The sequence below is a fragment of the Procambarus clarkii genome, unplaced genomic scaffold (assembly GCF_040958095.1).
Source record: "Procambarus clarkii isolate CNS0578487 unplaced genomic scaffold, FALCON_Pclarkii_2.0 HiC_scaffold_135, whole genome shotgun sequence".
In the NCBI taxonomy this organism is placed as follows: Eukaryota; Metazoa; Arthropoda; class Malacostraca; order Decapoda; family Cambaridae; genus Procambarus; species Procambarus clarkii.
The window spans coordinates 1,286,247-1,351,454 of record NW_027189168.1 but is presented as its reverse complement, the minus strand read 5'-3'; the positions used below and the strand labels follow the sequence as shown (position 1 = coordinate 1,351,454).

Genomic DNA, 65,208 nt, shown 5'->3' with positions numbered 1-65,208 from the left:
GTTCACTACCGAGCCTGAGCAGCTCCCATTGTTGGAAGCGGTTACCCTAGATGAAAGACTATCAGATATAGAGGTGACAGCAGAGGAGGTAATGAAGCAGTTGACAACTCTAGATGCAACTAAAGCAGTTGGACCAGAATAAAGTATCACCGTGAATACTAAAAGAAGCAGCACAGGCCCTCAGCGTGCCTCTGGCAATGATCTTTAATGAGTCACTTATGTCAGGAGAATTGCCCAGTTGCTGGAAGAAAGCAAATGTCGTGCCGATCTTCAAGAAAGGTGATAGGGAGGAGGCACTTAACTATAGACCTGTATCACTGACAAGCATCCCCTGTAAAATACTGGAAAGAATAATTAGGCTACGACTGGTTGCACACCTGGAGTGCATTAGGTTTGTGAACAAACATCAACATGGGTTCTGGACAGGGAAATCGTGCCTAACAAACCTTCTGGAATTCTATGATAAAATAACGAGGATAAGACAGGACAGAGATGGTTGGGCAGACTGCATATTTCTGGACTGCCAAAAAGCCTTTGATACAGTACCGCACATGAGACTGCTGTTCAAGCTCGAGAGGCAGGCGGGGGTGGGGGGAAAGGTCCTAGCATGGATAAGGAACTACCTAACAGGAAGGAGCCAAAGAGTTACGGTAAGGGGCGAGAAGTTGGACTGGCGAACAGTAACAAGTGGAGTACCACAAGGATCGGTGCTGGGACCAATTCTATTCTTTGTATATGTTAACGACATGTTTACAGGCGTAGAGTCCTACATGTCGATGTTTGCGGATGACGCAAAGTTGATGAGAAGAGTTGTGACAGATGAGGATTGCAGGATCCTCCAAGAGGACCTGAACAGGTTGCAGATATGGTCAGAGAAATGGCTACTGGAATTCAACACGAGCAAATGTAAAGTTATGGAAATGGGACTAGGAGATAGGAGACCAAAGGGACAGTACACAATGAAGGGGAACAGCCTACCTGTAACGACGCGTGAAAGAGACCTGGGGGTGGACGTAACTCCTAATCTATCTCCTGAGGCACATACAAATAGGATAACGACAGCAGCGTACTCTACACTGGCAAAAGTTAGAACATCATTCAGAAACCTAAGTAAGGAGGCATTTAGGGCGCTTTACACTGCCTACGTGAGGCCAGTCTTAGAGTATGCCGCCTCATCATGGAGTCCCCATCTGAAGAAGCATATAATGAAACTGGAAAAGGTTCAGAGGTTTGCAACGAGACTCGTCCCAGAGCTACGAGGGATGGGGTATGATGAGCGCCTGAGGGAACTGTGCCTTACGACACTAGAAAGAAGAAGGGAGAGGGGGGACATGATAGGAACGTATAAGATACTCAGAGGGATTGACAGAGTGGACATAGACGAAATGTTCACACGGAATAGTAACAGAACGAGGGGACATGGATGGAAGCTTGAAACTCAGATGAGTCACAGAGATGTTAGGAAGTTTTCTTTTAGCTTGAGAGTAGTGGGAAAATGGAATGCACTTCAGGAACAGGTTGTGGAAGCAAATACTATTCATTATTTTAAAACCAGGTATGATAGGGAAATGGGACGGGAGTCATTGCTGTAAACAACCGATGCTCGTAAGGCGGGATCCAAGAGTCAATTCTCGATCCTGCAGACACAACTAGGTGAGTACAACTAGGTGAGTACACACACACAGGTGTAATAGGACTCTCTGAAAGAAAATTGTCAGAAGTCATAACAGATGCTGTTTCCAAAGGACTACTATATAGTGAGGAAAGAGAGGGATGGGAGAGGAGGTGGAGGAATGGCCCTGCTGATAAGGAAGGACTGGAGTTTTGATGAGATGGAAATTCCGGACTGTGAAGGGTTAAGAGATTACATAAGATGAACTATAACAATGGGTGGACCTAAGATGACAAACCAGCTTGACTCAAACTGATAGTCACATTGAATGAATAAAAAATAAGGGAAGTCAAATTTGAAGCCCCAATAGGAATGAGTGACCACAGTGTATTGATATTTGAATATTTGGTGGATGTAGGGATAACATATCCAAGGAAGGGAAATACTAAATTTCAGAAGAGGAAAACATGATGAGATGAGGAACTTCCTAAGTGGAACACCATGGGAAACAGAACTCAGAGAGAAGACTGTGCATGATATAATAGATTATGTCACCCAGAAGTGCCATGAAGCTGCAAATAAATTTATCCCAGTCTAAAAGGAGGAAACGAAAAACAACAGAAGAATCCAATGTTCAATTAGGAATGTAAGATACCAAAGCAATTGAGTAAAAGAACATGGAGAAACTACAGTAATAATAGAACACCAGAGAGCAGGGAGAGATACCAGAGGGCCAGGAATGAGTATCTCAGAGTGAGGAGAGAAGCAGAGACAGTATGAAAATGACATTGCGAGTAAAGCCAAGACCCAACCAAAGCTGCTCCACAGCCACATCAGGAGGAAAACAGCAGTGAAGGAAGAAGTGATGAAACTGAGAAAAGGGGAGAATAGATACACAGAGAATGACAAGGAGGTGTGTGAAGAATTCAAAAGAAGATTCGAGGAGGTCTTCACAGAAGAACAAAGAGAAGCCCCTGCACGAAATTAGGCAAACCAAGCAACTTTGGAGGAATTTGATCTCACCAGTGATGAGGTCAAAAGGAATCTGTTGGAGCTGAATGTGACAAAGTCTGTTGGGCCTGACAAAATCTCACCGTGGATACTAAAAGAAGGTGCAGAGGCACTCAAGTGTGCCACTCTCTATGGTGTATAACAGGTCACTGGAAACAGGAGACCTACCGGAAAGTTGGAAGACAGTTAATGTAGTCCCAATATACGAAAAGGGTAACAGACAAGAGGCACTGAACTACAGGCCAGTTTCCCTAATTTGTATACCATGCAAGGTGATGGAGAAGATAATGAGGAAAAGGCTCGTAGAGCATCTGGAGGGAAATAGTTTTTCGACACACCACCAACATGGGTTCAGAGATGGTAAATCGTGCCTCACAGATTTAAAAGAATTCTATGACCAAGCAACAAAAATTAGGCAGGAAAGAAAAGGGTGGTCAGACTGCATTTTCTTGGACTGTCAGAAAGCATTTGACACAGAACCACATAAAAGGCTTTTACAAAAATTGGAGCAACAGGCAGGAGTAAAAGGTAAGGTGCTTCAGTGGATAAGGGAGTGTCTAAGCAACAGGAGACAGCGAGTAAATGTGAGGGGAGAGACATCAGAGTGGCGAGATTTCACCAGCAGAGTCCCACAGGGCTCAGTACTTGGACCCATTTTGTTTCTAATATATGCAAATGATTTTCCGGAGGGTATATACTCATTCCTCTCAATGTTTGCTGATGATGCAAAAATTATGAGAAGAATCAAGACATGAAGATAGACAGAGGCTACAGGACGACCTGGACATATTGGAGGAATGGTCTAGAAAATGGCTGCTAAAGTTCCACTCAGGAAAGTGTAAAGTAATGAAATTAGGCGAAGGGAGCAGGAGGCTGAACACAAGGTACCATCTGGGAGGTGAAATCTTGCAAGAGTCAAATAGAGAGAATGATCTGGGGGTTGATATTACACCGAACCTGTCTCCAGAGGTTCACATCAAAAGGGTATTATCAGCGGCATATGCTAGGATGGCCAACATAAGAATTGCCTTTAGAAACTTGTGTAAGGAATCATTCAGGGCCCTGTATACCACTTATGTAAGACCAATCCTGGAATATGCAGCTCCTGCCTAGAGTCCATAGCTACTTAAACACAAGACAAAGTTAAAGAATATTCAGCGGTATGTCACCAGACTTGTCCTGGAACTGAGAGGTATGAGCTACGAGGAAAGGCTGAAGGAGCTCAACCTCACGTCCCAATAAATCAGAAGAGTAAGGGGAGACATGATAACCACCTACAAAATTCTCAGGGGAATTGACAGGGTGGACAAAGACAAACTCTTCAGCACGGGTGGGACACGAACGAGGGGACACAGGTGGAAACTTAGTACCCAAATGGGCCACAGAGGCGTTAGAAAGAATTTTTTCAGTGGCAGAGTAGTTAGTAAATGGAATGCATTAGGCAGTGATGTGGTGGAGGATGACTCCATACAAAGTTTCAAATGTAGATATGATAGAGCCCAGTAGGCTCAGGAATCTGTACACCAGTTGATTGACAGTTGAGAGACGGGACCAAAGAGACAAAGCTCAACCCCCGCAAGCACAAATAGGTGAGTACACACACGCTCACACACACACACACACACACACACACACACACACACACACACACACACACACACACACACACACACACACACACACACACATGAGACTGCTATACAAACTTGAGAGGCAGGCAGGAGTAAGCGGAAAGGCCCTAGTATGGGTGAAGAACTACCTAACAGGAAGGAGCCAGAGGGTAATGGTAAGGGGCGAAAAGTCGGACTGGTGAACAGTAACAAGTGGAGTACCTCAAGGATCGGTGCTGGGACCAATCCTCTTTCTAATTTACGTAAATGATATGTTTACAGGAGTGGAATCATACATGTCAATGTTTGCAGATGACGCAAAATTAATGAGAAGAGTTGTGACAGACGAGGATTGTAGGATCCTCCAAGAGGACTTAAACAGGCTGCAGAGATGGTCAGGGAAATGGCTACTGGAGTTTAACACCAGTAAATGTAAAGTTATGGAAATGGGATCAGGTGACAGGAGACCAAAGGGACAGTACACAATGAAGGGGAACAGCCTACCTGTAACGATTCGAGAAAGAGACCTGGGAGTGGATGTGACACCTAATCTAACTCCTGAGGCACATATAAATAGGATAACGACAGCAGCGTACTCTACACTGGCGAAAATTTGAACTTCATTCAGAAACCTAAATGAGGAAGCTTTTAGGGCACTTTACACTGCCTACGTGAGACCCGTCTTAGAGTATGCCGCGCCATCATGGAGCCCCCACCTGAAGAAACACATAAAGAAACTGGAGAAGGTTCAGAGGTTTGCGACGAGACTTGTCCCAGAGCTACGAGGGATGGGATATGAAGAGCGGCTGAAGGAACTGAGCCTTACGACACTAGAGAAAAGAAGGGAGACAGGAGATATGATAGGGACATATAAAATACTCAGGGGAATTGACAAAGTGGAAATAGATGAAATGTTCACACGTAATAATAACAGAACGAGGGGACATGGGTGGAAACTGGAAACTCAGATGAGTCACAGAGATGTTAGGAAGTTTTCTTTTAGCGTGAGAGTAGTAGAAAAATGGAATGCACTTGGGGAACAGGTTGTGGAAGCAAATACTATTCATACTTTTAAAACTAGGTATGATAGGGAAATGGGACAGGAGTCATTGCTGTAAACAACCGATAGCTAGAAAGGCGGGATCCAAGAATCAATGCTCGATCCTGCAAGCACATATAGGTGAGTACATATAGGTGAGTACACACACACACACACACGCACACACACACACACACACAGGCGAAGGAGAAAATCCTCAGGGGAATCGACCGGGTAAACAAGGATGAACTATTCAACACTGGTGGGACGCGAACAAGGGGACACAGGTGGAAGCTGAGTACCCAAATGAGCCACAGAGACATTAGGAAGAACTTTTTCAGTGTCAGAGTAGTTAGTAAATGGAATGCACTAGGAAGTGATGTGGTGGAGGCTGACTCCATACACAGTTTCAAATGTAGATATGACAGAGCCCAGTAAGCTCAGGAATCTGTACATCAGTTGATTGACGGTTTAGAGGCGGGACGAAAGAGCCAGAGCTTAACCCCCGCAAATACAACTAGGTGGGTACAACTAGGTGAGTACACACACACACACACACACACACACACACACACACACACACACACACACACACACACACACACACACACACACACACACACAGAGGCAGGAAAGGATGGAGATTGAGGATTTGGAGCTACAGGGGATCTTGAGAGACATGAGAGCCCAGATGGCAGGGAATGAGGTGCAAGTTCAACGACGCATTGGACCATACAACTGTAACAGGAAACGACCTGTCCTGGTACAGTTCACTAACGAAGAGGCAGTGGATTACATACTACATCACAAACACTTACTCAGAGGTAGCGAAAATTACTACAACGTATGTATTGACAAATTCATGTCGAAGGAGGAACAGATTGCCCACAGAGCAAGCAAACAACAACACAACTCTTCCCATTTGAGAGTAGCTACACACCCCAGTGCTAATCCACCCCATGCTAACCAGCTCACACCTGCTTCTCAGGTCACCCCTTCCCACAAATCAGCCGCCCCTGCTTATCTCCCCAACACATCCCTTGACCGCTCTGACCCCACTGCAGTCAAATTCATCCCACATTCCAAGGACCCCCTCATCACCTCAACCCCCAAAACCCGTCCAGCCCTCATCCCCTCAACCCCCAAAACCCACCCAGCCCTCATTCCCTCAACCCCCAAAACCCACCTAGCCCTCATCCCCTCAACCCCAAGAACCCACCCAGCCCTCATCCCCTCAACACCCAAAGCCTACCCAGCCCTCACCCCTCCTCATCCCCTCTCCTTCCATGTGACCCCCTACCATTGCGACGGGGGTGGGAGGTTCCCCCCACCCCTCTATCCTTCCCCCTCCCAACCTCTCAACCTCTATCTGACTCCCAACCTTATGCTATCTCCCAACCCCTCTATGCCCTCCCTAATCTTCAGTCCCAGTATGCCCTTCCTACTCCAGACCTACCTACCCAGGCCCTACCCCAGACCCTCCTACCTACCTTCCTAGAAACCCAGCCCTCAGTAGCCCCCCAAGCACTCCTCCTGACCTCTTTCACCCCCCATACACCCCCCGGATCCCCCCAGACACCCCTTGGATCCCCCCGGACATCCCCGGATCCTCCCCGCCCCCAGTCATCCCCCAGACACCCCCCAGATCCCCCAGATCCCCCCTGCCCCCAGTCACCCCCCAGACACCCCCCAGATACCCCCAGAGAAAGGGAGAACTCTGGTACAAGAGTTTCCATGAAGAATCTCAAGGTTTGGTACAGCAATGCTGATGGGGTATCTAATAAAGCAGAAGAGATAAAAGAAAGAGTGAGTGAAGCAGATCCTGACATAGTTGCAATTGTGGAAACTAAAATTAATGACATGATCTCAGATGCAATCTTTCCTGAAGGGTACCAGGTGATACGAAAAGAGAGGACACAGAGACAGGGAGGGGGAGTAGCACTCCTAATAAAGCGGAAATGGAAGTTTGAAGACTTGGGAAATCGGGTTACCAATGAGTGCACAAGCTTCATACATGGAACTCTGACAGTAGATGGGAAGAAGATTGTGATCTTGGTAATCTACTATCCCCCACCAAACAGTAGAAGACCCAGGCAGGAGTATGATGACAACAACAAAGCATGTATAGATGAACTGCAGAAGGCAGCAACACTAGCCCACAGAATGAGAGCAAAGCTGCTGATCATGGGGGACCTAAATCATGGAGAGATAAATTGGGAATCAAGGAATCCCCATGGAGGGGACGAAACGTGGGGAGCAAAATTAGTAGATGTTATAGACAGGAATTTCCTGACACAACATGTGAAGGAAGACACAAGGGAAAGAGGAGGAGATGCACCGAGCCTATTAGACCTGATTTTCACCCAGAACGAAGAAGATATCGAGAATTTAGAGCATGAAATACCTCTAGGGGCCAGTGACCATTGTGTCCTAGTCTTTGACTACATGATGGAATTCAAACTTATGACCATGGTACAAGAGATCTAGGAAAGGAGAGCTGACTACAGGAAAGGGGACTATATGAGGATAAGGGACTATCTGGGTGAAGTGCAGTGGGAGGAAGAAATTAGAGGAAAAACAGTCCAAGATATGATGGATCTAGTCATACAGAAATGCCAGGAGGCCGAAGAGAGATTTATACCAACGGTAACGGGAAGAAATAAGAAGGAATATAATAACCCATGGTTTAATAGACAGTGTCAGGAAGCAAAAATGGCCAGCAGGCGGGAGTGGAGGAAGTACAGAAGACAAAGAACAGAGGAAAACAGGATCAGATACAACAGAGCTAGGAACGATTACATTAACATAAGACGAACATCGGAAAGGGACTATGAGAACGATATTGCAATCAAAGCGAAAAAACAACCTAAGTTACTACACAGTCATATAAGAAGAAAAATGTCAGGTGAATGACCAAGTGACAAGACTAAGGAAGACAGAGGGGGCATATACTGAAAGTGACAAGGAAATCTGCGAGGCACTGAATGCCAGTTTCCATGGAGTGTTCACTACCGAGCCTGAGCAGCTCCCATTGTTGGAAGAGGTTACCCTAGATGAAAGACTATCAGATATAGAGGTGACAGCAGAGGAGGTAATGAAGCAGTTGACAACTCTAGATGCAACTAAAGCAGTTGGACCAGAATAAAGTATCACCGTGAATACTAAAAGAAGCAGCACAGGCCCTCAGCGTGCCTCTGGCAATGATCTTTAATGAGTCACTTATGTCAGGAGAATTGCCCAGTTGCTGGAAGAAGGCAAATGTCGTGCCGATCTTCAAGAAAGGTGATAGGGAGGAGGCACTTAACTATAGACCTGTATCACTGACAAGCATCCCCTGTAAAATACTGGAAAGAATAATTAGGCTACGACTGGTTGCACACCTGGAGTGCATTAGGTTTGTGAACAAACATCAACATGGGTTCTGGACAGGGAAATCGTGCCTAACAAACCTTCTGGAATTCTATGATAAAATAACGAGGATAAGACAGGACAGAGATGGTTGGGCAGACTGCATATTTCTGGACTGCCAAAAAGCCTTTGATACAGTACCGCACATGAGACTGCTGTTCAAGCTCGAGAGGCAGGCGGGGGTGGGGGGAAAGGTCCTAGCATGGATAAGGAACTACCTAACAGGAAGGAGCCAAAGAGTTACGGTAAGGGGCGAGAAGTTGGACTGGCGAACAGTAACAAGTGGAGTACCACAAGGATCGGTGCTGGGACCAATTCTATTCTTTGTATATGTTAACGACATGTTTACAGGCGTAGAGTCCTACATGTCGATGTTTGCGGATGACGCAAAGTTGATGAGAAGAGTTGTGACAGATGAGGATTGCAGGATCCTCCAAGAGGACCTGAACAGGTTGCAGATATGGTCAGAGAAATGGCTACTGGAATTCAACACGAGCAAATGTAAAGTTATGGAAATGGGACTAGGAGATAGGAGACCAAAGGGACAGTACACAATGAAGGGGAACAGCCTACCTGTAACGACGCGTGAAAGAGACCTGGGGGTGGACGTAACACCTAATCTATCTCCTGAGGCACATACAAATAGGATAACGACAGCAGCGTACTCTACACTGGCAAAAGTTAGAACATCATTCAGAAACCTAAGTAAGGAGGCATTTAGGGCGCTTTACACTGCCTACGTGAGGCCAGTCTTAGAGTATGCCGCCTCATCATGGAGTCCCCATCTGAAGAAGCATATAATGAAACTGGAAAAGGTTCAGAGGTTTGCAACGAGACTCGTCCCAGAGCTACGAGGGATGGGGTATGAGGAGCGCCTGAGGGAACTGTGCCTTACGACACTAGAAAGAAGAAGGGAGAGGGGGGACATGATAGGAACGTATAAGATACTCAGAGGGATTGACAGAGTGGACATAGACGAAATGTTCACACGGAATAGTAACAGAACGAGGGGACATGGATGGAAGCTTGAAACTCAGATGAGTCACAGAGATGTTAGGAAGTTTTCTTTTAGCTTGAGAGTAGTGGGAAAATGGAATGCACTTCAGGAACAGGTTGTGGAAGCAAATACTATTCATTATTTTAAAACCAGGTATGATAGGGAAATGGGACGGGAGTCATTGCTGTAAACAACCGATGCTCGTAAGGCGGGATCCAAGAGTCAATTCTCGATCCTGCAGACACAACTAGGTGAGTACAACTAGGTGAGTACACACACACAGGTGTAATAGGACTCTCTGAAAGAAAATTGTCAGAAGTCATAACAGATGCTGTTTCCAAAGGACTACTATATAGTGAGGAAAGAGAGGGATGGGAGAGGAGGTGGAGGAATGGCCCTGCTGATAAGGAAGGACTGGAGTTTTGATGAGATGGAAATTCCGGACTGTGAAGGGTTAAGAGATTACATAAGATGAACTATAACAATGGGTGGACCTAAGATGACAAACCAGCTTGACTCAAACTGATAGTCACATTGAATGAATAAAAAATAAGGGAAGTCAAATTTGAAGCCCCAATAGGAATGAGTGACCACAGTGTATTGATATTTGAATATTTGGTGGATGTAGCGATAACATATCCAAGGAAGGGAAATACTAAATTTCAGAAGAGGAAAACATGATGAGATGAGGAACTTCCTAAGTGGAACACCATGGGAAACAGAACTCAGAGAGAAGACTGTGCATGATATAATAGATTATGTCACCCAGAAGTGCCATGAAGCTGCAAATAAATTTATCCCAGTCTAAAAGGAGGAAACGAAAAACAACAGAAGAATCCAATGTTCAATTAGGAATGTAAGATACCAAAGCAATTGAGTAAAAGAACATGGAGAAACTACAGTAATAATAGAACACCAGAGAGCAGGGAGAGATACCAGAGGGCCAGGAATGAGTATCTCAGAGTGAGGAGAGAAGCAGAGACAGTATGAAAATGACATTGCGAGTAAAGCCAAGACCCAACCAAAGCTGCTCCACAGCCACATCAGGAGGAAAACAGCAGTGAAGGAAGAAGTGATGAAACTGAGAAAAAGGGAGAATAGATACACAGAGAATGACAAGGAGGTGTGTGAAGAATTCAAAAGAAGATTCGAGGAGGTCTTCACAGAAGAACAAAGAGAAGCCCCTGCACGAAATTAGGCAAACCAAGCAACTTTGGAGGAATTTGATCTCACCAGTGATGAGGTCAAAAGGAATCTGTTGGAGCTGAATGTGACAAAGTCTGTTGGGCCTGACAAAATCTCACCGTGGATACTAAAAGAAGGTGCAGAGGCACTCAAGTGTGCCACTCTCTATGGTGTATAACAGGTCACTGGAAACAGGAGACCTACCGGAAAGTTGGAAGACAGTTAATGTAGTCCCAATATACGAAAAGGGTAACAGACAAGAGGCACTGAACTACAGGCCAGTTTCCCTAATTTGTATACCATGCAAGGTGATGGAGAAGATAATGAGGAAAAGGCTCGTAGAGCATCTGGAGGGAAATAGTTTTTCGACACACCACCAACATGGGTTCAGAGATGGTAAATCGTGCCTCACAGATTTAAAAGAATTCTATGACCAAGCAACAAAAATTAGGCAGGAAAGAAAAGGGTGGTCAGACTGCATTTTCTTGGACTGTCAGAAAGCATTTGACACAGAACCACATAAAAGGCTTTTACAAAAATTGGAGCAACAGGCAGGAGTAAAAGGTAAGGTGCTTCAGTGGATAAGGGAGTGTCTAAGCAACAGGAGACAGCGAGTAAATGTGAGGGGAGAGACATCAGAGTGGCGAGATTTCACCAGCAGAGTCCCACAGGGCTCAGTACTTGGACCCATTTTGTTTCTAATATATGCAAATGATTTTCCGGAGGGTATATACTCATTCCTCTCAATGTTTGCTGATGATGCAAAAATTATGAGAAGAATCAAGACATGAAGATAGACAGAGGCTACAGGACGACCTGGACATATTGGAGGAATGGTCTATAAAATGGCTGCTAAAGTTCCACTCAGGAAAGTGTAAAGTAATGAAATTAGGCGAAGGGAGCAGGAGGCTGAACACAAGGTACCATCTGGGAGGTGAAATCTTGCAAGAGTCAAATAGAGAGAATGATCTGGGGGTTGATATTACACCGAACCTGTCTCCAGAGGTTCACATCAAAAGGGTATTATCAGCGGCATATGCTAGGATGGCCAACATAAGAATTGCCTTTAGAAACTTGTGTAAGGAATCATTCAGGGCCCTGTATACCACTTATGTAAGACCAAACCTGGAATATGCAGCTCCTGCCTAGAGTCCATAGCTACTTAAACACAAGACAAAGTTAAAGAATATTCAGCGGTATGTCACCAGACTTGTCCTGGAACTGAGAGGTATGAGCTACGAGGAAAGGCTGAAGGAGCTCAACCTCACGTCCCAATAAATCAGAAGAGTAAGGGGAGACATGATAACCACCTACAAAATTCTCAGGGGAATTGACAGGGTGGACAAAGACAAACTCTTCAGCACGGGTGGGACACGAACGAGGGGACACAGGTGGAAACTTAGTACCCAAATGGGCCACAGAGGCGTTAGAAAGAATTTTTTCAGTGGCAGAGTAGTTAGTAAATGGAATGCATTAGGCAGTGATGTGGTGGAGGATGACTCCATACAAAGTTTCAAATGTAGATATGATAGAGCCCAGTAGGCTCAGGAATCTGTACACCAGTTGATTGACAGTTGAGAGACGGGACCAAAGAGACAAAGCTCAACCCCCGCAAGCACAAATAGGTGAGTACACACACGCTCACACACACACACACACACACACACACACACACACACACACACACACACACACACACACACACACACACACACACACACACACACACACACACACACATGAGACTGCTATACAAACTTGAGAGGCAGGCAGGAGTAAGCGGAAAGGCCCTAGTATGGGTGAAGAACTACCTAACAGGAAGGAGCCAGAGGGTAATGGTAAGGGGCGAAAAGTCGGACTGGTGAACAGTAACAAGTGGAGTACCTCAAGGATCGGTGCTGGGACCAATCCTCTTTCTAATTTACGTAAATGATATGTTTACAGGAGTGGAATCATACATGTCAATGTTTGCAGATGACGCAAAATTAATGAGAAGAGTTGTGACAGACGAGGATTGTAGGATCCTCCAAGAGGACTTAAACAGGCTGCAGAGATGGTCAGGGAAATGGCTACTGGAGTTTAACACCAGTAAATGTAAAGTTATGGAAATGGGATCAGGTGACAGGAGACCAAAGGGACAGTACACAATGAAGGGGAACAGCCTACCTGTAACGATTCGAGAAAGAGACCTGGGAGTGGATGTGACACCTAATCTAACTCCTGAGGCACATATAAATAGGATAACGACAGCAGCGTACTCTACACTGGCGAAAATTTGAACTTCATTCAGAAACCTAAATGAGGAAGCTTTTAGGGCACTTTACACTGCCTACGTGAGACCCGTCTTAGAGTATGCCGCGCCATCATGGAGCCCCCACCTGAAGAAACACATAAAGAAACTGGAGAAGGTTCAGAGGTTTGCGACGAGACTTGTCCCAGAGCTACGAGGGATGGGATATGAAGAGCGGCTGAAGGAACTGAACCTTACGACACTAGAGAAAAGAAGGGAGACAGGAGATATGATAGGGACATATAAAATACTCAGGGGAATTGACAAAGTGGAAATAGATGAAATGTTCACACGTAATAATAACAGAACGAGGGGACATGGGTGGAAACTGGAAACTCAGATGAGTCACAGAGATGTTAGGAAGTTTTCTTTTAGCGTGAGAGTAGTAGAAAAATGGAATGCACTTGGGGAACAGGATGTGGAAGCAAATACTATTCATACTTTTAAAACTAGGTATGATAGGGAAATGGGACAGGAGTCATTGCTGTAAACAACCGATAGCTAGAAAGGCGGGATCCAAGAATCAATGCTCGATCCTGCAAGCACATATAGGTGAGTACATATAGGTGAGTACACACACACACACACACGCACACACACACACACACACAGGCGAAGGAGAAAATCCTCAGGGGAATCGACCGGGTAAACAAGGATGAACTATTCAACACTGGTGGGACGCGAACAAGGGGACACAGGTGGAAGCTGAGTACCCAAATGAGCCACAGAGACATTAGGAAGAACTTTTTCAGTGTCAGAGTAGTTAGTAAATGGAATGCACTAGGAAGTGATGTGGTGGAGGCTGACTCCATACACAGTTTCAAATGTAGATATGACAGAGCCCAGTAGGCTCAGGAATCTGTACATCAATTGATTGACGGTTGAGAGGCGGGACGAAAGAGCCAGAGCTTAACCCCCGCAAATACAACTAGGTGGGTACAACTAGGTGAGTACACACACACACACACACACACACACACACACACACACACACACACACACACACAGAGGCAGGAAAGGATGGAGATTGAGGATTTGGAGCTACAGGGGATCTTGAGAGACATGAGAGCCCAGATGGCAGGGAATGAGGTGCAAGTTCAACGACGCATTGGACCATACAACTGTAACAGGAAACGACCTGTCCTGGTACAGTTCACTAACGAAGAGGCAGTGGATTACATACTACATCACAAACACTTACTCAGAGGTAGCGAAAATTACTACAACGTATGTATTGACAAATTCATGTCGAAGGAGGAACAGATTGCCCACAGAGCAAGCAAACAACAACACAACTCTTCCCATTTGAGAGTAGCTACACACCCCAGTGCTAATCCACCCCATGCTAACCAGCTCACACCTGCTTCTCAGGTCACCCCTTCCCACAAATCAGCCGCCCCTGCTTATCTCCCCAACACATCCCTTGACCGCTCTGACCCCACTGCAGTCAAATTCATCCCACATTCCAAGGACCCCCTCATCACCTCAACCCCAAAACCCGTCCAGCCCTCATCCCCTCAACCCCCAAAACCCACCCAGCCCTCATTCCCTCAACCCCCAAAACCCACCTAGCCCTCATCCCCTCAACCCCAAGAACCCACCCAGCCCTCATCCCCTCAACACCCAAAGCCTACCCAGCCCTCACCCCTCCTCATCCCCTCTCCTTCCATGTGACCCCCTACCATTGCGACGGGGGTGGGAGGTTCCCCCCACCCCTCTATCCTTCCCCCTCCCAACCTCTCAACCTCTATCTGACTCCCAACCTTATGCTATCTCCCAACCCCTCTATGCCCTCCCTAATCTTCAGTCCCAGTATGCCCTTCCTACTCCAGACCTACCTACCCAGGCCCTACCCCAGACCCTCCTACCTACCTTCCTAGAAACCCAGCCCTCAGTAGCCCCCCAAGCACTCCTCCTGACCTCTTTCACCCCCCCATACACCCCCCGGATCCCCCCAGACACCCCTTGGATCCCCCCGGACATCCCCGGATCCTCCCCGCCCCCAGTCATCCCCCAGACACCCCCCAGATCCCCCAGATCCCCCCTGCCCCCAGTCACCCCCCAGACACCCCCCAGATACCCCCAGAGAAAGGGAGAACTCTGGTACAAGAGTTTCCATGAAGAATCTCAAGGTTTGGTACAGCAATGCTGATGGGGTATCTAATAAAGCAGAAGAGATAAAAGAAAGAGTGAGTGAAGCAGATCCTGACATAGTTGCAATTGTGGAAACTAAAATTAATGACATGATCTCAGATGCAATCTTTCCTGAAGGGTACCAGGTGATACGAAAAGAGAGGACACAGAGACAGGGAGGGGGAGTAGCACTCCTAATAAAGCGGAAATGGAAGTTTGAAGACTTGGGAAATCGGGTTACCAATGAGTGCACAAGCTTCATACATGGAACTCTGACAGTAGATGGGAAGAAGATTGTGATCTTGGTAATCTACTATCCCCCACCAAACAGTAGAAGACCCAGGCAGGAGTATGATGACAACAACAAAGCATGTATAGATGAACTGCAGAAGGCAGCAACACTAGCCCACAGAATGAGAGCAAAGCTGCTGATCATGGGGGACCTAAATCATGGAGAGATAAATTGGGAATCAAGGAATCCCCATGGAGGGGACGAAACGTGGGGAGCAAAATTAGTAGATGTTATAGACAGGAATTTCCTGACACAACATGTGAAGGAAGACACAAGGGAAAGAGGAGGAGATGCACCGAGCCTATTAGACCTGATTTTCACCCAGAACGAAGAAGATATCGAGAATTTAGAGCATGAAATACCTCTAGGGGCCAGTGACCATTGTGTCCTAGTCTTTGACTACATGATGGAATTCAAACTTATGACCATGGTACAAGAGATCTAGGAAAGGAGAGCTGACTACAGGAAAGGGGACTATATGAGGATAAGGGACTATCTGGGTGAAGTGCAGTGGGAGGAAGAAATTAGAGGAAAAACAGTCCAAGATATGATGGATCTAGTCATACAGAAATGCCAGGAGGCCGAAGAGAGATTTATACCAACGGTAACGGGAAAAAATAAGAAGGAATATAATAACCCATGGTTTAATAGACAGTGTCAGGAAGCAAAAATGGCCAGCAGGCGGGAGTGGAGGAAGTACAGAAGACAAAGAACAGAGGAAAACAGGATCAGATACAACAGAGCTAGGAACGATTACATTAACATAAGACGAACATCGGAAAGGGACTATGAGAACGATATTGCAATCAAAGCGAAAAAACAACCTAAGTTACTACACAGTCATATAAGAAGAAAAATGTCGGTGAATGACCAAGTGACAAGACTAAGGAAGACAGAGGGGGCATATACTGAAAGTGACAAGGAAATCTGCGAGGCACTGAATGCCAGTTTCCATGGAGTGTTCACTACCGAGCCTGAGCAGCTCCCATTGTTGGAAGAGGTTACCCTAGATGAAAGACTATCAGATATAGAGGTGACAGCAGAGGAGGTAATGAAGCAGTTGACAACTCTAGATGCAACTAAAGCAGTTGGACCAGAATAAAGTATCACCGTGGATACTAAAAGAAGCAGCACAGGCCCTCAGCGTGCCTCTGGCAATGATCTTTAATGAGTCACTTATGTCAGGAGAATTGCCCAGTTGCTGGAAGAAGGCAAATGTCGTGCCGATCTTCAAGAAAGGTGATAGGGAGGAGGCACTTAACTATAGACCTGTATCACTGACAAGCATCCCCTGTAAAATACTGGAAAGAATAATTAGGCTACGACTGGTTGCACACCTGGAGTGCATTAGGTTTGTGAACAAACATCAACATGGGTTCTGGACAGGGAAATCGTGCCTAACAAACCTTCTGGAATTCTATGATAAAATAACGAGGATAAGACAGGACAGAGATGGTTGGGCAGACTGGATATTTCTGGACTGCCAAAAAGCCTTTGATACAGTACAGCACATGAGACTGCTGTTCAAGCTCGAGAGGCAAGCGGGGGTGGGGGGAAAGGTCCTAGCATGGATAAGGAACTACCTAACAGGAAGGAGCCAAAGAGTTACGGTAAGGGGCGAGAAGTCGGACTGGCGAACAGTAACAAGTGGAGTACCACAAGGATCGGTGCTGGGACCAATTCTATTTCTTGTATATGTTAACGACATGTTTACAGGCGTAGAGTCCTACAAGTCGATGTTTGCGGATGACGCAAAGTTGATGAGAAGAGTTGTGACAGATGAGGATTGCAGGATCCTCCAAGAGGACCTGAACAGGTTGCAGAGATGGTCAGAGAAATGGCTACTGGAATTCAACACGAGCAAATGTAAAGTTATGGAAATGGGACTAGAATATAGGAGACCAATGGGACAGTACACAATGAAGGGGAACAGCCTACCTGTAACGACGCGTGAAAGAGACCTGGGGGTGGACTTAACATCTAATCTATCTCCTGAGGCACATACAAATAGGATAACGACAGCAGCGTACTCTACACTGGCAAAAGTTAGAACATCATTCAGAAACCTAAGTAAGGAGGCATTTAGGGCGCTTTACACTGCCTACGTGAGGCCAGTCTTAGAGTATGCCGCCTCATCATGGAGTCCCCATCTGAAGAAGCATATAATGAAACTGGAAAAGGTTCAGAGGTTTGCAACGAGACTCGTCCCAGAGCTACGAGGGATGGGGTATGAGGAGCGCCTGAGGGAACTGTGCCTTACGACACTAGAAAGAAGAAGGGAGAGGGGGGACATGATAGGAACGTATAAGATACTCAGAGGGATTGACAGAGTGGACATAGACGAAATGTTCACACGGAATAGTAACAGAACGAGGGGACATGGATGGAAGCTTGAAACTCAGATGAGTCACAGAGATGTTAGGAAGTTTTCTTTTAGCGTGAGAGTAGTGGGAAAATGGAATGCACTTCAGGAACAGGTTGTGGAAGCAAATACTATTCATAATTTTAAAACCAGGTATGATAGGGAAATGGGACAGGAGTCATTGCTGTAAACAACCGATGCTCGAAAGGCGGGATCCAAGAGTCAATGCTCGTTCCTGCAGACACAACTAGGTGAGTACTAGGTGAGTACACACACAAGATATTAGAAAGAACTTTTTTAGTGTCAGAGTGGTTAACAAATGGAATGCATTAGGAAGTGATGTGGTGGAGGCTGACTCCATACACAGTTTCAAGTGTAGATATGATAGAGCCCAATAGGCTCAGGAATCTGTTCACCTGTTGATTGACGGTTGAGAGGCGGGACCAAAGAGCCAGAGCTCAACCCCCGCAAACACAACTAGGTGAGTAAAACTAGGTGAGTATACACTCACACACACACACACACACACACACAAGAGGTGGGGGTGGTGTAGCTTTGCTGGTAAGAAAAGGCTGGGATTTTGAGGAGATGGATATTCAGGGCTGTGAAGGTTTCAGTGACTACATAGCAGGTACCATAACAAATGGAGGGAAAAAAATTATAGTCGTAGTCATATATAATCCACCACCAAATGACAGAAGACCTAGACAGGAATATGATAGAAACAACATGGCCACCATTAACATAATAGAAAGAGCAGCTTCTGTTGCTAGCAGGAATGGATCTGGACTACTAATTATGGAAGACTTCAATCATGGGAAGATAGATTGGAAGAACAGAGACCCGCATGGAGGACCAGAAACATGGAGGGCTAAGCTGCTGGACGTGGCAACAAGAAACTTTCTAAGCCAGCACATCAAAGAACCAACAAGAATGAGAGATGATGAACCAGCAATGCTTGATTTGATATTTACCCTAATTGAGTGGGATATAAGAGAAGTTAAGATGGAAGTGCCCTTGGGAATGAGTGACCACAGTGTATTGAACTTTGAGTACCTGGTAGAGCTAGGACTTATCTCCCCAAAAAAAAGAACTAGGAATCAAAAGGCTGGCATACCGAAAGGGAAATTATGAACAGATGAGAAGTTTCCTAAGTGAAATACCTTGGGGCACAGACCTCAGAGATAAGTCTGTACAGGGTATGATGGACTATGTTACCCAAAAGTGTCAGGAGGCAGTAAACAGGTTCATCCCGGCCCAAAGGGAAAAATCCGAGAAGCAACAGAAGAACCCATGGTATAATAGGGCATGTATGGAAGCGTAGAAACTGAACAAAAGGGCGTGGAGGAACTTCCGGAATAACAGAACACCAGAAAGCAGAGAGAGATACCAGAGAACCAGGAATGAGTATGTCAGGGTGAGAAGAGAAGCAGAGAAAAATTTTGAAAATGATATAGCAAACAAAGCCAAGACCGAACCAAAGCTACTCCACAGTCACATCAGAACGAAAACAACAGTGAAAGAACAAGTATTGAAACTTCGAACAGGCGAGGACAGGTATACAGAGAATGACAGAGAGGTGTGTGAAGAACTCAACAAGAGGTTCCAGGAGGTCTTCACAATAGAACAAGGTGAGGTCACTGTGCTAGGAGAAAGGGAGGTAAACCAGGCGGCCTTGGAAGAGTTCGAAATTACGAGACAGGAGGTCAAGAGACACCTGCTGGATCTGGATGTTAGAAAGGCTATTGGTCCAGATGGGATCTCACCATGGATACTGAAAGAGTGTGCAGAGGCACTTTGCTTGCCACTCTCCATAGTGTATAGTAAGTCACTGGAGACGGGAGACCTACCAGAAATATGGAAGACGGAGAATGTGGTCCCACTATACAAAAAGGGCGACAGGCAAGAGGCACTGAACTACAGGCCAGTGTCCTTGACTTGTATACCATGCAAGGTGATGGAGAAGATCGTGAGAAAAAACCTGGTAACACATCTGGAGAGAAGGGACTTCGTGACAAATCGCCAACATGGGTTCAGGGAGGGTAAATCTTGCCTTACAGGCTTGATAGAATTCTACGATCAGGTGACAAAGATTAAGCAAGAAAGAGAGGGCTGGGCGGACTGCATTTTCTTGGATTGTCGGAAAGCCTTTGACACAGTACCGCATAAGAGGCTGGTACATGAGCTGGAGAGACAAGCAGGTGTAGCTGGTAAGGTGCTCCAGTGGATAAGGGAGTATCTAAGCAATAGGAAGCAGAGAGTTACGGTGAGGGGTGAGACCTCCGATTGGCGTGAAGTCACCAGTGGAATTCCACAGGGCTCTGTACTCGGTCCTATCTTGTTTCTGATATATGTAAATGATCTCCCAGAGGGTATCGATTCATTTCTCTCAATGTTTGCAGACGATGCTAAAATTATGAGAAGGATTAAAACAGAGGAGGACTGTTTGAGGCTTCACGAAGACCTAGACAAGCTGAAGGAATGGTCGAACAAATGGTTGTTAGAGTTTAACCCTACCAAATGTAATGTAATGAAGATAGGTGTAAGGAGCAGGAGGCCAGATACAAGGTATCATCTGGGAGAGGAAATTCTTCAGGAGTCAGAGAAGGAAAAAGACTTGGGGGTTGATATCACGCAGACCTGTCTCCGGCAGCACATATCAAGCGGATAACATCAGCGGCATATGCCAGGTTGGCCAACATACGAACGGCATTCAGAAACTTGTGTAAAGAATCATTCAGAACTTTGTATACCACATATGTCAGGCCAATCCTGGAGTATGCAGCCCCAGCATGGAGTCCATATCTAGTCAAGGATAAGACTAAACTGGAAAAGGTTCAAAGGTTTGCCACCAGACTAGTACCCGAGCTGAGAGGTATGAGCTACGAGGAGAGACTACGGAAATTAAACCTCACTTCGCTGGAAGACAGAAGAGTTAGGGGGGACATGATCACCACATTCAAGATTCTGAAGGGAATTGATAGGGTAGATAAAGACAGTCTATTTAACACAAGGGGAACACGTACAAGGGGACACAGGTGGAAACTGAGTGCCCAAATGAGCCACAGAGATATTAGAAAGAACTTTTTTAGTGTCAGAGTGGTGGACAAATGGAATGCATTAGGAAGTGATGTGGTGGAGGCTGACTCCATACACAGTTTCAAGTGTAGATATGATAGAGCCCAACAGGCTCAGGAACCTGTACACCTGTTGATTGACGGTTGAGAGGCGGGACCAAAGAGCCAGAGCTCAACCCCCGCAAACACAACTAGGTGAGTACAACTAGGTGAGTACACACACACACACACACACACACACAAAGAAAAAGGTTAAAACGTTTGCCACCAGACTAGTACCCGAACTGAGGGGTATGAGGAACGAGGAGAGACTTTGGGAATTATACCTCACTTCACTGGGAGACAGAAGAGTTAGAGGGGACATGATCACCACATACAAGATTCTTGGAGGAATTGATAGGGTAAATAAAGATAGGCTATTTACCACAAGGGGCACACGCACTAAGGGACACAGGTGGAAAATGAGTGCCCAAATGAGCCATAGAGACGTTAGAAAGAATTTTTTCAGTGTCAGAGTAGTAGACAAATGAAATGCATTAGGCAGTGATGTGGTGGAGGCTGACTCCATACACAGTTTCAAGTGTAGATATGATAGAGCCCAGTAGGCTCAGCAACCTGTACATTAGTTGATTGACAGTTGAGAGGCGGGATCAAAGAGCCAGAGCTCAACCTCTGCTAGCACAATTAGGTAAGTACAATTAGGTTAGTACACATACACACACAGGGGGAACTGCCTACCTGGGACGATTCGTGAAAGAGACCTGGGGGTGGACATAGCACCTAATCTAACTTCTGAGGCACATATAAATAGGATAACAACACCAGCGTACTCAACATTCAAAAAAGTTAGAACATCAATCAGAAACCTAAGTAAGGAGGCTTTTAGGGCGCTTTACACTGCCTACGTGAGACATGTTTTAGAGTATGCCGCGCCATCATGGAGCCCCCACCTGAAGAAACACATACGAAAACTGGAAAAGATTCAGAAGTTTGCGACGAGGCTTGTCCCAGAGTTACGAGGGATGGGATATGAGGAGCGCCTGAAGGAACTGAACCTGCCGACACTAGAAAAAGAAGGTAGAGGGGGGGGGGATATGATAGGAACGTATAAAATACTCATTGAAATTGACAAATGGAAATAGATGAAATGTTCATACGTAATAGTAACAGAACGAGGGGACATGGGTGGAAGCTGGAAACCCAGATGAGTCACAGAGATGTTAGGAAGTTTTCTTTTAGCGTGAGAGTAGTGGGAAAATGGAATGCACTTCAGGAGCAGGTGGTGGAAGCAAACTCTATTCATAATTTTAAAACTAGATATGATAGGGAAATAGGACAGGAGACACTGCTGTGTCTCAAATGCAAATGCGGAAATAGGTAAGTACAAATAGGTGAGTACCCACACACGCACACCCTACACACACACACCTACAGGCCCGGATGGAAGCTCACCATGGATACTAAAGGAAGTAGCAGGAGCACTCTGCCTGCCACTCTCCATAGTGTATAACAAATCACTGGAAACAGGTGAACTTCCAAAAATGCGGAAGACGGCTAATGTAGTCCCGATATTCAAAAAGGGGGATAGACAGGAGGCACTGAACTACAGACCAGTGTCCCTAACTTGCACAGCATGCAAGTTGACGGAGAAGATTTTGCGAAAAATGCTAGTGGAACATCAGTAGCGAAAGTACTTTGTATCACAGCATCAGCATGGGTTCAGGGCAAGTCCTTCCTCACAGGATTAATTGAATTCTATGACCAGGCATAAAAAATCAGGCAAGAAAGAGAGGGGTGTGCAGATGGCATAATTTTGGATTGCCAGAAAGCCTTTAACACAGTACCACACAACAGGCTTAGTGCAAAAGCTGAACGCAGGCAGGAGTGAAAGGGAAGGTACTCCTTTGGATTAGGGAGTACCTAAGCAAAAGAAGAAAGCAAGAGGTTTCAGATTGGCGAGGCGTCACCGGTGGAGTCACCAGGTAACAAGATGACCTGGACAGACTGAATGGTCCAACAAATGTCTAATAAAGTTCAACCGGAGTAAATGTAAGGTAATGAAACTAGGCGGTGGGAACAGGAGGCCAGATACAGAATAACAAATGGAACATGAAGTCCTTCATGAAAAGGACGGAGAGAAAGATCTAGGAATTGATATCACACCAAACCTGTCTCCTGAAACCCACATCAAAAGAATAACATCTGTGGCGTATGCGAGGCTGGCTAACCTCAGAACAGCCTTCAAGAACCTGTGTAAGGAATCATTCAGAACATTTATATGTAAGACCAGTCCTAGAGTATGCGGCCCCAGCCCCGTACCTTGTCAAGCACAAGTTTTGAAGTTGGAAAAAGTTCAGAGGTTTGCTACTAGGCTAGTCCCAGAACTAAGTTGAAGTGTGAAAAAGTTCAAAGGTTTGCTACTAGGCTAGTCCCAGAACTAAGTTGAAGTGTGAAAAAGTTCAGAGGTTTGCTACTAGGCTAGTCCCAGAACTAAGTTGAAGTTGGAAATAGTTCAGAGGTTTGCTACTAGGCTAGTCCCAGAACTAAGAGACTTGAGCTACGGGAAATGTACCTCACGACGCTGGAAGAGAGAAGAGTAAGGGGTGACATGATCACTACCTATAAGATTCTCAGAGGAAATGACATTAAGACGGGTGGTACGTGGTATTTGAAATATAAATATTTAATTTATAAATATTTCAATGAATATGACTTCATGTTCTGTATTGATTATTTTCTTGTTTAGGGCTTCTATCACTCTGACTAGTGCTTTAGAATCTTGGTTTAATTGGAAGAGGAGTTCTCGAAAGGTCATCTTCGTTCGAGGTGAAGAAAAATAAATAAATAACTGTAGAATGTATTACACTTATTATAAAATTTACACGTTTCGAACCAACATGGTTGCTTCTCAAGTGATAAGAAAATATAGGGCGTGTTAGATTTATACCATAAAGGAAGGGTCAGGTGAAGACAAGTAGACTTATATAAATGGGTCAAGAATAAGACATAAAGATGGGAAAAGGAAAGGCGTAAAAGAAAAAGACGAAAATAGAGGACGAAGCACATGCAAAGAATAATCAGGTGTAGTGGGCGTAGCATGTTGAGCAGTGTCTTCTATGTTGGCATCTTCATGTTCCAGTTTTGTTCTTACTCTCATGGTGGGTAGAGTGAATAGTTCCGTAATTTGGGTGTTCATGGTAGGTTGTTCCATTTTTATGTAGATTGCTTCAAGAAATTGTAATCTTACATCTTGGGTTTTGTCTATTATGCAAGTGTTTTTATTCAACATTTCTCTTGTTAGGGTGATGTCATGGGCTTGTCTCATGTGATTCCAAGGGGCACCGGATTGAAGATGGCATGTCAAACGCCTCGTCAGCTTGGTCGACGTCATACCTATGTACTTACATTGAAGGTTACATCCTTCATGGGGGCAAGTGTACATGTATACAACGTTTGACTGCTGTAAAGGGTTCTCCGTTGGCTTCGGGCTGTTTTTAATTAATATGGAGGTCGGTAGTTTTCTTTGATTTACAGTATATGATCAGGTCTATGTTTTGGTTAGGAGTAATGCTTTTTACTCCTTTACAAAATGATTTCTTTCATTATTCGTTCTTCGTTTTTATGTTCACTGTAAATGGTGGATTTAAAATATAATTTTATTGGAGGTGTTGTAGATTCTGTTCTTGATTCAGAATTGTACCATCGATCCAGGTGTTGTCTTATTGTAGTGTTTATTTCTGTGTTGCTATATCAGTTTTTCACCAACACCTGGGTTATTCTTTCAAACTCCTTACTCACGTTGTTTCATTCAGAGCAGTGAGTAAGCGCTCGGCAAATATAAGTGTTAAGAACACTGGCTTTGTATCTTTGGGGGCTCTCACTCCTACCGTTAAAGAATAATCCATTGTTTGTAGGGTTCAATATATACTAAATATATACTTAGTATATATTTTATACTAAGTATATATTTTATACTAAGTATATATTTTATACTAAGTATATATTTTATACTAAGTATATATTTTATACTAAGTATATATTTAGTATATACTTAGTATATTATGCCTAAGGGGTTTGCTATATGAAAATTTAAAAGTTGTTGTAGGGCATTCAAAATTTATTATCCTGATACATGTGAAAGGTGCTGCAACTGGGCCAAGTTTCAGCATCGCAGCCTAAATAGAGAGGGAGAAAAAAAATAAAAATTTTTTTAGACAATTTTGCAACAATGTTCAAATCATTTCACAGCCCACAATTGTGAACCGAAATCAGTTCTATGACACTTAGCTATGACCTTACTATATAATAAAGATTTGTGTGGTGGATTTTTATCCCAGATGTATTTAGTGCAATAATACAGATTTTGTAAATTTCCCAAAAATTCTATGCAACAATATGATATTTATAAATATTTATAAAATCAATAAATCTACGTAGAAAGAAAAGCTACCACAATATTTTAGAGGCATAAACTCTACATATAATGTGCAAGTTTCATGTAAATTGAATAATAAATAAAGTCTGTGAAATCAGATAAAATTGTAAAATATTTACCTGCACAAACGGAGGTCAAAGTTCAGCCACCTTTAGCTGAGGTTGATGTTGACCAATATCATTCAAAATTTGCACCCTTGTAGATAGGCATGGGTTCAGTAAGGTGTGCAAGTTCCATGCAGATCGCCTGATAAATAAAATAAAAAAATATATTAACAAAAAAAAAAATAAAATAAAATAAAAAATTATATATTTGCCACCAGTTTTTATATGTACAAATATTTATGAAGTAATATCACAATATAACACTAAAACATACTAACCTAATATAATTGGTCAGAAATATGGGTCCTCAAGGTGGCACTGGAGTGGCACTAGTAGGCACCTGCGCCATAGCTGGGGGTCAGCCCCCTCAGGCGCCCTCAGGGGCCTTTCTTGGTTTGGTTGTGCGTCTCGTTGGTCTCTGCATATCCTTGTCCTTTTTGTTCAAGTACCAGTCCAGTTAGATTTGGAGTAGCAGGTGCAAGACCTAGAGTAGAAGGTGGAAAATGTGCGGTGGCAGAGAGTGGGATTGTGGGGGGGGGGGGGCAGCGGGCTGCAACACTTGCGGCTGAGTGGCCGCCTCGATCTTCACTCGTCAAAGTGCATAATCTACGGATTCTGGCCAGCTCGCACCTTCTACGGGCAGCTAGCATGCTTTCATAGTTTTCCTCATCTTCGTTTTGTACGTCATTTTGCAGTAAAAATAGCATAAATTGTGAGAGCGCGTCCACGATAGTTCCACCAGCTGAGGGACACAAAGAGTGACTGACTTTTAGCCAGCAAGCCCACCCATCTCTCACACGAGACTGTTGCCAATGAGTGAGTTTATATTCGTTTTATGCATAACACGTTATTTTCCACGATATTACGAAATATTAGACTACTACAACGTAAGACACAACACACCACGGCGCACCCAGGCCGCGAGAACCGGATTCAGGAAAGTCGCAGTGGGAAATTTGACTCTAATTACGTTATTTTTCAAGATAACATAAAACGGTTTGCACCACAGTGTTGCCAGAACGTTGTAGTATTTTTCAGAATTTTTCGTAAACTTTCGAAATTTTTCGGATTTGAGCATTAGATGTCCCCTAAACGGTAGGAGTGAGTATTCACTCCTACCGTTAAGGAGTGAATGCTCGCTCAGTACAATATTAATTCTTACCTACTGCTCTGGATTGAGCAGAGCCGTGGGTAAGAATCGTGCTTTGTCAGCAAGTGATATCAGTCAGTAGGTGACATCTGTGAGTAGGTGACACCTGTTGGTAGGTGACATCTGTCGGCAGGTGACATTAGACAAAAGGTGACATCTGAAAGTAGATGCCATCAGTCAATAGGTGACATCTAAAAAGTAGATGCCATCAGTCAGTAGGTGACATCTATCAGTAAGTGACATCTGTTAGTAGGTGACATCAGTCAGTAAATGTCAGCTGTAAGTAAACCTCGACCATGGCGACAGGAGTGACTTAACTGTCTGCTCATGTGCTAATTGTTCAGTCCTCTCTCAAACTATCTTACTAATATCTCACATAAATATTGCAAAAGGTGAAATACAACAATTATCTGCCAATCAATTTGAATGGTAATAATGTAGATGGACCTTAGCAAAGAAATAAATTAATGAAACAATTATAAATTTGATCTCAGGCTGAGATACAGTAATTAACTAGTTATAGCTCCCGAGTGCCTTGTTGATCGATGTTATTATGTATTGAACAGCTTTCATTAGTTGAAGACGCAAGGCGTCAGTTAATAACCAAACTGATTGGTTGACACCAGTATGTGATCATTACAACCCTTGAGCAATTGATAAGAGACAACACAATCTAAATGATTAGCGGAGACAGCTATTTAAATAAATGTAATGTTTCGTTAATGAATTTCGTAAATGAATAAATATGTTTAAGGCCAAGCCAAGTTTTACCCACGATAACTGCATCTTGCTTTATCTTTAGCAGTAAAGAATGCTATAATTTTGACGATACATTTTACTGAGGACCAGATGTCTCTCGTAGGTATACCATAGACCGGACACGCTGACCATAACTCCCTGGGACGACCAACTAACGACCAGTCTCCCCATTAATGATCAACGATGAATTCTCTACATCTCCAGTTCTGTCTCATATATGCGGTTATACAACAATAATAACCGGACCCTCTACCGGCATAACGTTCACCCTCTCGGCTACGACGATCACTCGGCGGGATCAAGTTCAAGTTCAAGGACGGGATAGAGGGATAGAGTAGATCTCTATCCTGAAAACTATTCTATTTCAAAAGAACAGAGTAGTTTATGCTATTTCTTCCCCTTACCGTCTGCCAGTGACACATACACCATCTGTCAGAGACACATGAGAACACACATGCACCGTCTGCCAGTGACACATGAGGACACACATGCACCGTCTGCCAGTGACACATGAGGACACACACGCACCGTCTGCCAGTGACACATGAGAACACACATGCACCGTCTGGCAGTGACACATGAGAACACACATGCACCGTCTGCCAGTGACACATGAGAACACACATGCACCGTCTGCCAGTGACACATGAAGACACATGCACCGTCTGCCAGAGACACATGAAGACACATGCACCGTCTGCCAGTAACACATGAGAACACACATGCACCGTCTGCCAGTGACACATGAGAACACACATGCACCGTCTGCCAGTGACGCATGAGGACACACACGCACCGTCTGCCAGTGACACATGAGAACACACATGCACCGTCTGCCAGTGACACATGAGGACACACACGCACCGTCTGCCAGTGACACATGAGGACACACACGCACCGTCTGCCAGTGACACATGAGGACACACACGCACCGTCTGCCAGTGACACATGAGAACACACATGCACCGTCTGCCAGTGACACACGAGGACACATGTACCGTCTGCCAGACACACATGAAGACACATGCACCGTCTGCCAGTGATACACGAGGACACATGCACCGTCTGCCAGTGACACATGAGGACACAGATAGTTCAATGACCTTGAATTGACACTCAATTCTTAATTGAGTCCATTGTGCAGACGAGAAGTCACAATAACGTGGCTGAAATATGTTGACCAAACCACACATTAGAAAATGAAGGGACGACGACGTTTCGGTCCGTCCTGGACCATTCTAACGTCGACAATTGACTTCAGAATGGTCCAGGACGGACCGAAACATCGTCGTCCCTTCGCTTTCTAGTGTGTGGTTTATACAACATTTTTCATTATATTCAATACCAGGCACGCAATTAAATGAAACTTTAAAAATGACGAAATGGTAAATTAACGAGCAATAAATAATTAACTCAAACTTTTAATATATAAATATTATTTAAATAAGGCGCATATAATATTGAAATATACCGACAAAATACGTTTATGCATTGGAGACAAATATTGCATTTATGACTCGAAGGAAAATCATTTCAAATATTTCGTCAAATAATTGCAGCTGTCATATTATTTGTACAGTAAAGTCTAATTTTATAGTGAAGCTGAAAAGGTAAGTGGGTAATTGTCTCTCTCTCTCTCTCTCTCTCTCTCTCTCTCTCTCTCTCTCTCTCTCTCTCTCTCTCTCTCTCTCTCTCTCTCTCTCTCTCTCTCTCTCTCTCTCTCTCTCTCTCTCTCTCTCTGTCTCTCTCTCTCTCTGTCTCTCTGTCTCTCTCTCTCTCTCTCTCTCTCTCTCTCTCTCTCTCTCTCTCTCTCTCTCTCTCTCTCTCTCTCTCTCTCTCTCTCTCTCTCTCTCTCTCTCTCTCTCTCTCTCCCTCTCTCTCTCTCTCTCTCTCTCTCTCTCTCCCTCTCTCTCTCCCTCTCTCTCTCTCTCTCTCTCTCTCTCTCTCTCTCTCTCTCTCTCTCTCTCTCTCTCTCTCTCTCTCTCTCTCTCTCTCTCTCTCTCTCTCTCTCTCTCTCTCTCTCTCTCACTCTCTCTCTCTCTCTCTCTCTCTCCCCCCCAGAGACATGGCTGGAACCCCCCTATCCCAGAGACATTGCTAGGACCCCCCTACCCCAGAAACATTGCGAGGACCCACTACCCCAGAGACATGGCAGGGACTCCCTACCCCAGTGACATGGCTAGGATCCCCCACCCCAGAATCATGGCAGGGACCCTCCCACCCCAGAGACATAGCTGGGGATCCCCCTACCCCAGAAACAGGGCAGAGACCCTCCTACCCCAGAGACTTGCCTGGGCACCACCGAGTCAGTAATTGATTCAGTATAATTCTTAGATTCTCACGACCAGAGACATTGTTACTCTGTGAGCACCATCAAGAGAGCCGGTAGCTGAGCGGACAGAACACTGTACTCGTGATCCTGTGGTCCAGGGTTCGATCCATGGCGCCGACGAGAAATAATGGGCAGAATTTTTTTCACCCTGATGCACCTGTTACCTATCAGTAAATAGGTACCTGGGAGTTAGTCAGCTGTCACGGGCTGCTTCCTATGGGTGGAGGCCTGGTCAAAGACCGGGCCGTGGGGACACTAAGCCCCAGAATCATCTCAAGATAACCACAAGACGAGCAGTACCCACAGAGAAGACCCAACTCCAATAGTGTTGTCAGAGACTATACCCAATGCTCTTTTAATTACTTGATATGTTGATTAGCGTAAACATCACTCATAATGGAGTTGATAACGTAGTGTGCAATTATAAATCACGAAAAATTAATATAGTCACAAATGTTTGGCTAGACCATTTCGTTCATGCGTGGCGGCTCACCTTCATTTTTAATTATATTTTCGACTTATCCGGTGAAGTGTCCGTTATTGATGACTCGTTTCTACGGCACCCATTATTGCTTGATTGAGTTCCTTGTTAACCTTCTGTAAAATGGAGGTGTGTACTCACCTAGTTGTGTTTGCGGGGGTTGAGCTCTGGCTCTTTGGTCCCGCCTCTCAACCGTCAATCAACAGGTGTACAGATTCATGAGCCTATCGGGCTCTAGTCATATCTACACTTGAAACTGTGTATGGAGTCAGCCTCCACCACATCACTTCCTAATGCATTCCATTTGTCAACCACTCTGACACTAAAAAAGTTCTTTCTAATATCTCTGTGGCTCATTTGGGCACTCAGTTTCCACCTGTGTCCCCTTGTGTGTGTGTGTGTGTGTGTGTGTGTGTGTGTGTGTGTGTGTGTGTGTGTGTGTGTGTGTGTAATTACCTATGTGTAGTTACAGGATGAGAGCTACGCTCGTATTGTCCCGTCTTCCCAGCACTCTTTGTCATATAACGTTTTGAAACTACTGACTGTCTTGGCCTCCACCACCTTCTCACCTAACTTGTTCCAGCCGTCTACCACTCTGTTTGCGAAAGTGAAATTTCTTATATTTCTTCGGCATCTGTGCTTAGCTAGTTTAAATCTATGACCTCTTGTTCTTAAAGTTCCAGGTCTCAGGAAATCTTCCCTATCGATTTTATCAATTCCTGTTACTATTTTGTATGTAGTGATCACATCACCTCTTTTTCTTCTGTCTTTTAGTTTTGGCATATTTAATGACTAACCTCTCCTCGTAGCTCTTGCCCTTCAGATCTGGGAGTCACTTAGTAGCATGTGTTTGCATCTTTTCCAGTTTGTTGATGTGTTTCTTAAGATATGGGAAACTAAACCACACCACACAACCGCTGCATATTCTAGCTTTGGCCTAACAAAAATCGTAAACAATTTCTTTATTATATCGCCATCAATGTATTTAAAAGCAATTCTGAAGTTAGAAAGCGTGGCATAGGCTCCTCGCACAATATTCTTTATGTGGTCCTCAGGTGATAGTTTTCTATCTAGAACCACCCCTAGATCTCTTTCTTTATCAGAATTCTTTAAAGATTTCTCACATAATATATAGGTTGATTGGGGTCTATGTTCTCCTATTCCACATCCCATAACATGGCATTTATTAACATTAAATTCCATTTGCCATGTGGTGCTCCATATACTTATTTTGTCCAGGTCATCTTGAAGGGCATGACAATCATCTAAGTTTCTTATCCTTCCTATTATCTTAGCATCATCAGCAAACATGTTCATATAATTCTGTATACCAACTGGTAGATCATTTATGTAGACAATAAACATCACTGGTGCAAGAACTGAACCCTGTGGTACTCCACTTGTGACATTTCTCCAGTCCGATACATTGCCTCTGATCACTGCCCTCATTTTTCTATCAGTTAGAAAATTTTTCATCCATGTTAGAAGCTTACCTGTCACCTTTCCAATATCTTCCAGTTTCCAGAACAACCTCTTATGTGGAACTCTGTCAAAAGCCTTTTTTAGGTCCAGATAGATGCAGTCAACCCAACCATCTCTTTCCTGTAATATCTCTGTTGCTCGATCATGGAAACTGAGTAAATTCGATACACAGGATCTTCCAGATCGACTTTTGTGTGTGTGTGTGTGTGTGTGTGTGTGTACTCACCTATTTGTAGTCACCTATTTGTGCTTGCGGGGGTTTAGCTCTGGCTCTTTGGGCCCCCCTCACAACTTTGGCCATAACATATCTACATTTAAAACTGTGTATGGAGTCAGCCTCCACCACATCACTGCCTAATGCATTCCATCCGTTAACTACTCTGACACTGAAAAAGTTTTTTCTAACGTCCCTGTGGCTCATTTGGGTACTCAGTTTTCACCTGTGTCCCCTTGTTCGCGTTCCACCAGTGTTGAATAGTTTATCCTTGTCTAACCTGTCAGTTTTGTAGGTAGTGATCAGGTCTCCCCTTATTCTTCTGTTTTCCAGTGTCGTAAGGTGCATTTCCCGCAGCCTTTCCTCGTAACTCATGCTTCTTAGTTCTGGGACTAGTCAAGTGGCATACCTCTGAACTTTTTCCAGCTTCGTCTTGTGCTTGACAAGGTACGGGCTCCATGCTGGGGCCGCTTACTCCAGGATTGGTCTTACATATCTGGCATACAAGATTCTGAATGATTCCTTACACAGATTCCTCGCATAAGCAGCAGACGTAATTTTTTTATGTGGGGCTCAGGAGACAGGTTTGGTGTGATATCAACTCCTAGATCTTTCTCTCTGTCCGTTTCATGAAGTACTCCATCTCCTATTCAGTATCCTGTGTCTGGCCTCTTGTTTCCACCGCCTAGTTTCATTACTTTGTATTTACTCAGGATGAAGCTTAGCAGCCTTTTGTTGGACCATTCATTCAGTCTAAATAGGTCATCTTGTAGCCTCCTTCTATCATCCTGTTTCAATCCTCTTCATAATTTTTGCATCATCAGCAAACAGTGAGAGAAACGAGTCTATACCCTCTGAGAGATCATTTACATATATCAGAAACAGTATAGGTCCAAGGGTTGACTCCTGCGGGACTCCACTTGTGACGTCTCGCCATTCAGAGACCTCCCCCCCTCACAGTGACTCGCGGTCTTCTGTTGCTTAGGTAATCCTTTATCCAATGGAGTACCTTCCCTTAGACTCCAGCCTGCATCTCCAGCTTTTTCACTAGCCTCTTGAGTGGTATTGTGTCAAAGGCTTTCTGGCAATCAAAAAATATGCAGTATGCCCACCCCTCTGTTTCTTGACTGATTTGTGTTGCCTGGTCGTAGAATTCAATTAACCCTGTGAGGCAGGACCTGCCATCCCTGACGCCATGTTGATGCTGTGTTACAAAGTTCATTCGTTCCAGATGTCCCACTAGCTTTCTTTGCACAATCTTCTCCATCAGCTTGCATGGTATTCAAGTTAGCGACACTGGCCTGTAGTTCAGTGCCTCCTGTCTATCCCCTTTCTTGTATATCGGGACTACATTAACCGCTTTCCCTATTCCTGGCAGTTCCCCTATTGCCAGTGATTTGTTATTCACTATGGAGAGTAGCAGGCACAGTGCTTCTTCTCCTTCCTTTAGTATCCAAGGGGAGATTCCATCTGAGCCTATAGCCTTTGTTACATCCAACTCTAGTAGAAACTTCCTTACTGGTAATCTCAAACTCTTGTAGTGGTTCCTGGTTAACTATTCCCTCTCTTATCTCTGGAATTTCTCCTTGTTCTAAGGTTAAGACCTCCTGGAATTTCTTACTCAGTTCCTCACACACTTCCTTGTCGTTTGTAGTGAATCCTTCTGCCCCCTATCCTTAATTCCATTACCTGTTCTTTACTTTTTTTTCTTCTGGAGTGGCTATGCAGCAATATAAGCTGAGTATTTTCCTTTCTTGCGGTGTCATTTTCGTATTGTCTTTCTGCCTCTCTTCTCATCCTGACATATTCATTCCTGGTACTCTGCTTTCTTTCTCTGATGTGTGTGTATGTGTGTACTCACCTATTTGTGCTTGCAATATCAAGCATTGACTCTTGGATCCCGCCATTTCAGCCATTGGTTCTTTACAGTAATGACTCCTGTCCCATTTCCCTATCATACCTAATTTTAAAATTATGAATAGATTATGTGTGTGTGTGTGTACTCACCTTATTGTACTCACCTAATTGTGCTTGAGGGGGTTGAGCTTTGGCTCTTTGGTCCCGCCTCTCAACCGTCAATCAACTGGTGTACAGATTCCTGAGCCTACTGGGCTCTATCATATCTACATTTGAAACTGTGTATGGAGTCAGCCTCCACCACATCACTTCCTAGTGCATTCCATTTACTAACTACTCTGACACTGAAAAAGTTCTTTCTAACGTCTCTGTGGCTCATTTGGGTACTCAGCTTCCATCTGTGTCCCCTTGTTTGCGTCCCTCCAGTGTTGAATAGTTCATCCTTGTTTACCCGGTCAATTCCCCTGAGGATTTTGTAGGTTGTGATCATGTCCCCCCTTAGTCTTCTGTCTTCCAGTGTCGTAAGGTGCATTTCCCGCAGCCTTTCCTCATAACTCATGCCTCTTAGTTCTGGGACTAGTCTAGTAGCAGACCTTTGGACTTTTTCCAGCTTCGTCTTGTGCTTGACAAGGTACGGGCTCCATGCTGGGGCCGCATACTCCAGGATAGGTCTTACATATGTTGTGTACAAGATCTGAATGATTCCTTACACAGGTTCCTGAACGCCGTTCTGATGTTAGCCAGCCTCGCATATGCCGCAGACGTTAGTTCTCTTTATGTGGGCTTCAGGAGACAGGTTTGGTGTGATATCAACTCCTAGATCTTTCTCTCTGTCTGTTTCATTAAGTACCTCATCTCCTATTCTGTATCCTGTGTCTGGCCTCCTGTTTCCACTGCCTAGTTTCATTACTTTGCATTTACTCGGGTTGAACTTCAACAGCCATTTGTTGGACCATTCACTCAGTCTGTCTAGGTCATCTTGTAGCCTCCTACTATCATCCTCTGTTTCAATCCTCCTCATAATTTTTGCATCGTCGGCAAACATTGAGAGAAACGAATCTTTACCCTCTGGGAGATCATTTACATATACCAGAAACAGTATAGGTCCAAGGACTGACCCCTGCGGGACTCCACTTGTAACGTCTCGCCAATCTGAGACCTCACCCCTCACACAGACTCGTTGTCTCCTGTTGCTTAGGTACTCCTCTATCCACCGGAGTACCTTCCCTTTCACTCCAGCCTGCGTCTCCAACTTTCGCACTAGCCTCTTGTGTGGCACTGTATCAAAGGCTTTCTGACAATCCAAAAATATGCAGTCTGCCCACCCTTCTCTTTCTTGCCTTATTTTTGTTGCCTGGTCCTTGAATTCAAGTAACCCTGTGAGGCAGGACCTGCCATCCCTGAAACCATGTTGATGCTGTGTTACAAAGTTCCTTCGCTCTAGATGCTCCACTAGTTTTTTTCGCACAATCTTCTCCATCAGCTTGCATGGTATGCAGGTTAGGGACACTGGCCTGTAGTTCAGTGCCTCCTGTCTATCCCCTTTCTTGTATATCGGGACTACGTTAGCTGCTTTCCAAATATCTGGCAGTTCCCCTGTTGCCAGTGATTTGTTTGTTGTTTTGTGTGTGTGTGTGTGTGTGTGTGTGTGTGTGTGTGTGTGTGTGTGTGTGTGTGTGTGTGTGTGTGTGTGTGTGTGTGTGTGTGTGTGTGTGTGTGTGTCGGCGGGGGTAGAGATGGATATTGACAACGCTCTGCTTGTATCTGTTAGGGCACTCACTACAAGCATTAAGGCACATGCCCAAGGTGATTTCCCTCGTGTAGGCATTAATGTGAAACTCTTCATTATTTTCCCAGCCTGATCCGGTTGTGGGTGGGAGCCGGTCGGCCGAGCAGACAGCACACTGAACTTGTGATCCTGTGGTCCCGGGTTCGATCCCGGGCACTGGCGAGAAACAATGGGCAGAGTTTCTTTCACCCTATGCCCCTGTTACCTAGCAGTAAAATAGGTACCTGGGTGCTAGCCAGCTGTCACGGGCTGCTTCCTGGGGGTGGAGGCCTGGTCGAGGACTGGGCCGTGGGGACACTGAAGCCCCGAAATCATCTCAAGTTAACCTCAAGATAACCGAGATCTGTTTAGTAAAAGCATCTTACCTTCTCTCACCATCCTGTCATGAATCTTTACACAGAACTTTGTGTTAAAGCATCCTTCAGCTACATAAGGCGCTCATTATCAGGTGAGTGGATAAATAATCCAGTCCGTACTCCTAAGGTTTCCCAACATCAAGAAACTGTCGCACTAAGGTGACCTTATCCTAACCTACTAGAGGACTCAAAACAGAAAACAGGACAGTATGTAAATTTCGCGAGCTTCTACCATTCTATAGTTCGACGATTTTAGGCCTTAGGTTGGGTATATATGTCAAAATGCGACGATCTATTAAGAGGACGGGTTTACCCAATAATCAACATACCTACAGTAGACGTCTAATGGCACTATTGCATAATTTCACCAATTTCACTTAGCCAATTTCAACCAGTTTCAACAGTTAATGGGTTGCAACAGCAAGTGCCAAAAGATGCGGACTTCACCTGTCAATGGTTGCTAGAAAGTACGAGCATTGAAAGGCATATTGAAGGTTCAAGACCACAAACTTAATTCCATCATAGACCGGGGATATTCTAACTGATCAATGACGGTTTTCCTCAGGAAGCGAAACTTTACTAAACACTGTCAAGACCACATATCATTTAACTCAAGTAGTTACCGGTGTATGCAAAATATATCATTTAAAACTATCTGTCAAATGGACAGTCGAAAGGTCAGGCACAATACGTTTCAATAAGAGACAGAAATGACATACACAGACATGATGGTAACAAAGTATGTGAAGACTTCCACTCATCCCTACTGAGCAAAGCAAAGCTCGAAGTCAGACGCAAAGCATAACTACTGCACAAGAAAGTCTGAGGAAAGTACTACACAGGAAATTTGTGCATTAATCTTGAATGTTCCCCAAGCCAACCGCATCAGAAAACTCTTGACCCCTTAAGGTTTCGTACCAAGTAAGTCAGGGCCTCCATGCCCCTTGGCGTGTCCAGTACTATAACCACTCTTGATCACCACTACAATTTTATCCCCATTGCCTCAGAGACACTTAGTGGCTGGAATAAAAGTGCTGCAAATTATTTTGAGGAACTGGGTTCTAAGCTAACTGAAACAAATAGAGACCCTACAGCCGCCAGTATCCTCTTTCAGGACTTAGTGTGGCGATCCAGAGAGGAAATGCTCACTGCATCCATGGTTCTTGCCCTCCATCTAAGGAAATAGAGGAACTCTATAACCTGTGACACGAATCCTTGTATCCTGCATGTAACCAATGTCGTAACCCTTTTTGTGTAATGCAATTGGAAATAAAATAATGTTAGACGTATGTATACATTCATATACAAAAATAATAGGGGTGGTACGAGAAGAAAATATCAAAATGTTCAGTGAGGATCCATAAGGTCTTCTCTGAGTACTCTTTATTTTCTTCTTGGAGGTTATGGGTCTCTACAATCATTTTGAGGGGGGGGGGATATTGAGAGGTGGTACCCCTCAATATCCACTACACCATACTCAGAGGTCTAAAGATCCCGGGGGGTAAATACCCCGGAATTCCTATCTCTTTAGGGCTCTAAGTATGGTGTAGTGGATACAAGTGCGTACCTGCCGTCTTGATGACCAGGGTTCGAGTCTCCTGGTGAGTGTGTGTGTCTAAAGTTCTACCTGGTTAGAAGGGATGCAGTACTCAGTACGGTTCATCACCTTTTTCCTTCCCTCTACCCGTTTGTAAACTCATGCTACAGCAAGTATCTAACTCTGCTATTCGGGGAACAGGAAATTGAATCACAAGAAGGTGTCCAACAGGGTGACCCCCTTGCTCCTTTTCTTTTCTGCCTAGTCATCAAGGAATTCACCGATAACCTGTCCAATGAGCTCAATATTTAGTTTTTGGACAATGGTATTCTAGCCGGCTCCCCAGCCTCACTCTTGGACGACATAAGAATAATTCAGGTGCAAGGAGCAAGTCTAGGCCTCACCCTGAACTTTTGCAAGTGCGAAATAACCTTCACCAACCAGCATATAATAGAGCAAATAAAGGTTGTTTTGCCTGATATTCATACAACCAACCCTGAGGACAGCACACTCCTAGGTGCTCCTCTTGGAGGGAATGCCATCGACGAGGTTCTTGGTAAGAAGATCGCTGACCTGAAGAGGATGAACGAGAGGATTGAAGACATCGATGCTCATGATGCACTTTACCTCATCACCAGATGCTTGTCCCTCCCCAGGCTGACCTACTTTCTAAGATGTTTGCCATCTTTTAACAATATTAAATTAGAAGAGTACGACAGCTTACTGAAATCAATGCTAGAAAAAGCCCTTAACCTTTCTCTCAGCGACTCACAGTGGAAACAGGCCTCCCCTTCCAGTCAGACTCGGGGGCCTTGGCGTGCGCACAGCAACACAAATTGATGTACCAGCGCTCCTGTCCTCTTTAGTGGCGTCTGACAACTTGGTGAAGGAAATCCTACCTGAGCACCTAGTTCAACGGGCAGGTGTACATGATCCCAGCGTCACAGACTGCACAACCAAATGGGTCTCTCCTGCAGGACCAGCACCCCAACCACCACCTTCTGAAGCCCATAAGCAATCCAGCTGGGATCGCCCCATTGCCGACCAAGAAGCTGCGACTTTGCTAGAAGCTGCAACAACACCACATGACACTGCCCGACTTAGAGCTGTAGCAGCTCCCCATGCAGGTGACGTCCTATTAGCAACCCCAATGTCAACAACCGGCACCCGTCACACCGCAGACCCTCCGAATTGCCGATGGCTCTCCACCTTGCTGCCCCAATCCACACCGAATACAGGTGTATTTGCGGCGAGGCAGAGGCCAACAGGTACGGACGGCATGCAAGAAACGGCGAGGTTAACGACATTATTAACAGAAGCCTTACCACAGCCGGTTGTCCAGCAGAGAGAGAGAACCCCATTACCTAATGTCCTGCAACTCTCATGAGCTTGTCGGTCGCCCAGATGGAATCACGGTGAACCCCTGGAAGAATGGTAGACACTTGGTGTGAGACTACACTTGTGTTTCAACTTTAGCCAACACCTAAGTTGACTTTAGTGCTACACAAGCAGGAGGTGCTGCCAATCACCGGGAAGAAGCCAAGTCACATAAATATAGAGACCTTGAGCACCACTACAATTTTGTCCCCATTGCCTCAGAAACACTTGGTGCCTGGGGTAAAAGTGCTCCTAGTATTTTTAAGGAGTTGGGGTCCAAGCTAATTGAAACAACTAGAGACCCTAGAGCTGCCAGTTTTCTCTTTCAGCGCTATTTGTGTGGGGATCCAGAGAGAAAATGCTCACTGCATCCAATGTTCCTGCCCCCATCTGAGGAGCTGGAGGAGCTCTACAACTTGTGACAAGTAGCCATGTACCCTGCATGTAACCAATGTTGTAACCCTTTTTGTGTAATGACATTTTCAAATAAAGTTAGATATACAGACACACATATCAAAAGAATGGGCATGGTTATCTTGAGGTTATCTTGAGATGATTACGGGGCTTTAGTGTCCCCGCGGCCCGGTCCTCGACCAGGCCTCCACCCCCAGGAAGCAGCCCGTGACAACTAAGACCTAGGTACCTATTTTACTGCTAGGTAACAGGGGGCATAGGGTGAAAGAAACTTTGCCCATTGTTTCTCGCCGGCGCCTGGGATCAAACCCGGGACCACAGGATCACAAATCCAGCGTGCTGTCCGCTCGGCCGCCGGCGGTAGGAGAAAAAATATCAGTGTTCAGTGAGGATCCACAAGGTCTTCTCTAAGTACTCTTTATTTTATTCTCCGAGGCTATGAGTCCCTACACTTGCACCAGAGGTGGTACCCCCAATTAGGTTTAAGAAATATATATATAATATATATATATATATATATATATATATATATATATATATATATATATATATGTATATATATATATATATATATGTATATATATATATATATATATATATATATATATATATATATATTTATATATTTATATATATATATATATATATATATATATATATATATATATATATATATATATATATATATATATATATAGTGTATATATATATATATATATATATATATATTTATATATATATATATATATATATATATATACATATATATATATATATATATATATATATATATATATATATATATATATATATATATATATATATATATATACATATATATATATATATATATATATATATATATATATATATATATATATATATATATATATATACAGAGGAAGGGAGGGTGGAAGCCAACAATTGGGACCTGGCTACCCATGCCCAGGGAAAAATATACCCAGAAGCAGGTATAGATTAGCTTAGAATAGTCAGAAGGATTAAGCGGTCAGAGAATAAGTATGGAAGATTAAACAAAAAGCCTCATCGAAAAAACACATAATATTTGATAATAATATTGTATTGAGACATTTTCACTCCCTATCAGAGATTTTTCATTAACATTTGAACAATGTTTTAACTTAATAATGAGTCAGGTTTGCACATACCAGAACGAATATTGAGATGATTTAGAAACTGATTAGAGCAGATTCATTCAAATTAGGTCCACGAAGCCGCTGCAATTGGTAATGCTTTTAGCTCCTCCCCAATTATTAGTGTGATCACACCAATTTTGTGTGTAGATACAATGCATTAGACGTTTGGGCAGTTCTAATACTATAAGCATTTTGGGACAAAAACAATTGTAACAATTTTCCAGTTTGTCAAAGGTACGTAGGGAATCGAATACACACAACCTGCTGTACCTGGGGAATTTTGTATTAAATTGTACTTGATCGTACTATTATTGAACTCCAAATTGACATTAAAGTTCTTAAAAACCGAGGAAATTTTTTCAAATCCTATCGCATAAGGTACCACCAATGAGTTTCTAATTTCTGGTCTAGCTATGGGGACATGATTATAAAACGTACGTTTAGCTTGCCTGAACGAGCAATCCAAAAACATCTTAGCGTACTGTAAACTCTTCCCTATTTCATATATTTTAGCAATATTTTCATAAAAAAATCTCACGGCTGCATACCTTCAAACTTTGAAGAAACATTCTTGAAAATACTGCCTGTTTAACTTTACTATGATGATTTGAATAATAATGAACAGACGACCCCACGTTGGTAGGTTTCCTATACACATTAAATTTAAACCTTCTATTGACTCTATGAATCATAATGTCTAAAAACGGAGGAGTACCATTCTCCTCAGTCTCACAAGTGAATTGAATTGAAGGTACCAAAGAATTAGGTTCATTAAGAAAAACTGTTTTGGTCTTGGTCACCCTTTCCGCATACAAATGATCAGTGTTTCGTGATCGTCAATTTCATATATATATATATATATATATATATATATATATATATATATATATATATATATATATATATATATATATATATATATATATATATATATATCGTCAATTGCATATATATATATAAATATATATATATATATATATATATATATATATATATATATATATATATATATATATATATATATATATCGTCAATTGCATATATATATATAAATATATATATATATATATATATATATATATATATATATATATATATATATATATATATATATATATATATATATATATATATATATATATATGTCGTACCTAGTAGCCAGAACGCACTTCTCAGCCTACTATGCAATGCCCGATTTGCCTAATAAGCCAAGTTTTCATGAATTAATTGTTTTTCGACTACCTAACCTACCTAACCTAACCTAACCTATCTTTTTCAGCTACCTAACCCAACCTTTCCTATAAAGATAGGTTAGGTTAGGTTAGGTAGGGTTGGTTAGGTTCGGTCATATATCTACGTTAATTTTAACTCCAATAAAAAAAAATTGACCTCATACATAATGAAATGGGTAGCTTTATCATTTCGTAAGAAAAAAATTAGAGAAAATATATTAATTCATGAAAACTTGGCTTATTAGGCAAATTGGGCAATGTCAGACCACGGAGGAAAAATGAAACAGGAATTTCTTTAAGTACTTTCGTATATTAATACATCTTCAGATGTGGGAACAGACCTGTGAGATTTATATTTATTTGATTTATATGAATATATATAGAATTTATATTTACATTAATTTATATACTTCGATAGCAATTTGTATAATGATAAGTGGACTGTATTTCTGCAATAATCTCATAATCTCACAAATCGATCCTCTACACATTAGGGGGGGTTTATATTAATTAAATTTATATATATGCAGCCAATCAAACTACAGTATTAACTACACATTATTAAACATTGAAGAGGTTCCTTATCTTATTTGTACAGCAGGCCTTAGTCCACCAGGTATAACCAGGATGTAGACACCACATTTTCCCTCTTTGAGGTAGCTTCCATCACCCTGGTAACTGATGCACAAAGCATGCTTCCTCGTCTTGACCTGTCAAAAGGGCGCTAGCTGTGAAGCCAGAATCCTAGTATATGACAAGCTATATCAGAGAAAACACTATACATGGAACCATGAAGACCTGGCTTAATTACCTTTAGTATGAGGCTATCTTGTGCTCTAACTGGATCACCCTATATCCACTGACATTAATGGCCATAAATGAAAGATAAATGGGTTTTGGAAGAACACTTAACTTGTTTTGTTGATAGCGTGTTGATAATGGTACACCTTTGGTTTCCATAACACTTCGTCCAAGTAAAATTAACAGGAGCCGAATTGCACCCTGCGCCTCTGGTCTCAGTAAACAATGGCTGCCCCTCCCTCATCACTGACGCCTGGCTTACATTGTCCAGATGACAGAAAGTGATAGAAGGGTCACATTTACTCTACTTTAATATTGATAATTAAGTTAATTTATATAAGATGTTTTTATGATGGTAAAGTCCAAAGACTAATGTATTTAAGAATAATTCCCAGCAGAATAGCTGGTGAATTTATAATAGTATGTGGTGATGATATCCCGTTTTCTATAGACGGTAATTCCACTACAAGTTACGTTTTCTATGGGTAACTTGTTTATACAATACAGCAGTTATCTGTCTGTATGATATTATTAAATGATGTCGGATTTTCCGACATCAGAAGAAGTGATTTTACAGATCGAATACTGGACAGAAATAGGCAGGAGAGAATGGTGGAATGAGTTGAGGTACAATAGGTGGACACTGCAGACGGCCTATTGGCTAATCTGATGCAGCAACAACACACAAGCCCACACATAGATAATTAAAGCATAAAATAGTAAATATATACAATGAATTAATGAGACAAATGTGTTCCAAAGATCTTACTTAAATCGCCCTTTAATTGATCTATTAAAAATGGATCTAAGTTATATAAACCACTGCTAATGTTCAAATTACTTTCTTTTGTGATCTGTATCAAAGCAGATTCAATTATGTTTCTGTTATAGGTGCTTTAACAATTCGTTATTGAAGAAACCATCTCCCAATCAATTTGGTGAGCATCTTCTGACAAATGAACAAACAAAGCATTAGACAATTGGCCATGTCTTACAGAGTATTTATGTTGCGAAATTCTACATTTCAAATCTTTACATGTTTGCCCAACATAGAACTTATTACAGTCTTTACAAGGTATTTTATATATGACACAATTATCACTACGAGGGCTGTTCCTAACTAATAGCTTACCAGCAGTATTTTCGTAGCTAAACATTACATGCATATTAAAAAGTTTCAAGGCCTTGACAATATTCTCAAACCCAGAGAAATATGATAAACATAACACATTCTTTGGGCGAATTCTTTCACTGCATATATTATTATAATATGTACGACGTGCATATTACGACTTTGCTACGGCAAACTTCCAAAAAACTCAGTGGGTAACAAAGCTTGAGACCAATCGAATCAATATTCTTAAACTCTTCGTCAAAGAATTCTGGACTCACAACTCGAAGAGCTCTTAGATACATTGAAAAAAAAAATCCTCTTGAGGACATCATTAAGTTCTTCAATAGCAGCTTGAGGAAGTTGTTAAGTAAACAATAAGATCTTCTTAATCAATTTACTACCTCATCATCTTCATTACCATATCTATATGGACTTCGTAAGACGCATATATATATATATATATATATATATATATATATATATATATATATATATATATATATATATATATATATATATATATATATATATATATATATATATATATATATATATATATATATATATATTTCGTAATTTCGTAATTTCGTAATATATATATATATATATATATATATATATATATATATATATATATATGTTGTACCTAGTAGCCAGAACGTCGTACTCGGCCTACTATGCAAGGCCAGATTTGCCTACTAAGCAAAGTTTTCTTGAATTAATATATTTTCTCTAATTTTTTTCTTATGAAATGATAAAGCTACCGATTTCATTATGTATGAGGTCAATTTTGTTTTATTGGAGTTAAAATTAACGTAGATATATGACCGAACCTAACCAACCCTACCTAACCTAACCTAACCTATGTTTATAGGTTAGGTTAAGTTAGGTAGCGGAAAAAGTTAGGTTAGGTTAGGTAGGTTAGGTAGTCGAAAAACAATTAATTCATGATAACTTGGCTTATTAGGCAAATCGGGCCTTGCATAGTAGGCTGAGAAGTGCGTTCTGGCTACTAGATAGCCAGAACGCACCATATATATACGAACCATATATATATATATATATATATATATATATATATATATATATATATATATATATATATATATATATATATATATATATTCGTGTATACTGGCAGCAGGTTTTCTTTTAAACATGTCTCATTGAATATGACTGCATATTCTGTATTTACTATCTTCTGATTTAGAGCTTCTATCCTTCTAACTATTTTTTTAGCATCAGGGCTTAGCTGAAATAGGAGTTCTCCAAAACTCATTTTCGTAATTTCAAGGTGAAGAAAAGAAGTGAATTACAATAGAATGTATTACACTTATTTATACAATTTGCACAACGTTTCGAACCTCCATGGTTCATTCTCAAGTGAAAAGAATTTTCAGGACTGGTTGATTTTATACCCGCACTGGGTCAGGTGATAAGAAAATAAAGGTGAAAACATGGGGGGTGAAACATAAGAACATAAGAATAGAGGTAACTGCGGAAGGCCTATTGGCCCATACGAGGCAGCTGCTATCTACATACAAAGATTAATCAGGTGTAATTGGCCTGTTATGTTGAACGGTGTCTTCTGTGTTGGCATCGTTATGTTCTGGTCTTGTCCTTACTCTCATGGTGGGTAGAGTAAATAGTTCCGTGATTTGGGTGTTCATGGTAGGTTGTTCTTTGCTTATGTGAATTGCTTGAAGAATTTGTAATCTTCTTGCATCTTGGGTTTTGTCTATTATACAGGTATTTTTGTTCAACATTTCTCTTGTTAAGGTGATGTCATGGGCTTGTCTCATGTGATTCCTGGGGGCACAGGATTGAAGATGGCATGTCAAACGCCTCGTCAGCTTGGTCGACATCATACCTATGTACTTAGATTGAAGGTTACATCCTTCGTGGGGGCAAGTGTACATGTATACAACGCTTGACTGCTGTAGAGGGTTCTCCGTCGGCTTCGGGCTGTTTTTGATAAGGAGTTCGGAAGTCTTCTTGGTTTTGTAGAATATTATCAGGTTTATGTTTTGGTTAGGAGTAATGCTTTTTACTCCTTTACGGACTATTTCTTTCATTATTCTTTCCTCTTTTATATGTTCACTGTGCATGGTTGATTTGAAATATAATTTTATTGGAGGTATTGAGGTTTCTGTTCTACAGAACAGAAACACAATAGAGACATATATATATATATATATATATATATATATATATATATATATATATATATATATATATATATATATATATATATATATATATATATATATATATATATATATATATATATATATATATATATTAGTATATTTTGGTAGCAGTCTTTCCTGTAGACATATATTATTAAATATGACCGAAAAAGTAAGATTAATAATTCTAACACGAATTTTCTCAATCTTTCGTACATTACGCTTCACTGTTGGAGGTAAATCAAAAATCAATTCTCCAAAATTCATTTTTATTTCTAGTCTGACACGACACGGGCGCGTTTCGTAAAACTTATTACATTTTCAAAGACTTTAGTTCACAAATACACAACTGAATAGAACTTACGTATCTCCGATTTTATATCTACATTTGAGTGAGGTGGAAGGGGTGATGTGGCATTAACACAAGACAGAACAAAATGTGGTATTAATAGGGTATTAATTTCATCAACACAAGACAGAACAAGAGTATTAATAGGGTATTAATTTCATCAACACAAGACAGAACACGAAACAATGGATATTGAATAGAAGTGTTTGTAGAAAGCCTATTGGTCCATATTTCTTGATGCTTCTATATTGGAGCGGAGTCTTGAGGTGGGTAGAATATAGTTGTGCAATAATTGGCTGTTGATTGCTGGTGTTGACTTCTTGATGTGTAGTGCCTCGCAAACGTCAAGCCGCCTGCTATCGCTGTATCTATCGATGATTTCTGTGTTGTTTACTAGGATTTCTCTGGCGATGGTTTGGTTGTGGGAAGAGAGTATATGTTCCTTAATGGAGCCCTGTTGCTTATGCATCGTTAAACGCCTAGAAAGAGATGTTGTTGTCTTGCCTATATACTGTTTTTTTTTGGAGCTTACAGTCCCCAAGTGGGCATTTGAAGGCATAGACGACGTTAGTCTCTTTTAAAGCGTTCTGTTTTGTGTCTGGAGAGTTTCTCATGAGTAGGCTGGCCGTTTTTCTGGTTTTATAGTAAATCCGTCAGTTGTATCCTCTGATTTTTGTCTGTAGGGATAACGTTTCTATTAACAATATCTTTCAGGACCCTTTCCTCCGTTTTATGAGCTGTGGAAAAGAAGTTCCTGTAAAATAGTCTAATAGGGGGTATAGGTGTTGTGTTAGTTGTCTCTTCAGAGGTTGCATAGCTTTTCACTTTCCTTCTTATGATGTCTTCGACGAAACCATTGGAGAAGCCGTTATTGACTAGGACCTGCCTTACCCTACAGAGTTCTTCGTCGACTTGCTTCCATTCTGAGCTGTTGCTGAGAGCACGGTCGACATATGCGTTAACAACACTCCTCTTGTACCTGTCTGGGCAGTCCCTGTTGGCATTTAGGCACATTCCTATGTTTGTTTCCTTAGTGTAGACTGCAGTGTGGAAACCTCCGCCCTTTTCCATGACTGTTACATCTAGAAAGGGCAGCTTCCCATCCTTTTCAATCTCGTAAGTGAAACGCAGCACGGAACTCTGCTCAAATGCCTCCTTCAGCTCCTGCAGATGTCTGACATCAGGTACCTGTGTAAAAATGTCGTCAACATACCTGCAGTATATGGGCGGTTTCAAGTTCATGCCGACTAAGACTTTTTGCTCGATGGTACCCATGTAGAAGTTTGCAAACAGGACACCTAGGGGAGAACCCATGGCGACCCCATCTACTTGCTTATACACGTGCCCATCCGGGCTCAAGAAGGGTGCCTCTTTAGTACAAGCTTGGAGTAGTTTCCTCAGAATATTTTCTGGTATGTCAAGAGGAGTACAGCCTGGATCACGATACACTCTGTCGGCTATCATTCCGATTGTCTCGTCCACAGGTACGTTGGTAAACAGCGATTCTACGTCCAACGAGGCTCTTATCCCTGTGGCCCGTGTGCCCCGCAGTAAGTCAACAAATTCCTTTGGAGACTTCAGGCTGAAGGCGCAAGGAACATAAGGAGTCAGCAGGCCGTTGAGTTACTTCGCCAGTCTGTACGTGGGTGTGGGTATCTGGCTAATGATTGGCAGAAGTGGGTTTCCAGGCTTGTGCTTTCCAGGCTAAGGAAACAAACATAGGAATGTGCCTAAATGCCAACAGCGACTGCCCAGACAGGTACAAGAGGAGTGTTGTTAACGCATATGTCGACCGTGCTCTCAGCCACAGCTCAGAATGGAAGCAAGTCGACGAAGAACTCTGTAGGGTAAGGCAGGTCCTAGTCAATAACGGCTTCTCCAATGGTTTCGTCGAAGACATCATAAGAAGGAAAGTGAAAAGCCATGCAACCTCTGAAGAGACAACTAACACAACACCTATACCCCCTATTAGACTATTTTACAGGAACTTCTTTTCCACAGCTCATAAAACGGAGGAAAGGGTCCTGAAAGATATTGTTAATAGAAACGTTATCCCTACAGACAAAAATCAGAGGATACAACTGACGATTTACTATAAAACCAGAAAAACGGCCAGCCTACTCATGAGAAACTCTCCAGTGAAAAAGTGAAAATGAGTGGTTGAGTGAAAATTTCTCACAAATTTTAGCAGTTCTCTACTCTGTGGTTGGTTATGTCCTGATAAATTTCCTTGTATAATATTACTGTTATTCTCCATCTTAGATTTGGCAAGGTGAACTCACCTAGGAAGTCTACCTACCAGATATCAGGCGAACCCGATATCAATTATCGGGTTCGCCAAATTATCAAGGTTATTCTCTATTTTGTTTATCTGTTCTGCGAATTCCTAAGCCGTTGCAGCTCGTGATTTGTATATTAGAATAACACCTTAGTTTATTTTCTCTATTTTTACTCCCAGTACCTCTACCACCTCGTTTGTAGCATTAAGGAGCTCCGAGCTTACAAGATCTTCTCAAATATTCAGACCCACTTCTCCATGTGACCTAATTATCCCATCACACCTGTATAGATTATATCCTGGTATTCAGATCTCACTGTCCAACAATTCCCCTACATGGGGTTTCTGTGAAAGCTCCAAATACTGCATTTGACTCAGTGAGGAGGCCATATATGAATTGTACTTTGGTTTTTGTTCTTGTTTTATGTCCTTGCATGTTGGCCAAGATGAATGAGGGATTACTCTACTAGGGGTAGTTTGACTGGGAGACTTTTTTGGCAAGTCCATTATGCGTGGACATATTGGGGTTGTTCTGACCAGTGCAGATTGTTGTAGGGCAGTTGCCTGTCGAAATTGTAGTTCCTTTTTGGTGTGTAATTGTATCTGTAATTCTGGTATGCAAGTGGGTCTGGCATCCAGTTCCATACATTTTCTATGGAATCCCAAATCCCCTTTTGAAATTTCTTTCGGCTTGGTATAAAAAAAATAATTGAGTTTCCTGCAAATTCATTATCTTGTTTGCCACTCTTTATGTAGCGTTCTATGCCTTTCACGTAGAGTATGGGCAGCTAAGACCATAGCATTCCTGTCCTCGAGTGAGGCTGGACACATGTCAGGGTGGAAAACCTACATGGTGACCCAAATCGACACTGACCTAAGCATATTTAAACATTTTTGGGGATTGTGTGGTGTGTACTAGTAATGGCGTTTTGGGGTGTACTGGTGGTGTGTGGTAGGTGGTAGTGTGGGGTGTACTGGTGGTGTGTGGCTGGTGGTGGTGTGTGGCCGGGGGTGGTGTGTGGTGTACTGGTGGTGTGTGGCAGGTGGTGGTGTGTGGCTGGTGGTTGTGTGTGGTGTACTGGTGGTGTGTGGTGTACTGGTGGTGTGTGGCTGGTGGTTGTGTGTGGTGTACTGGTGGTGTGTGGCAAGTGGTGGTGTGTGGCTGGTGGTTGTGTGTGGTGTACTGGTGGTGTGTGGCAGGTGGTGGTGTGTGGCAGGTGGTGGTGTGTGGTGTACTGGTGGTGTGTGGCAGGTGGTGGTGTGTGGTGTACTGGTGGTGTGTGGTAGGTGGTAGTGTGGGGTGTACTGGTGGTGTGTGGCAGGTGGTGGTGTGTGGTGTACTGGTGGTGTGTGGCAGGTGGTGGTGTGTGGTGTACTGGTGGTGTGTGGCAGGTGGTGGTGTGTGGTGTACTGGTGGTGTGTGGCTGGTGGTGGTGTGTGGTGTACTGGTGGTGTGTGGCCGGTGGTGGTGTGTGGTGTACTGGTGGTGTGTGGCAGGTGGTGGTGTGGGGTGTACTGGTGGTGTGTGGCAGGTGGTGGTGTGTGGTGTACTGGTGGTGTGTTGCTGGTGGTGGTGTGTGGTGTACTGGTGGTGTGTGGCAGGTGGTGGTGTGTGGTGTACTGGTGGTGTGTGGCAGGTGGTGGTGTGTGGTGTACTGGTGGTGTGTGGCAGGTGGTGGTGTGGGGTGTACTGGTGGTGTGTGGCAGGTGGTGGTGTGTGGTGTACTGGTGGTGTGTGGCTGGTGGTGGTGTGTGGTGTACTGGTGGTGTGTGGCAGGTGGTGGTGTGTGGCAGGTGGTGGTGTGGGGTGTACTGGTGGTGTGTGGCAGGTGGTGGTGTGTGGTGTACTGGTGGTGTGTGGCAGGTGGTGGTGTGTGGTGTACTGGTGGTGTGTGGCTGGTGGTGGTGTGTGGTGTACTGGTGGTGTGTGGCCGGTGGTGGTGTGTGGTGTACTGGTGGTGTGTGGCAGGTGGTGGTGTGGGGTGTACTGGTGGTGTGTGGCAGGTGGTGGTGTGTGGTGTACTGGTGGTGTGTTGCTGGTGGTGGTGTGTGGTGTACTGGTGGTGTGTGGCAGGTGGTGGTGTGTGGTGTACTGGTGGTGTGTGGCAGGTGGTGGTGTGTGGTGTACTGGTGGTGTGTGGCAGGTGGTGGTGTGGGGTGTACTGGTGGTGTGTGGCAGGTGGTGGTGTGTGGTGTACTGGTGGTGTGTGGCTGGTGGTGGTGTGTGGTGTACTGGTGGTGTGTGGCAGGTGGTGGTGTGTGGCAGGTGGTGGTGTGGGGTGTACTGGTGGTGTGTGGCAGGTGGTGGTGTGTGGTGTACTGGTGGTGTGTGGCAGGTGGTGGTGTGTGGTGTACTTGTGGTGTGTGGCAGGTGGTGGTGTGTGGTGTACTGGTGGTGTGTGGCAGGTGGTGGTGTGTGGCCGGTGGTGGTGTGTGGTGTACTGGTGGTGTGTGGCAGGTGGTGGTGTGTGGCAGGTGGTGGTGTGTGGCTGGTGGTTGTGTGTGGTGTACTGGTGGTGTGTGGCAGGTGGTGGTGTATGGCAGGTGGTGGTGTGTGGCAGGTGGTGGTGTGTGGCAGGTGGTGGTGTGTGGCAGGTGGTGGTGTGTGGCAGGTGGTGGTGTGTGGCAGGTGGTGGTGTGTGGTGTACTGGTGGTGTGTGGCAGGTGGTGGTGTGTGGTGTACTGGTGGTGTGTGGCAGGTGGTGGTGTGTGGTGTACTGGTGGTGTGTGGCAGGTGGTGGTGTGTGGTGTACTGGTGGTGTGTGGCAGGTGGTGGTGTGTGGTGTACTGGTGGTGTGTGGCAGGTGGTGGTGTGTGGTGTACTGGTGGTGTGTGGCAGGTGGTGGTGTGTGGTGTACTGGTGGTGTGTGGTAGGTGGTAGTGTGGGGTGTACTGGTGGTGTGTGGCAGGTGGTGGTGTGTGGTGTACTGGTGGTGTGTGGCAGGTGGTGGTGTGTGGTGTACTGGTGGTGTGTGGCAGGTGGTGGTGTGTGGTGTACTGGTGGTGTGTGGCCGGTGGTGGTGTGTGGTGTACTGGTGGTGTGTGGCAGGTGGTGGTGTGTGGTGTACTGGTGGTGTGTGGCCGGTGGTGGTGTGTGGCAGGTGGTGGTGTGTGGTGTACTGGTGGTGTGTGGCCGGTGGTGGTGTGTGGTGTACTGGTGGTGTGTGGCAGGTGGTTGTGTGTGGTGTACTGGTGGTGTGTGGCAGGTGGTGGTGTGGGGTGTACTGGTGGTGTGTGGCAGATTGGTGGTGTGTGGTGTACTGGTGGTGTGTGGCAGGTGGTGGTGTGTGGTGTACTGGTGGTGTGTGGGGTTGTGTCATGTGTAGCCTTGTGTCGTGTGTGAGGTTGTGTCGTGTGTGTGAGGTTGTGTCGTGTGTGTGAGGTTGTGTCGTGTGTGTGAGGTTGAGTTGTGTGTGAGGTTGTCGTGTGTGAGGTTGTGTCATGTGTGAGGTTGTGTCATGTGTGAGGTTGTGTCGTGTGTGGAGTTGTGTCGTGTGTGAGGTTGTGTCGTGTGTGAGGTTGTGTCGTGTGTGAGGTTGTGTCATGTGTGAGGTTGTGTCGTGTGTGGAGTTGTGTCGTGTGTGAGGTTGTGTCGTGTGTGAGGTTGTGTCATGTGTGAGGTTGTGTCGTGTGTGGAGTTGTGTCGTGTGTGAGGTTGTGTCGTATATGTAGATGTGTCGTGTGTGAGGTTGTGTCATGTGTAGCCTTGTGTTGTATGTGTGGTTATGTCGTGTGTGAGGTTGTCTTGTGTGTGAGGTTGTGTCGTGTATGTGTGAGGTTGTGTTGTGTGTGGGGTTGTGTCGTGTGTGGAGCTGTGTCGTGTTTGAGGATGTGTCGTCTGTGAGGTTGTGTCATGTGTGGGGTTGTGTCATGTGTGAGATTGTTTTGTATGTGGGGTTGTTTCGTGTGTGAGGTTGTGTCGTGTGTGTGTGTGTGTGTGAGGTTTTGTCGTGTGAGTAAGGTTGTGTTGTGTGTGAGGTTGTGTAGTGTGTGTGAGGTTGTGTCGTGTGTGTGAGGTTGTGTCGTGTGTGGGGTTGTGTCGTGTGTGTGGGGTTGTGTCGTGTGTGGGGTTGTGTCGATGTAACACTGTAAGGTGTTTGGTTTAGTTTATTTAAAATATATATAGTATATGAGTCAGAGACAGGGATTTGGGAAGGCACCAGCTTGGTCGGCCTGAGTTTCACACCTCTAAAAGTTAATGACCCCAAGTGACCTGACGTCAGATCATGCGAATTTCACCTTACTTCTACTAATCGTATAATTGGAGCCTGGTAGTCTTCAAACATGCCGACGTTTAAGGAGTGGCTTGGTAGAGAGCCGGAGGCTATCTACTTGTGGGCGGAGTTAGCTACTAGGTTACCAATATAGACTCGGAGAACTATCGATTCGAGAGCATTAAGGATTAAGAGAAGAACAGCAGACGAGGAGCAGAGCAGAGGAGACGGCCCTAGCAGGGAGGCTGTCGGCCGGCAGGGTGGGACAGTCTCTATCAGCTATAGACCCCCCCCCCCCTCTATCCAGCTACTGGCATACACTTGGTGAGTTGAACATTAAGGTGACTTGGTCGTGTTTTACAAGTGTTGTGTGATGATCAGGGGCAGTCAGTTGTAGTGTTCTCCAGATTCTTGGAGGATGACTCACTTTACCTATATATATCTTGAACATGGCTTAAAGTATGATACTTAGTATGTGAAATATAATTGAATTTATTATTTAAATTGCCTTTAACTGTGTCCCCTATGTATGGAGTTGATACATGATAATAACATCTTTTGAGAATATTGTGATACAGACAAGTTCCATTCCTTGTCTTGTATGTAATGGTCTAGAATGGATGGTGGCAGCATTTCGTCTTCTACTATCTACTCTTCTACTTCTACTATCTACTCTTATACTTCTACCTATCTACACCTCTCCCTCCACCCCTCTCTAAACTCTCACTTTCAACTAATGACCCTCCTCGCTCCTCCCTACCTCTCACCCCAAACCCTCACTAATTACTTCACTATTCATTTCTTCCTTTCGTTTTCTCTTATACGTTTGTGGCAATGATTCTGTATCCTAGAGTTCTCTCTAGAGTTCCGGGTAACTGGTCAAGTGACGGCGCCTTGTAGTCTTAGCACCTAGGTAGTCAAATACCTAGGTTACAAGGTGTTGAACGAGAGAGGTTGCCTTAGGATCTCTGGAGGTGCTCTAGAATAGTTAGCTAACTGAGAACGGGATAACGGACTAGAGAGAGCTGTTTCCCCCGGCCTCGTTAGTTAACTGGGGGGTGGAATAATGGACAAGATAGAGCTATTTCCCCCACCCCCGTTACATCGTGTGTGTTGGGGGGATGTGTAGCGTGTGGGGTTGTGTCGTGTGTGTGATGTTGTGTCGTGTTAGTAAGGTTGTTTCGTGTCAGTAAGGTTGTGTTATGTGTGAGGTTGTGTTGTCGGGTGTGAGGTTGTGTCGTGTGTGGGGTTGTGTCGTGTGTGTGAGGTTGTGTCGTGTATGTGGTTGTGTCATGTGTGTGAGGTTGTGTCGTGTGTGTGTGTGTGTGTGAGGTGGTGTCGAGTGTGTGATGTTGTGTCGTGTGTGTGGTTGTACTCACCTATTTGTGCTGTCGGGGTGAGCTTTGGCTCTTTGGTCCCGCCTCTCATCTGTCAATCAACTGTCAGTTCAGGTTCCTGAGCCTACTGGGCTCTATCATATCTACATTTAAAACTGTGTATGGAGTCAGCCTCCACCACATCACTGCCTAATGCATTCCATCCGTTAACTACTCTGGCACTGAAAAAGTTCCTTCTAACGTCTCTGTGGCTCATGTGGGTACTCAGTTTCCACCTGTGTCCCCTTGTTCGCGTCCCACCAGTGTTGAATAGTTTGTCCTTGTTTACCCGATCGATTTCTCTGAGGATTTTGTAGGTTGTGATCATAGTCTCCCCATACTCTTCTGTCTTCCAGTGTCGTAAGGTGCATTTTCCGCAGCCTTTCCTCGTAACTCATGCCTCTTAGTTCTGGGACTAGTCTATTCGTATACCTTTGAACTTTTTCCAGCTTTGTCTTGTGCTTGACAAGATACGGGCTCCATGCTGGGGCCGCATACTCCAGGATTGGTCTTACATATGTGGTGTACAAGATTCTGAATGATTCCTTACACAGGTTCCTGAACGCTGTTCTGATGTTAGCCAGCCTCGCATATGCCGCAGACGTTATTCTCTTTATGTGGGCTTCAGGAGACAGGTTTGGTGTGATATCAACTCCTAGATCTTTCTCTCTGTCCGGTTCATTAAGTACTTCATCTCCTATTCTGTATCCTGTGTCTGGCCTCCTGTTTCCACTGCCTAGTTTCATTACTTTGCATTTACTCGGGTTGAACTTCAACAGGCATTTGTTGGACCATTCACTCAGTCTGTCTAGGTCATCTTGTAGCCTCCTACTATCGTCCTCAGTTTCAATCCTCCTCATAATTTTTGCATCATCGGCAAACATTGAGAGAAACGATTCTATACCCTCTGGGAGATCATTTACATATATCAGAAACAGTATAGGTCCAAGGACTGACCCCTGCCGGACTCCACTCGTAACGTCTCGCCAATCTGAGACCTCACCCCTCACACTGACTCGTTGTCTCCTGTTGCTTAGGTACTCCTGTATTCAGTGGAGTACCTTCCCTTTCACTCCAGCCTGCATCTCCAGCTTTTTCACTAGCCTCTTGTGTGGCACTGTATCAAAGGCTTTCTGACAATCCAAGAATATGCAGTCTGCCTACCCTTCTCTTTCTTGCCTTATTTTTGTTGCCTGGTCGTTAGTAAGCCTTTGAGGCAGGACTTGCCATTCCTGAATCCATGTTGGTGCTGTGTTGCAAAGTTCTTTCGCTCCAGGTGCTTCACTAGGTTTCTTCGCACAATCTTCTCCATCTGCTTGCATGTTATGCAGGTTAGGGACACTGGCCTGTAATTCAGTGCCTCCTGTCTATCCCCTTTCTTGTATATCGGGACTACGTTAGCTGCTTTCCAAATTTCTGGCAGTTCCCCTGTTGCCAGAGATTTGTTATACACTATGGAGAGTGGTAGGCACAGTTCTTCTGCTCCTTCCTTTAGTATCCAAGGGGAGATTCCATCTGGGCCTATAGCCTTTTTCACATCCAACTCTAGTAAACACTTCCTTACTTCCCCGCTGGTAATCTCAAACTCTTCCAGTGGTTCCTGGTTAGCTATTCCCTCTCTTATCTCTGGGATTTCTCCTTGCTCTAAGGTGAAGACCTCTTGGAATTTCTTATTCAGTTCCTCACACACTTCCTTGTCGTTTGTAGTGAATCCTTCTGCCCCTCTCCTTAATTTCATAACCTGTTCCTTTACTGTTGTTTTTCTCCTGATGTGACTATGCAGCAATTTAGGCTGAGTTTTTGGCTTGCTTGCGATGTCATTTTCGTATTGTCTTTCTGCCTCTCTTCTCATCCTGACATATTCATTCCTGGCATTCTGGGATCTTTCTCTGCTCTCCAGTGTCCTGTTATTCCTATAGTTTCTCCATGCCCTTTTACTTTGCTGGTTAGCTAGCCTACATCTCTGATTAAACCATGGGTTTCTCATCTTCATTTCACTGTTTTCCTTTTGGACTTGGACAACCTTGTTTGCTGCGTCCTTGCACTTTTGCGTGATGTAGTCCATCATATCTTGACCCGTCTTTTCCCTGAGCTCTGTTTCCCATGCTATATCTGTTAGGAATTTTCTTATCTCCTCATAGTTTCCCTTTCGGTATGCTAACCTTTTGGTTTCGGTATCCCTCCTCGAGTTCAATAACCCTTCTTCAATCAGGTACTCAAACACCAATACACTGTGGTCGCTCATTCCTACTGGGGCCTCAAAACCGATTTCTCTTATGTCAGAGTCATTCAGGGCGAAGGCCAGGTCGAGTCTCGCTGGTTCGTCATTTCCTCTCATCCTTATGGGTTCTCTGACATGCTGGGTTAAGAAGTTTTTAGTCACCACCTCCAGTAATTTGGCTCTCCACGTATCCTCGCCTCCATGCGGTTCCCATGCGGTGGTTGTGTTGTGTGTGTGTGAGGTTGTGTCGTGTGTGTGAGGTTGTATCGTGTGTGAGGTTGTGTCATTCATGTGGTTGTGTCGTGTGTGAGATTGTGTCGTGTGTGTGAGGTTGTGTTTGGTGTGTGAGGTTGTGTCGTGTGTGAGGTTGTGTCGTGTGTGAGGTTGTGTTGTGTGTGTGGGGTTGTGTCATTCATGTGGTTGTGTCGTGTGTGAGGTTGTGTTGTGTGTGTGGGGTTGTGTCATTCATGTGGTTGTGTCGTGTGTGAGGTTGTGTCATGTGTGAGGTTGTGTCGTGTGTGAGGTTGTGTCGTGTGTGAGGTTGTGTCATGTGTGAGGTTGTGTCGTGTGTGAGGTTGTGTCATGTGTGAGGTTGTGTCGTGTGTGAGGTTGACAGGTGAACATAACGTTAACAAGGGAGGCAGGTGAACATAACGTTAACAAGGGTGACAGGTGAACATAACGCCAGTGTAGGTGAAGAACGCCATGAACACAAAATGAACAGCGCTGCCAAGGTTCTCATACAACATTCTGAATGTCAAAAACCAGATTAATTTTCTCCTGAGGTTTCAGTAAGATAATACTGAAGAGGACATCATTAGTAAGGTAACCACGACCTCGCCTATAATTGTTGGCCAGGTAACCACGACCTCGCCTATAATTGTTGGCCAGGTAACCACGACCTCGCCTATAATTGTTGGCAAGGTAACCACGACCTCGCCTATAATTGTTGGCAAGGTAACCACGACCTCGCCTATAATTGTTGGCAAGGTAACCACGACATCGCCTATAATTGTTGGCCAAGGTAACCACGACCTCGCCTATAATTGTTGGCAAGGTAACCACGACCTCGCCTATAATTGTTGGCCAGGTAACCACGACCTCGCCTATAATTGTTGGCAAGGTAACCACGACCTCGCCTATAATTGTTGGCCAGGTAACCACGACCTCGCCTATAATTGTTGGCAAGGTAACCACGACCTCGCCTATAATTGTTGGCAAGGTAACCACGACCTCGCCTATAATTGTTGGCAAGGTAACCACGACATCGCCTATAATTGTTGGCCAAGGTAACCACGACCTCGCCTATAATTGTTGGCAAGGTAACCACGACCTCGCCTATAATTGTTGGCCAGGTAACCACGACCTCGCCTATAATTGTTGGCAAGGTAACCACGACCTCGCCTATAATTGTTGGCCAGGTAACCACGACCTCGCCTATAATTGTTGGCAAGGTAACCACGACCTCGCCTATAATTGTTGGCAAGGTAACCACGACCTCGCCTATAATTGTTGGCAAGGTAACCACGACATCGCCTATAATTGTTGGCCAAGGTAACCACGACCTCGCCTATAATTGTTGGCAAGGTAACCACGACCTCGCCTATAATTGTTGGCAAGGTAACCACGACCTCGCCTAGAATGGTTGGCAAGGTAACCACGACCTCGCCTATAATTGTTGGCAGGGTAACCACGACCTCGCCTATAATTGTTGGCCAGGTAACCACGACCTCGCCTATAATTGTTGGCAAGGTAACCACGACCACGCCTATAATTGTTGGCAAGGTAACCACGACCTCGCCTATAATTGTTGGCAAGGTAACCACGACCTCGCCTATAATTGTTGGCAAGGTAACCACGACCTCGCCTATAATTGTTGGCAAGGTAACCACGACCTCGCCTATAATTGTTGGCAAGGTAACCACGACCTCGCCTATAATTGTTGGCAAGGTAACCACGACCTCGCCTATAATTGTTGGCAAGGTAACCACGACCTCGCCTATAATTGTTGGCAAGGTAACCACGACCACGCCTATAATTGTTGGCAAGGTAACCACGACCTCGCCTATAATTGTTGGCAAGGTAACCACGACCTCGCCTATAATTGTTGGCAAGGTAACCACGACCTCGCCTATAATTGTTGGCCAGGTAACCACGACCTCGCCTATAATTGTTGGCAAGGTAACCACGACCACGCCTATAATTGTTGGCAAGGTAACCACGACCTCGCCTATAATTGTTGGCAAGGTAACCACGACCTCGCCTATAATTGTTGTCAAGGTAACCACGACCTCGCCTATAATTGTTGGCAAGGTAACCACGACCTCGCCTATAATTGTTGGCAAGGTAACCACGACCACGCCTATAATTGTTGGCAAGGTAACCTCGACCTCGCCTATAATTGTTGGCAAGGTAACCACGACCTCGCCTATAATTGTTGGCAAGGTAACCACGACCTCGCCTATAATTGTTGGCCAGGTAACCACGACCACGCCTATAATTGTTGGCAAGATAACCACAACTACTATAATTGTGTTTAAGGTAACCAGGCCGTCTCCTGGTCTGGCTCAAGCCTATAATTGTATATAATTAAAACTCTCGATAAAATCAGAGAATTAGAAGTTGGTGCTGGGCGGGTGTGGGATGGATGGGTTGGTGGATGGATGGACAAACGAATGAGTTGATGGGTGGGTTAGTTAATGGATGGATATACTAGTTGGTGGATGGGTGAATCAAATTCTTGATTGATGATTAATGGGTGTGTTTTGGGGATGGGTTGAGTTAATTGATAGGCGACTAGATGGACTGATGTATTGGTTCATGGATGGGTGGATGGACGAGTGGCTGGACAGGATACCTGGTTGATACCTGGTTGATGGGGTTCTGGGAGTTCTTCTACTCCCCAAGCCCGGCCCGAGGCCAGACTTGACTTGTGAAAGTTTGGTCCAGCAGGCTGTTGCTTGGAGCGGCCCGCAGGCCCACATACCAACCACAGCCCGGTTGGTCCGGCACTCCTTGAAGGAAACAAAAAAGATGTCCACGGTTGTTCCGGCAATATTTCTGATGCTCGCTGGGAGGACACTGAACAACCGTGGACCTATGATGTTCATACAGTGTTCTCTGATTGTGCCCATGGCACCTCTGCTCTTCACTGGTTCTATTCTACATTTTCTTCCATATCGTTCACTCCAGTACGTTGTTATTTTACTGTGTAGATTTGGGACCTGTCCCTCCAGTATTTTCCATGTGTACATTATTTGGTATCTCTCTCGTCTCCTTTCTAGTGAGTACATTTGGAGAGCTTTGAGACGATCCCAATAATTTAGGTGCTTTATCTCGTCTATGCGTGCCGTATATGTTCTCTGTATTCCCTCTATTTCAGCAATCTCTCCTGCTCTGAAGGGGGAAGTGAGTACTGAGCAGTACTCAAGACGGGACAACACAAGTGATTTGAAGAATACAACCATTGTGATGGGATCTCTGGACTTGAAGGTTCTCGTAATCCATCCTATCACTTTTCTGGCTGACACAATACTTGCTTGGTTATGCTCCCTGAACGTTAGGTCGTCGGACATCATTATTCCCAAATCCTTGACATGCGGTTTTCCTACTATGGGCAGATTCGATTGTGTTTTGTACCCTGTATTATGTTTAAGATCCTCATTTTTGCCGTATCTGAGTACCTGGAATTTATCACCGTTAAACATCATGTTATTTTCTGCTGCCCAGTCGAAAACTTTCTTGACATCTGTTTATAGTTTATCAATGTCTTCAGCAGAGGTAATTTTCATGCTGATTTTTGTATCTTCTGCAAAGGATGACACGAAGCTGTGACTTGTGTTTTTGTCTATATCTGATATGAGAATAAGGAACAGCAGTGGTGCAAGGATTGTACCTTGAGGTACAGAGCTGTTAACTGCGCTCGGACTCGATTTTACTTGATTGACTGTTACTCTTTGTGTTCTGTTCGACAGGAAATTGAATATCCAGCGTCCTACTTTACCAGTTATACCCATTGACCTCATTTTGTGTGCAATCACTCCATCTTGAGGTTATCTTGAGATGATTTCGGGGCTTTAGTGTCCCCGCGGCCCGGTCCTCGACCTGGCCTCCACCCCCCAGGAAGCAGCTCGTTACAGCTGACTAACACCCAGGTACCTATTTACTGCTAGGTAACAGGGGCATTCAGGGGTGAAAGAAACTTTTGCCCATTTGTTTCTGCCTCGTGCGGGAATCGAACCCGCGCCACAGAATTACGAGTCCTGCGCACTATCCACCAGGCTACGAGGCCCCTCCATGGTCACATTTGTCGAATGCCTTTGCAAAATCTGTTTATACGACATCTGCATTATTTTTTCCTCTAATGCCTCAGTGATTTTGTCATAGTGGTCAAGTAGCTGTGAGAGGCATGTCTATATCTATATCGATTAGGTAGTGAATGGGATTGGAGGGATAGATTGATTGGCACTGGAAAGTTTGGATGGATAAATGAGTAATTTGTAGAATAATAAAACTTTTTAAGAATTGGTAATGGGATGGATAAGTTTCGTAAGGGATAGGTGAAGGTATTGCTAATCTTGGTAATGGATAGGTGAAGGTATGGATAAGCCTGGCAATAGATAGGAAATGAATAAATAAACGATTAAATATATATTCAATATTTGATACCAGATGTGTGATAGAATGATTAGGAAGAATCAGTGAGATTAGTGAATGGAAAGGCAATAGATCTGTCGTGTCAGAGTCACTCTGACATACCAGTCAGAGTGACTGACAGATGTTCCGTCATTCTGTCAACCAGTCTTATATACCCTCGTGTTTTGGTGACCAGCAAGGGAGGAGAAGGGAAGGTAGGTGTCAAGCAAGGTGGATGGGAGGGATGTGTGTAGGAGGGTGGGAAGGGAGGCGTCCCTACAGCACCCAGAGAGGGGCCAGTGTGCGTCTGGTCGCTGTGTAGTGAACACCGGCGCGCTCCCAGCCCTCCTTGGCTGGTGTTCCAGCCGTGCGGCCGCCACGGCTAAGCCTTCCTGATGCTCTTCATGTGTTGGGGGGCCGGATCCTCTGGACATATTCCCGTTGAAACTCTCGGCTAACACTGAGAGGCGAGCTGTGCTAGGCAAAGCCAAATGTCCATATATAATTATTTTTATATAGCAGTAAATTATGTGGCAGAAAGTGGGCCATGCTATGTCGGGCTGAGTGATGTGAAGAGGTTGAAGGGCAAGTGTTTTTACTAGTGTACCTGGCGTCTTAAGTAAGCTCTTAAGTGATGTAAAGTACCATAGTGTGACGTACACACTTGAAACCGTAGAGTGTTGTCGATAATTGCTATATACAGACAACATTCAGAGAATAATCAGATCACGTCTATCAAATGAATTAATTACTGGTCGATGTTCTCGTAAGAAAGAAAACAACGAGAATACGAGAAACTGAAATGGAATAAGAATAAAATTTGACATTCCACAAAAACTTGCAATCACTTATCATGATAGGAATTATCTGTGTGGAGTTGTTGGGTCTTGTTGAGCAATGTTCTTGGTTGCAACTAATAGAATAACATCCCCAAAACATGCCACCATCTTTGCCAATATTTTTTTCCGTGAAGTTAGCCTTGTGTAGTGAATGGGAGATTTGCGGTTGAACCTCTGTAATCTATCACACAATTATGATAAACTTTTAAACAATAATTACCTATTGTGAGATTATATTTTTGAATACGAGGGAATCATGACAATCATTCATGCAAGGCCGAATCGTTCATTATTGCTGTCTGAACCATGCAATAAGTAGCACTAAAAGGAACACTGGGAACAAAAAATTAGCGGACAACGCCACCTCATCGTGTTCCAGGAGAAGGTGAGTAAGTCAATGAAAAGATCATTGAGTGCTATGGTTGCCCCTCTGAAATGTTCATCTCACATTACGAAGTATTACGGACCGTGTGAAGTCCCTTAAATTGTGTGCCAGCATGATCTCATCACTGTAAGTCCTGCACGCCCACACCAACGATGAGTTGGTTGTTGACCTCAGGCACATATTTGTTTTATTCATTTTTTAACCTTATTCATTCCTCCACCCAGCCAGCCAGCTAGATAGTTGAACATTACTCCACCCAGCCTGCCAGCCAGCTAGACCGTTGAACATTCCTCCACCCAGCCAGCCAGCCAGCCAGCTAGATAGTTGAACATTCCTCCACCCAGCCAGCTAGATAGTTAATCATTCCTCCACCCAGTCAGCCAGCCAGCTAGATAGTTGATCATTCCTCCACCCAGCCAGCTAGATAGTTGATCATTCCTCCACCCAGCCAGCCAGCTAGATAGTTGAACATTCCTCCAGCCAGCCAGCCAGCCAGCTAGACAGTTGAACATTCCTCCACCCAGCCAGCCAGCTAGATAGTTGAACATTCCTCCACCCAGCAAGCCAGCCAGCCAGCTAGATAGTTGAACATTCCTCCACCCAGCCAGCTAGATAGTTAATCATTCCTCCACCCAGTCAGCCAGCCAGCTAGATAGTTGATCATTCCTCCACCCAGCCAGCCAGCTAGATAGTTGAACATTCCTCCACCCAGCCAGCCAGCCAGCTAGACAGTTGAACATTCCTCCACCCAGCCAGCCAGCTAGATAGTTGAACATTCCTCCAGCCAGCCAGCCAGCCAGCTAGACAGTTGAACATTCCTCCACCCAGCCAGCCAGCTAGACAGCTGATCATTCCTCCACCCAGTCAGCCAGCCAGCTAGATAGTTGAACATTCCTCCACCCAGCCAGCCAGATAGATAGTTGAACATTCCTCCACCCAGTCAGCCAGCCAGCTAGATAGTTGAACATTCCTCCACCCAGCCAGCCAGCTAGATAGTTGAACATTCCTCCACCCAACCAGCCAGCTAGATAGTTGAACATTCCTCCACCCAGCCAGCCAGCTAGACAGTTGAACATTCCTCCACCCAGCCAGCCAGCTAGATAGTTGAACATTCCTCCACCCAGCCAGCCAGCTAGACAGTTGAACATTCCTCCACCCAGCCAGCCAGCTACATAGTTGAACATTCCTCCACCCAGTCAGCCAGCTACATAGTTGAACATTCCTCCAGCCAGCCAGCCAGCTAGATAGTTGAACATTCCTCCACCCAGCCAGCCAGCCAGCTAGATAGTTGAACATTCCTCCACCCAGCCAGCCAGCTAGACAGTTGAACATTCTTCCACCCAGCCAGCCAGCTACATAGTTGAACATGCCTCCACCCAGTCAGCCAGCTACATAGTTGAACATTCCTCCAGCCAGCCAGCCAGCTAGATAGTTGAACATTCCTCCACCCAGCCAGCCAGCCAGCTAGATAGTTGAACATTCCTCCACCCAGCCAGCCAGCTAGATAGTTGAACATTCCTCGACCCAGCCAGCCAGCTAGACAGTTGAACATTCCTCCACCCAGCCAGCCAGCTAGACAGTTGAACATTCCTCCACCAACCAAGCCAGCCAGCTAGATAGTTGAACATTCCTCCACCCAGCCATCCAGCTAGACAGTTGAACATTCCTCCACCCAGCCAGCCAGCCAGCTAGACACTTGAACATTCTTCCACCCAGCCAGCCAGCTAGATAGTTGATCATTCCTCCACCCACCCAGTCAGCCAGCTAGATAGTTGAACATTCCTCCACCCAGTCAGCCAGCTAGACAGTTGAACATTCCTCCACCCAGCCAGCCAGCCAGCTAGATAGTTGAACATTCCTCAACCCAGCCAGCCAGCTAGATAGTTGAACATTCCTCCACCCAGCCAGCCAGCTAGACAGTTGAACATTCCTCCACCCAGCCAGCCAGCTACATAGTTGAACATTCCTCCACCCAGTCAGCCAGCAACATAGTTGAACATTCCTCCAGCCCGCCAGCCAGCTAGATAGTTGAACATTCCTCCACCCAGCCAGCCAGCCAGCTAGATAGTTGAACATTCCTCCATCCAGCCAACCAGCTAGATAGTTGAACATTCCTCCAGCCAGCCACCCAGCCAGCTAGATAGTTGAACATTCCTCCACCCAGCCAGCCAGCTAGATAGTTGATCATTCCTCCACCCAGCCAGCCAGCTAGATAGTTGAACATTCCTCCACCCAGCCACCCAGCCAGCTAGACAGTTGAACATTCCTCCAGCCAGCCAGTCAGCTAGATAGTTGAACATTCCTCCACCCAGCCTGCCAGCCAGCTAGATAGTTAATCATTCCTCCACCCAGCCAGCCAGCTATACAGTTGATCATTCCTCCACCCAGTCAGCCACCTAGATAGTTGAACATTCCTCCACCCAGCCAGCCAGCCAGCTAGATAGTTGAACATTCCTCCAGCCAGCCAGCCAGCTAGATAGTTGAACATTCCTCCACCCAGCCAGCCAGCTACATAGTTGAACATTCCTCCACCCAGTCAGCCAGCTAGATAGTTGAACATTCCTCCACCCAGCCAGCCAGCTAGATAGTTGAACTTTCCTCCACCCAGTCAGCCAGCTAGATAGTTGAACATTCCTCCACCCAGCCAGCCAGCTACATAGTTGAACATTCCTCCACCCAGTCAGCCAGCTAGATAGCTGAACATTCCTCCACCCAGCCAGCCAGCTAGACAGTTGAACATTCCTCCACCCAGCCAGCCAGCCAGCTAGACAGTTGAACATTCCTCCACCCAGCCAGCCAGCTAGATAGTTGAACTTTCCTCCACCCAGTCAGCCAGCTAGATAGTTGAACATTCCTCCACCCAGTCAGCCAGCTACATAGTTGAACATTCCTCCACCCAGTCAGCCAGCTACATAGTTGAACATTCCTTCAGCCAGCCAGCCAGCCAGCCAGCTAGCTAGATAGTTGAACATTCCTCCACCCAGCCAGCCAGCCAGCCAGCCAGCTAGATAGTTGAACATTCCTCCAGCCAGCCAGCCAGCTAGATAGTTGAACATTCCTCCACCCAGTCAGCCAGCCAGCTAGATAGTTGAACATTCCTCCACCCAGCCAGCCA

At 44.4% G+C, this 65,208-nt stretch overlaps 1 long non-coding RNA gene across 1 annotated transcript; it reads right to left on the bottom strand.

The window, feature by feature from the left end:
• Positions 1 to 25,120: 25,120 nt before the first annotated feature.
• On the bottom strand, positions 25,121 to 26,016 carry LOC138360957 (uncharacterized). The gene is made up of 3 exons (XR_011226725.1): positions 25,834 to 26,016; positions 25,571 to 25,697; positions 25,121 to 25,191 (listed from the first exon to the last, which is right to left on the bottom strand). It is a non-coding gene; the product is annotated as an uncharacterized lncRNA (long non-coding RNA).
• Between the last annotated feature and the right edge of the window lie 39,192 nt (positions 26,017 to 65,208).